At 33.9% G+C, this 65,463-nt stretch overlaps 8 protein-coding genes across 25 annotated transcripts; 5 read left to right on the forward strand and 3 right to left on the reverse strand.

Annotated features, from left to right (window-relative positions):
- The first annotated feature begins 348 nt into the window (after positions 1-348).
- LOC108219803 (putative pentatricopeptide repeat-containing protein At1g74580) lies at positions 349-4,732 on the forward strand. Of its 6 annotated transcripts, none has more exons than XM_017393332.1 (4): positions 349-3,027; positions 3,163-3,236; positions 4,015-4,104; positions 4,244-4,732. In XM_017393332.1, exon 1 carries the CDS (start codon positions 638-640, stop codon positions 2,954-2,956), a length of 2,319 nt encoding a protein of 772 aa, XP_017248821.1. In that variant the 5' UTR covers positions 349-637; the 3' UTR covers positions 2,957-3,027; positions 3,163-3,236; positions 4,015-4,104; positions 4,244-4,732. The 6 variants fall into 6 exon arrangements, with proteins under 6 accessions (XP_017248821.1, XP_017248820.1, XP_017248822.1 ...); XM_017393331.1 differs by having other exon boundaries at positions 4,015-4,078; positions 4,172-4,732; XM_017393333.1 differs by having other exon boundaries at positions 4,015-4,078.
- Positions 4,733-4,913: 181 nt separating this feature from the next.
- On the reverse strand, positions 4,914-7,919 carry LOC108220949 (pentatricopeptide repeat-containing protein At1g74600, chloroplastic). Its single transcript, XM_017394845.2, has one exon. It carries the CDS (start codon positions 7,756-7,758, stop codon positions 5,128-5,130), a length of 2,631 nt encoding a protein of 876 aa, XP_017250334.1. The 5' UTR covers positions 7,759-7,919; the 3' UTR covers positions 4,914-5,127.
- A 2,704-nt stretch (positions 7,920-10,623) lies between these two features.
- On the reverse strand, positions 10,624-12,361 carry LOC108220348 (large ribosomal subunit protein eL34). The gene is made up of 4 exons (XM_017394087.2): positions 12,173-12,361; positions 12,014-12,093; positions 11,001-11,110; positions 10,624-10,880 (listed from the first exon to the last, which is right to left on the reverse strand). The coding sequence occupies exons 1-4, from the start codon at positions 12,249-12,251 to the stop codon at positions 10,787-10,789; spliced, it is 363 nt and encodes a 120-aa protein (XP_017249576.1). The 5' UTR covers positions 12,252-12,361; the 3' UTR covers positions 10,624-10,786.
- A 2,722-nt stretch (positions 12,362-15,083) lies between these two features.
- Positions 15,084-22,963, forward strand: LOC108223521 (hypothetical protein). Of its 11 annotated transcripts, XM_064094321.1 has the most exons (16): positions 15,084-15,390; positions 15,802-16,117; positions 17,098-17,257; positions 17,367-18,131; positions 18,601-18,651; positions 18,732-18,850; positions 19,200-19,592; positions 19,720-19,736; positions 19,867-19,944; positions 20,074-20,151; positions 20,351-20,399; positions 20,572-20,664; positions 21,001-21,180; positions 21,812-22,168; positions 22,568-22,606; positions 22,693-22,963. In XM_064094321.1, the coding sequence occupies exons 1-4, from the start codon at positions 15,250-15,252 to the stop codon at positions 17,791-17,793; spliced, it is 1,044 nt and encodes a 347-aa protein (XP_063950391.1). In that variant the 5' UTR covers positions 15,084-15,249; the 3' UTR covers positions 17,794-18,131; positions 18,601-18,651; positions 18,732-18,850; positions 19,200-19,592; positions 19,720-19,736; positions 19,867-19,944; positions 20,074-20,151; positions 20,351-20,399; positions 20,572-20,664; positions 21,001-21,180; positions 21,812-22,168; positions 22,568-22,606; positions 22,693-22,963. The 11 variants fall into 11 exon arrangements, with proteins under 11 accessions (XP_063950391.1, XP_063950389.1, XP_017253323.1 ...); XM_064094319.1 differs by lacking the exon at positions 20,074-20,151 and adding an exon at positions 18,952-19,001 and having other exon boundaries at positions 19,720-19,944; XM_017397834.2 differs by having other exon boundaries at positions 19,720-19,944.
- Positions 22,964-36,665: 13,702 nt separating this feature from the next.
- On the forward strand, positions 36,666-38,403 carry LOC108220814 (myb-related protein 306). Its single transcript, XM_017394674.2, has 3 exons — positions 36,666-36,903; positions 37,044-37,173; positions 37,268-38,403. Exons 1-3 carry the CDS (start codon positions 36,771-36,773, stop codon positions 38,178-38,180), a joined length of 1,176 nt encoding a protein of 391 aa, XP_017250163.1. The 5' UTR covers positions 36,666-36,770; the 3' UTR covers positions 38,181-38,403.
- Positions 38,404-40,699: 2,296 nt separating this feature from the next.
- LOC108220556 (uncharacterized) lies at positions 40,700-44,784 on the forward strand. 3 transcript variants are annotated; one of them, XM_017394358.2, is made up of 6 exons: positions 40,714-40,830; positions 41,225-41,269; positions 42,049-42,257; positions 43,720-43,846; positions 43,916-44,028; positions 44,547-44,784. In XM_017394358.2, exons 3-5 carry the CDS (start codon positions 42,061-42,063, stop codon positions 43,991-43,993), a joined length of 402 nt encoding a protein of 133 aa, XP_017249847.1. In that variant the 5' UTR covers positions 40,714-40,830; positions 41,225-41,269; positions 42,049-42,060; the 3' UTR covers positions 43,994-44,028; positions 44,547-44,784. The 3 variants fall into 3 exon arrangements, with proteins under 3 accessions (XP_017249846.1, XP_017249847.1, XP_063949282.1); XM_064093212.1 differs by having other exon boundaries at positions 40,754-40,829; positions 41,207-41,269; XM_017394357.2 differs by lacking the exon at positions 41,225-41,269 and having other exon boundaries at positions 40,700-40,830.
- A 1,726-nt stretch (positions 44,785-46,510) lies between these two features.
- Positions 46,511-50,883, reverse strand: LOC108223945 (E3 ubiquitin-protein ligase WAV3). The gene is made up of 2 exons (XM_017398423.2): positions 50,541-50,883; positions 46,511-48,838 (listed from the first exon to the last, which is right to left on the reverse strand). Exons 1-2 carry the CDS (start codon positions 50,712-50,714, stop codon positions 46,934-46,936), a joined length of 2,079 nt encoding a protein of 692 aa, XP_017253912.1. The 5' UTR covers positions 50,715-50,883; the 3' UTR covers positions 46,511-46,933.
- A 5,099-nt stretch (positions 50,884-55,982) lies between these two features.
- On the forward strand, positions 55,983-57,735 carry LOC108220992 (myb-related protein 306). The gene is made up of 3 exons (XM_017394896.2): positions 55,983-56,256; positions 56,442-56,571; positions 56,685-57,735. Exons 1-3 carry the CDS (start codon positions 56,118-56,120, stop codon positions 57,481-57,483), a joined length of 1,068 nt encoding a protein of 355 aa, XP_017250385.1. The 5' UTR covers positions 55,983-56,117; the 3' UTR covers positions 57,484-57,735.
- The last annotated feature ends 7,728 nt before the right edge of the window (positions 57,736-65,463 follow it).

Below are 65,463 nucleotides of genomic sequence, written 5' to 3' on the forward strand. Positions count from 1 at the left end.
ATTAATAACGAAATATCAAAGGTTGATTGGTTAGTTTATACTATCTGAGTTTATAGGCCACCTTAAATTATAACATGTAAAAAAAAATATTTTAACATTCTCATTAAAATATATATGTTCGACCTAATTTTCAATTAGCCATTTGACGGACTTAACTATGAAGAATTTATCCAACTGTTAAGTAAAAAATTTATTAAACCATGTTATTCTATCATAATTTTATTTTTACAATAAAATTAGGTAACTTTAAAATATATATAATAAAATAACAAATATGTTAACCGTCCGTGCATTGCACGGGTTATAAGCTAGTTTTAAATTAACCCTGAATCACTGGGTTCTAAATTTACCATCTATCCGACTTTAGCTCACTTCTCCCTTGCAGTGTCCACTTTTACGGTAGTTTCAGAACCCTAAATTCCCTCCCAACACTTAAATTCTTGAAATTAATCAAATTGTGCTTTCTCAGCAACTCCAAACATCCCATTATATACAGGTACTTTAATATTATCTTTCTGCAATTTGCATCTTTTTATGGGACTTCTTGAAATATTGATAAATCAAGCTCTAACATTTTTAAACCATCAAGATTTTGAAATGGGTTGTCAAGATTTCATCTTTTAAGATTAATTTTGGAATGAGTCGAGCTGTACTTCCCAAACATGTAGCTGCTGTTGTAAAATACCAAAAGGATCCCAAAAGGGCACTTGAAATGTTCAATATTGTGAAAAATGAAGATGGTTTTAAGCATAATTTGTTGACTTATAAGAGCATGATTGATAAGCTTGGATATCATGGTGAATTTGAGGCTATGGAAGCATTGTTAGAGGAGATGAGGATGAATATCGATAATGGTTTGTTTGAAGGAGTGTATATTAGTGCTATGAAGCATTATGGGAAGAAAGGGAAGCTTCAAGAAGCGGTTGATGTGTTTGAAAGAATGGATTTTTACAGTTGTGAGCCGTCTGTTCAGTCGTATAATACGATTATGAATATTCTTGTTGAACATGGGTGTTATAATCAGGCTCATAAAGTGTATATGAGGATGAAAGATAAAAGGGTTGTTCCGGATGTGTATAGTTTTACTATTAGGATAAAGTCGTTTTGTAGGACAAGCAGGCCTCATGCTGCTTTGAGGTTGCTTAACAATATACCTACTCAAGGGTGTGAGGTGAATGCAGTTGCGTATTGTACAGTAGTCGGAGGATTGTTTCAGGAGCATTTTGAGTTAGAGGCATTTGATTTGTTTGATGAAATGCTTAGGCTAGGTATTGTTCCTGATATTTTTACATTTAATAAGCTTCTGCACACACTTTGTAAGAAAGGGAATGTCCGGGGAAGTGAAAGACTTCTTGATAAGGTTTTTAAGAGAGGGGTGTCCCCAAATTTGTTTACATTTAATATATTTGTTCAAGGCTTTAGCAGAAGAGGGCTCATTCACGAGGCTTCTAGGATCATGGATGGTGTGACCAAGGCAGGTTTATGTCCTGACCTTGTAACATACAATACACTAATATGTGGTTTGTGCAAGAATGGTAAAGTTGTTGAAGCAGAGTGCTATTTGCATCAAATGGTGAATATGGGGTATGAGCCTGATGCTTTCACATACAATACAATTATCAGTGCTTATTGCAAACTGAGCAGAGCAACAGATGCAGATAAAATTCTGAATGATGCAATGTACAAGGGCTTTAAGCCTGATGAATTCACGTACTGCTCTCTCATTAATGGATATTGCCAGGAGGGTGACATAGAAAGGTCTGTAAACGTGTTTAAACAAGCTTTAGTGAAAGGCCTTCAGCCTACTATTATTATTTACAACACACTAATCAAAGGGTTGTCTCAACAAGGACTAATCTTGCAAGCCTTGGAGCTGATGACTGAGATGCCAGAGAAGGGGTGTGACCCTAATGTATGGACTTATAACCTAGTTATAAATGGGTTGTGCAAGATGGGCTGTGTATCTGATGCTAGTAACCTCGTGAATGATGCTATGGCCAAAGGGGTTCTTCCTGATATTTTCACCTTCAATACTTTGATAGATGGTTACTGCAAACAGTTAAAGATGAGCAATGCAATTGAGCTTGTTAACAGCATGTGGGAGCATGGTATTGTGCCTGATGTGATTACATATAACACAGTGCTGAATGGTCTCTGCAAGACTGGTAAATCTGCTGATGTGATAGAAATGTTTAACGCAATGATGGAGAAGGGATTTGTTCCCAATATTATCACATACAACACGCTTATTGAAAGCCTGTGTAAAGCTAGAAATTTGGGAGGAGCTCTGGACTTGCTAAAGGACATGGAAAGCAATGGCCTGACGCCAGATATAATAAGTTTTGGAACATTGATTAGTGGATATTCTGAGAATGGGGATTTAGAAGGGGCCTATAAGCTTTTTCAAAGAATAGAAAAACAATATAAGTTTTGTCATACAGCAGCAACATTTAATATCATGATAAATGCATTTTCTGAGAAGCTCAAATTAGATATGGTGGAGAAGCTATATCATGAGATGATTTCTAAGGGATATTCCCCTGACAAGTACACATATCGTTGTCTGATTGATGGATTTTGCAAAGTAGGGAATATTGATGTTGCGTACAGATATCTTCTCAAGAATATTGACGCCGGGTTCATACCATCGCTCACAACATTTGGACGGGTAATAAATTGTCTGTGTGTAAAGAATAGGGTACATGAGGCAGTTGGTCTCATCCGCACTATGGTGAGCATGGGCATTGTCCCTGACGCTGTAAATACAATTTTTGAGGCAGATAAAAGGGTAGTGGCAGCGCCTAAGATTGTTGTGGAAGACCTATTGAGGAAGAGTCATATAACTTATTATGCATATGAACTCCTACATGATGGCCTCAGAGATAAAAAACAAAAAATGGAAAATGATCCCAATAAGGGTTCCAAAAAAAGGCGTACTACTTCAAAGAAAGCTTGATTGCCAAAATAGAGCAGTTAGACATTCTACCGTTTGTCATGGGGGAATCCTAATAGATCTTGATGCAGTCGGTATGTTTTGCTACCTGTTCTCCATATTTTTCTTTCTGATTCTCCATCCCTTATCCCTCATTACTTAAATTTCTAGCATATAGAAAGCCTAGGAAGTATATGTTAATAGAGTCTATTGTCTGTTGAATGTTTCAGGGCCAGGTATAAGTCAAACTGCAGATTCATTTATCCGAAGGACTGTTCATGGCATCATAACGATAGCCTACTAGGTACCTTTTTTATGAAAAACACTTAGGTGACATAATTAGAAAGCTTTCTTGTTTAGACTTTTGTGTGACTTGAATTCTTTAAGGTGGTCTTAGTGTCCTACTATTACCATATATCCCATCTCTCGTTATCTCAATTCTCATTGTTCCGTGATGGTTTCCTGTAGTTCAGCTTTTGAATGCGGAAGATCTTACAGTATTGTTATTCTCTATATGATTTGTGTGAGAAATTATTTGTTGTTTCTTAAGCATCCTAAAATGTGGGCGTTTATGTTCTGTATTGAACAATTAAACATCTCAGGTATTTTACCACCACCTATATGTGTGTGTGTCCTCGATCTTTTTAATTTTCATAATTAGATTGATACGTAGAGATACATATTCGGTTTCCAGATGCAAACTATAATTTGAAGATATAGCTCTCTACTCGCTTTATGCCACCTGTCTAACTTCCTTTATCATCAAACATCAACATTTGAAACATAGAGGGAAAACCATTGTTGACAATTTTGTAATTACGTTATGTGTATGAGTTGAGTTTTATCCTGCAACCTTTCTTTACATGAATCTCTTGTCAAGAATCCCCAAAAAGTTAGAAATTTTCTTTTTCCCAACCATTTTGGTTCCTATGTAAAACCGGATGCTACATGACAGGGTTTAAACGGGAGGGGTCTCATTATTAAGGTTTAATATGAGATAACTTTTTGATATTAAATATATTTTTCTCACAGACTGGTCTAAGTAATGGATTGTACTGACTGGTGTCACTCTGTTGTTTCAGGGGTTTTTTTGCCTTGCAGCGCCTGAAATTGATCATAACAAATTGCACTGTTATCATTTATTGGGTATCTTGTATTGTTATCTACTTGCAGTAAGATGCCTTATTACTTTCAAACCTAAATACTGACTGTTGATAGCTTCTTATTGCGAATTTGCAGTATCTGATATTCCATAAGTAGTTCGGTTGGGAGTTTACACGGATGTCATAACGTTTATTACTTCTGATGCAGTGGAAAGTGAATTGATACTCCACTTTACTGCTGCATTTTTTATGCAAGGCACCAATTTTTCACCTGCTAGATTGCTGTTATACTTTTCCAAAATATTGGGTGCCAAGTGCAATCTGCAAGGAAGCCGAAGCTGCTACCAAACTAAAGCAATTTCAATGATATCACTATCACCGTCATAAGTTTAGAAGTTGGCATTTAATTTCAGTGTGGGGGGTTAGTGGTGCTTAAGCTGTACTAGAGATGGCCGCTGGAACATGGATGATCTGTATATGCTTGTAACGATTGCAACTACTGAAATGCTGCCGATCTTTGGGCTATATATCATTGCAGCACCATCATGTTTTTGTAGATGTTGAATGTTACATGGGTGAAATTTTCTTTATGGTAAATTCTTATATAAGAAATAGGCTTCAGATTCAGAGAAGCCTGTGTGTATGTCCTTTGCTAAACTCTCTTTAATAAATTATCCTACCAGTTTATTTATCAACAGATGAACTGTTTCATTATTTACTTCCTTTCTCTTATTTTGCCAAGTCAATATTCACTTTCATGTTAATCCCACTATATAACCTGGACGTATTTAAAACTTAAATGCCCTGTTTGAAACTGAGCTTTAAAAAGTGAAGATATAATGACACATTATTTAAATCTCTGTTGAAGGCTTGTTACCTCCACAAAAAATCTGATTTATACTAATCTTCTATGGTACAGCTTTTTGAATAACCTAGACCTGAAAAAATCTCCCTCCAATAGTGAAGGTATCAGTTGTATAAATACTGCCTCATTTGCACAAATGAAAACCTCTTCACATCGTCTAACAGAAACATTCCTAAAAGCTTTTTTCCTACAAAATAATACTAACAAGATGGCGTGTGCTTTGTGCCTTACGAATAGCTCCATCCAAGCTCTTTCTTTAGGCCAGTTTGTTTCATCTCACTTCTGATCTTTACAACTTCATCCCACTGACCTATATCAGCACAAATATTTGAAATTGAGATGAAAGCTCCAGCATCAGAAGGCTGCAACTCAATAGCCTTCTCTGCTGCTAGTTTCCCGAGCTCAACATCTCCATGTAGTTTGCAAGAAGAAAGTAGAGTTGCCCAGACTAAAGCATTGGGTTTTATAGGCATCTCATCGATGAATCTTTTTGCCTCCTCCAGTTTTCCAGAACGACCAAGAAGATCTACCATACATGCATAATGCCGATTACCTGGCTCAATGCCGTAGTCTTTGGTCATTGATTTTAGATGAAAATAGCCTTCGTCAACTAAACCGCTGTGGCTACAAGCAGATAAAACACCAACATAAGTTACTGAATCAGGTTTAATTCCTGATTCTTTCATAAGGTCATAAAGTCTCAAAGCCTCGCCACCTCTTCCATGCAAGGCATAACTTGTAATAATGACTGTCCAACTGATCACATCAGGTTTCTGTATATGATCAAATGCCTCACGGCAGTCATTAATATTTCCAAATTTTGAATACATCATAACTAGCGAACTACCAACCGAAACTTCCGATTCTAAACCCAGTTTAATAATATGAGTATGCAATTGTAAGCCAACATACAGTATATCTAAACGTACAGCAGCCCCAACAAGAGATGACATTGTAAAGGAGTCGATTCCCAGATCAGTCATCAGCATGTAATGGAACAGCTCAAGTGAATCTTCGATTGATCCGTTTTGAGCTAAACCAGAAACCAGGGAAGAACATGCAACCTGATCTTTTACAGGAATCATGTTAAAAGTATTCCATGCCAAATGTAGAGCACCACATTTGGAGTACATATTTACTAGTGCACCACCTGCAACTGCATGTTTACTATTATCTCGACGGAGGGCATAAGCATGAACTTCTTTACCGTTCTTTAGTGAATGAAGAGCAGATAATGCAGTAAGAACAGCTATTAGAGTCTTGCCGTCAGGTTTAGCCTTGACAGATAGCATGTCTCTAAACAACTGAATCGCTTTATATGCGCAGCCATGTTCAGCATAGCCAGCAATCATTGAAGCCCAAGAGACATTATCTTTCTGCGCAATTTGTTCAAATACCTTATAAGATTCATCTAAAAGGTCACATTTTGAGTACATTGTGGAAAGGGAACTGCCCACAGAAACATCATTCAGTAACCCATTTTTAAGACTAAGACAGTGAATCTGTCTACCCAGATTCGCGCATTCTACAATACTCAAGACACTACAAGTACTAAACATATCAGGTCTTAAACACTCCTGCAACATTCTCTGGAATAAAGCAATTGCACTTTCTGAACTCCCATGCTTAGCACAAGCAGATATCATACCTGCCCATGCAACGACATGCTTCTTTTCTGCCTCTTTGAACACCAATTCAGCTAAGCCTACTGCTCCTATATTTGAGTACATATTAATCAACGAAGCGCTTATCACTGAATCTTTATACAACCCAATACGAAATATTAGACAATGAATCTGTTGAGCCCCTGTGATCATAGCAAGGTTAGCACAAGCAGCAATCACACTAGTGATGGTATACTTATTTGTTTCCACTCTCAGTTTTCGCATTTCATTAAATAATTGAAGAGCAGAAATAGAGTTTCCGTTCTGTACAAACCCGGAGATCATGGCAGTCCAAGATACTACATTACGGATTGGCATATACCAAAACTCCTTCGTGGCTTCGTCCATATGCCCACCTTTTGAATACATGTCAATGATAGCAGTAGAGACAAAGATATCTTCTCCAGCACCACATTTAATCACCCATCCTTGAACCCCTCTTCCCAGATCAAGTTCTTCCAGTGCAGTGCAAGCGGTTAATATGCTAGAAAACGTAAAACTATTTGGCAATGAAAATCCGCACATCTCATTAAAAATATCCAATGCCACCAAATTCTCCTTATTTTTAACAGCCCCAGAAATGATAGCATTCCAGCAAACTACATTCTCACAAGATACATCATAAAAAACCCTTAATGCATCCTCAAAGCAACCACTTTTAGCAAATAGATCAATACTTCCAGCCCGCACATAACCATTCGTAAATAACCCATTCTTCATCACAAGCCCATAAATCTGCTTCCCATTAACATTATTTTGCAATGAGCAACACGCGGAAATCACCCCTCCATAAGTAAACTGATTAGGAACAAAACCCAATGAATGCATTCTACAAAACACTCTCCAAGAATCATCATACAACAAATTCTCATTGTAACCAGAAACCATTATATTCCAAGAAACAACATTTAACTCAGGAATTTCCTCAAACACCTTAACTGCATAGTCCAAAGAACCAGATTTAAAGTAAAAATCGACCAAAGAATTAGCAAAGAAAGGATTTTTATGCATTTCATAGGCTCTGAGCAAATGGGCATGTAAGCATTTGGTGTCAGTGAATGTAAATTTTCTTGATTTGCTCCACTCATTAAAGACCTGTAACGGGTCAAAAAAAGACTCATTCTTTCTAAATCTACTAGCAAGAATAGCTGATGATTTCTCAACAAGGGCAAGAGATTTAAAAAATTTGTTCATTTGAATTCATCAGACAAGAGAACACAGGATAAAAAACAGACAGAACATAACTTCAGCGGGAAAGGATCCTGGTATAAAAATGAGATTAAATATTTATTTTATTTTTTCATTTTAAAGCATGTCAAGATTGCCGAGTTGGTCGAAAGAAAAAAAAAATGGCCGAGTTGGGCTCACGCTCAAATATAGGTGCAGTTCGAGCAAGTTTAAAAAAAATGAATTTTTGTTTAAAGTTAAGAAGTGAAGTAGAAGTCAAAAGTAAAAATACTAATAAAGCGTTTGGAAAAGAAACAAAAGTTGTGAGCAGTGGCGGATCTAATCAAAATAATTCACCCAGCGGAATTGTTTAACACGGACAGAATTTTTTCATAACATATAAATTACAAGTAAAACATAGTACCTTCATTCTTTTTTTCTATCGTTGATCAGACATCCTACAACCAGAATTTTGAACAAGAGTCAAGAGATAGTGAAGTTAGGCAAAAAAAATTAACCACACTCAAGTGTTTAGCAACCAAGAAATACTGATACTTTTTATGCCTTTAATCTCATAACACAACTATAAAAACTTTATGTAAATTCAGAACTTCAATTTTCTTTGATGCATTCTATCAAACAGTTTTAGGCTACAATTTGTATACTTAATATAAAACAAGTCAAAACTTGTAATAAAGCTACCTGAATTACTTTCTTCTGAATGTTGATTGAAATATCAATTCAATTATCCAAATTCCAAACTCCAGTTGATAGTGCTCGGCTGCTAGCGCTTGCTCTCTCTCTCAGTTTCTCTGTTAGACAACTATTACTTTTTTAATTTTCACCCAGCGGTAAAAATATTAACAGTAAAACCTAGAAATTTTCACCCAGCATGAGCTGGGCCCGCTTACCTGTAAGTCCGCCTCTGGTTGTGAGACAGAAGTTAGCATTCTCAGTTTCTTAGAAATGCTTCTACTTCTTTACACAAACGAGTCAAGAAAAATAGAAGCCGGAAGCAGAAGCTGTTTCGGGCAAACAAACAGACACAGCTTCTTAAAAGTGCTTCTACTTCTTTACACAAATGGACCAAGAAAAGTAGAAGCCGGAAGCAGAAGCTGATTCGGGCAAACAAACAGGCACACAGTGAAATATACGAACGGTTACCAGGAATTAGGGGATGGGAGCAGTGTCCTACTTGGAGCCCTAAATATAATATAAAAAATTATGTCCTAGTAGTTTAATACATATTCTACTAAGTTCAACTCCAACAATGTGCCTTGTTTTCACTATATGTTTAATATTTTATTATTAGAAGTTCACTTTCATCATTAAAACATAATATAAAATAGAGAGAGAAAAAGAGGTGTTGATAAAAATTTATTATAAAATATGAGATATGGCAAGTAGAGAGAGTGCCTCAAAAATAGGGCTTGAATGGGTTGTCCTAGTGATATAGGGCATCACTAGGACATTGTTGGATCAAGTTTTTTCATCAAATGTCCTATATTATGACTTAAGACACTAAGAGCAAGTCCAACAGCTGCCCTATTTAGTGTCCTAAGTCATAATATAAGGCACTTGATTAAAGATATTGATCCAACAGTGTCCTAGTGATGCCTTATATCACTAGGACAACACCTTCAAGCCCTATATTTGAGGCACTCTCTCTCCTTGCCCTATCCCATATTTTATAATAAATTCCTACCAACACTCTATTTCTCTCCCTATTTTATATTATGTTTTAATGATGAAAGTGAACTTTTAATAATAAAATATTAAACATATAGTGAAAATAAGGCACATTGTTGGAGTTGAACTTGATAGAATATGTCCTAAACTACTAGGACATAATTTTTTATATTATATTTAGAGCTCCAACTAGGACACTGTTGGACTTGCTCTAAATAGGGCAGCTGTTGGACTTGCTCTAAAGCACTTGTTACATGTCGTAGTGTTTTAAGACATCACTAGGACATTATTGGAGTTTTGATTTGCTTCACGTGCCTTAAATTTTGATTTAGGACATCAATATAGGCACTCTTGGACTTGCTCTTATACACTATAAACAGCCTTAAACCCTAATATTGTTTGTACAGTTAACAAAAATATTTTGAAAATAGAAAAAGAACCCTGCAAATTAAGTTGTGTCACTTCATGATTTAAAAATAATTTATGTTTAAAAATATAAATATTTCTTTCAGAAAACAAATTTGGTGTTTAATTTTACTTTTTAAAAAGGTCTCAGAAAATAGTTTTTAAAAATTAAAAAAAATGAAATATTGTTTTAAAAATATAGAAATAGATATCAAATAAAACCTAATTTTCTATTGACGTGATTAATTGATCTGTTCTCATCCAGGAAGGTAAGATAAGGAGGAGATTGATTTGATGTTTTCTCATCCTGAGAAATTGAGAATAGTGGAATGCAGGATTGAGCAACCAACTAAAACTACATGCATACACGGGAGTGGCAATTTCGTAGTGATTTTGAGTCCAAATTAAAATCACCTAAAATTTTAGAAATGAAATTCTAATTTCGGGTCATTTCGAGTCAATCATCGCTATCGCTTTTGGGTTATTTGAGTAAATCTGGTTGTTTCGTGTCAATCAGGTGATTTTCGGATCACTTTCGAGTTGTCTCAGTAAATCGAGTTGTGGACTGGGTCAATTTCAGATCATGTCTGATATTGCCATTTGTCGACATTCTGGGCCAGTATCAATTCACAATTACCAGTGTGAACTATAAAAATTTACAGAAACACACAGTATCACATCTTCTTGATTTAAGGCATTGTTTTTCCAAGTTTGGTAAAGCATGCTTGTATCATACAAACATCACAAGTCTATAACAATGGAGAAAATCAAGCTTAAAAGGAAACGGAGGAAATGAAATTCAGCAACCAGATTAATGCATAATCTTCAACATTGGGGTAAAAACAATTGCTCATTGAATTCCACATATTTGTCGGATGACACAAAATAACTTGTACACAACTGCTCAAGTCAAAATTCCTTTCAAACACATTAAAACTCTAATATCTGGTGAAACACCCACTTAACTTTTTGCAGAGACCTTTTCTTTTAGCTTCTGAATCTTCAAAACCTTCTTCACAATCTTTTGCTCTTCCACCAAGAAAGCTCGAATGATCCTGGCACATAAAACAGAGATAAACCCATCAGAAAAGGACATGGCCAATTTACCTATAAAACGAATTTAAACCAGAGGAATGTCGCTTCCAAACACACGAAACAGGTATTTAGTAGCATACCTCTCTCTTACAGCTCCTCCAGATAATACACCACCATAGGCCCGGTTAACAGTCCTTCGGTTCCTAGACAATCTAGATCTCTTGTACTCAGCAGGCCTCAGATGAGGAATCTGAAGATAAAATCAATGTGCAATTAGCACAAGCATTTACAATGCAGAGGAGCAAACAAAAACATAGCTTACGATCAAATCATTTTACAGTTTAAATGTCAAATGACACATAGAAAGATCACTTCTAACAAAAGACTAAAAGCACAAAGAGGACAAATAAACTTGTACAGATGTAGATAGAGGAGACTTCAACATAAAAGTACGGACAACTGTGAAGATTAACTCGAAACTAATGTCAGGCTATTGACATCTTCATTCTGCCAAGAGGCAATTAGTATAACTAATAGTAAATCAGAAACAAATCAATTCGTATTCTAATCAAATTACAAGTTCGTTGATTCTGGCAATTGCCATCGGGCAAGTAGAAGAAAACATATAAATAGCTTAGTGTTCCTAAAAACCCAAAACCTTATAGAATCATAAACTCCAGTCCAAACACACATTCATGACAATGACAAAATATATAAACATTTTCTTAAGTCTTAACACACTCAAGATCTAGATCACATTGTTCAACGATCAATTTCCTTACTAAACAGATGAAATTCAATAACAAGCAAGTACAACACAAGATAACATCAGCAAAACTATAATATTAAGATTCCTTATTTCTCATCACTTTCACATAAAAATTTACGTAATTAAAAACACCAAGCTCACTTGTGTCGAACGAATTCACAATGAAAAGTTAACGAAAGGATACACCAAAAACTGATATAATAGCGAAACTTAAACACAAAAACATATCCAGAGACACACAATTATAACAGATAGAAATTCATAGAAAACGGCAAGTAAAAGCGAATACTAAAATAACACATACTAGCCCATTCCAACAAATTTAGAAATAAAAATGAGCATAATAAAAATAATAGAGAAAAAGAGATGATTAAGATGAAATACCCCTTGGATTCTCTTGCCAGTAACAGGGCATTTGGGGCCACTAGCTCTCTTCTTGGTGGTCTGATACACCAATCTCCCACCTATACATACGATCAAATTAGTCACTATATCTAAACTAAATTATAGATACAGGAAATTGTATGTATATGAAAGTGTTACCAGGAGTTTTCACCACTCTGTGCTGGTTGGATTTGGTGGCATAGCTATGGCGCTTCCTGTATGTAAGACGCTGCACCATTTTGACTCTCTCCTCTCTCCCTCTCTCTCTCTCTCTCTCTGTCTCTCTCTCGCTGGGTGGAGGCTGGAAAGGACGAGTGTGTGCGTGGCGGATGAGTATCTATTAAAAACCCTACCCGCTGCTGGCTTGCCCTAGATCTGACGGCTCTCAGTGCTCAATTGGACGGCTCGGATTTGTTTTTACATGTTTTGTATTTTTGTTTGAGTTGGGCTGTCCAAGGGTATAGAGGAGGGGTTTGGGCTATCATTTGGAAACGGCAGGGGATATTGTAAATTTATGCATGTTGTTTTTTAAGGAGTTTATTGGGCCTTTATTAACCTTTTATTTTTATGTTTGTTAAAATTAAACGTGCTCACTTATATTTTCCGGGGATAAATTATTTGAGTTTTTAATCTTTTCTCCGTTCTTCAATCGGTTGGAGTATTATATAAATCCAAATCGAGTTTACGAATTTCCATAAAAAAATTGTATGTTAATATTTTAGGAAAAATTTAGAAAAAGAAAATCTAAAGTTGCTAGTCTATCACGTTTAGTTCGTGTTTGATTGTGCTTTTTATGTTGTCTCACTGTTTGTGGGGGTTTTGTTATTTTCTCACCGTTTGTGTGATTATGACGGTTGATTTAGTAATAAAAATTGTTAGGGGATTGCATTCTCAGTTGATAGCTCAAACTGGTTATGGCGGAAGCGAAAGTGACAAAGTATGTGTAAATATCATGTTCAACAAATCACGTGATTTTATCTCAAGAAGAATGGATTGATCAGTGATTGACTGATTGTTTCTGTGTTTTGTTTGTTCGACGCGACTGTTTTTTTTTTTTTTTTTTTGAAAATGAGAATAAATCTCAACGAGAATCGGCAAATCACCGTGATAATTCTTTCATTCAAGAAAGCTTATTATCTAACCGTCGGACATGCAAGATGACCGGGGAAATTTAGACAGTAAAACTTTAATGTCCGAAAAGAAAACCGGCCTTCTTCCAAGAATCCTGAAAATAAAACAATAGAAACAAAAAGAATATAAGTCGATATATTTAACATATTACATCAAAATATTCCCACAATCATGATAACTCATGATTGAGACAATTAAGCTCTTAATTAAGGCATAATAATAAAATATTAATATCCTTAATTAATGACGCGACTGTTTATATAGATGCCATATGACTTTTTATTATTAAATCTTTGATAATAATAAAAACATTACACTTGGTGACGTTACATATATTTCCGCTCCAAAACTTTGTGAATTGTCTGTGACACTATTGATACAGTAATTTTTTAAGTCAGTAATCCGTACACTTTGAGAAAAACATTATGTTGATCTGTGTGATAGTTAGAGTTTTCTCTCTCTTGAGTTCTCTCTCTTGGTATGAGCAGTATTTTCTCTAGTCTTGCTGCTGAAATTAGGTGAGTTAACGCTTTTAATTTATTGTTAGTAGTATCTATTTGTTTGGTTATGGAACAAAATCAGCCTCAAATTCCTCAAATACCGGAGTTATATCTTACTCCCTCCGTCCCCCTGAGTTGTATACATTGGGGGACGGGTACGCGGCACGGACTTTAATGCTCCTGTAAAGTGTAGTTGTGTAATTTATTTTTAAATTTTTTTTTTTCTGAATTAAAGTTTGTATGTTATATTTTTATTCAGAAAAAGAAAATCTCAAAAATAAGTTACGGAACTATATTTTATAAGAGCATTGAAATACGTGTCGAGCAGTTGAAAAGAAACGTATACAATTAAATGGGACAGAGGGAGTATTGATAAGATCTGTTCTGGAAATCGTATAGTAAATAAACAAAGAGTTATAAATAATGCATGAAAGATGTTGAAGACTAAAGGTGATACGACCTTACGTAAATTGAGAAATTAAAACTAAGTGTTCAACACTAATATTTTTTTTTTGTTTCACCTCTATGCAAGCATGTGAGAAGGTAGATCAAAGAAATTATTGTAAACGTAGTTGCACTAATTGACCATCCAAACTCAAACTATGTACATCGAACTTGATTAGAGTTAACACTACAAACTACCACCTACTTCGGATAGCTAACTCCGTACAAAAATTTGAAAAATTAACTCATATAACTAGGAACAACACCCGTGCCTTGCACGGGTTTTAAGGCTAGTTATAGTTCAAAGTGTACCAAGTGACACATAATTAAATATAAATAAAATATATAATACCTTCGTCCTTAGAGTTGTAAGAAGTCGAGAATTAAAGAAATGCGTGAAATATTTTGAACAATTCTACACTATTTGAATTGATCAGATCAATTACTTGATTTAATACCAACAATTCTCTATCAATAATATGAGACTGATAATATTCTCTTCAGCACTCTCCATGAATACTATGATTTTACTTTTGATAATGGAACATGAAGACAATAAAAGAAAGGAGATCTAAAAGAATAAACTTTATAATTACGAATGTTAAGAAAGATAATAAAATAAATAAATAAATAAATGAAGCAGTATTAAAAAAACGGTTTTTCTAGTGTGTGCCCATGGGCACATGCTAAGCACCAATTTTCATGAAAATAGCTTGATTTGATTGGTGGAATTGGTGTGAATGCAGGGGGTCATCATCATTTAATATTCATCCACCAATCAAAAGTTAGTATTTCTATGGGAGTGAGTGATTATTGTGTGCCCATGGGCACACCATAGAAAATTCGTTAAAAAAAATAAGGACAATTTCATCTAAAAAGAGCAGGGAGTGTGCATGAATCAACACCTTAGAACGAGACGAATTTAACAGTGAGCGGTAAACATTGAGATGATGGTGAATTACTGCTTGATACTTGATAGCTTGTTTCCCCGGGAAAGAATTAGAGGAAAGGAGTATCATACATTTCCCATTGGTCAACATTCATACACAAGTACACAACACCCGCTCCCCGATCTCCCAAAACCCTAACACACCACAATAATTCCCAGCTCCATCACATAATAATAAGAATATTCATACCCATTTACAACAATCTCTCCCCATGGCCTCCTCTGCAATTTTACATTTCTCACCTTCTCTATATTACCCCTCTTCTTACAAAACCAGAACATCCTCTTTCTCTAAACATCTGGTTGTCAGAGCTTCAGCTTCAGTTAGTTACTCTCCTGCCACCTCCCTCAAGGTCTCTCTCTCTCTCCCCCTCAATTCCACTTGGCATGTACCTATATTTACAATTATCTGGATTTCGAGTTTTTATTTCTTTATATGTTATGATTAAATTGCTGATTTTGATTTGTTTTTCTCTTATAGTTTGTGCCTCTGTATGTTTTTATGTATGTGACATAGTCCTAAAATCATAATTGATGTGCTCCGATTATTTGCTACTGTCCTAGTTTTTCAGAATTGAAACAAACAATTTATAGTCGCATAAGTCCGTCTAGTGGTAGTTAAAATGACATTGTCCAATCTAAGGGCTGGGATGATGAGAGCTAGGAATGTGAATGTAATTTGGTTACGATGCAGAAGTTTTGAGGTTTTCTAAGAAAATTTGAGCCAACTGTCTAAGTGTTCGTCTTGTGATTGTTATTTTCAGACTAACAATTGGCAGTGGAAGTTTAAGGAGAACTCTATTAATATATATTATGAGGAGCATGAGAAGGAAAGCACAGAACCTACTAAAAATATCCTAATGATACCAACGATATCGGATGTTAGTACTGTGGAAGAGTGGAGATTGGTTGCTAAAGACATTGTTCAACAAGTTGGTAAAGTTAATTGGAGGGCGACAATCATCGACTGGCCTGGTTTAGGTTACTCTGATAGGCCAAAGCTGGATTTTAACGCGGATGTCATGGAGAAATTCCTGGTCGACTTCATCAATTCACCCAACAGTCCAATAAGCAGCTTAGGTGAGTATTTTGGGCATCAGAATTTACATTTATTTTCATCCATCATTATGCAATGATTAATTTTTACAATGTCTCATGTCGTGATGTTTAAAAGTGTATTTATAATATTTGTTAGGGACCTAATCTTACCATTACAAATTCATCGGATTATTTCACTGTTGCAGTTGTGCTTCTATTTTTTTTTCCTTAAATTGCTACATATAACTATACTGTGAATTTGCAGTTACATTATACATCATGTCTCTGCATTTTCTGCATAACAGATATGTTTGCAGATGCAAGTTCTAATAAACTTTACTATTTTTTTACAAATAATTCATTTTGAATTATGCTTCTTAGGAAAATGTTTGCAGTCTCTCTCTCTCTCTCTCTCTCTCTCTCTCTCTCTCTCTCTCTACTCTGAGTGTGTGTGTGCGTGTCTCTCTGTCTCTCTCGCCCTCTCTCTCTCTCTCTCTCTCACACACACACACACACACACACACACACTATATGCATATAGCAATTTCTGCAACTAACTTTAGCCTATTATAGAAGCATTCTTATTATACCATAAAGTGTTGTCCAAATCATGCCTGTGCAGAGAAACACACATCAAATGAACGAATAGTTCTCTTTCTACACAGTAGAACCATAAGTAGCTTCTGTTGAACTTTTGTGGTGATGTCTGTGTCAATGAGTTATGGTCCAACCGGTAGATATTAACTTGTACATGCTCTCTTTCATTTAGATATTTGGCATTTATCACGGAAATATTACTTGTCACTTAAAGAGTTAAAGGATTATTAATTGTGTGATGCTCTGAGGTGCCCTGGCAGCCAAGTCATTATATTGCAATACAAGCTAACTATTACCATAAAATGGTCATGATGCTGTATATGTTTTATCTTCTATTCCTTCACCAACGAAATCTCTTAGAATCCACAGAACTATATCAGTTATCCAATATACCTTAGCTGATGTATTGAACCCATGAAACATAGGGGATGACCTAGTAATCTTTGGAGGAGGACATGCAGCCACTATAGCAGTTCGTGCTGTGAAGAAGAATTTGGTGAAGGCAACTGGCATTGCTGCTGTTGCACCTACATGGGCCGGTCCCCTGCCCATTGTCTTTGGTAGAGATTCTGACATGGAAACAAGGTACTTTTAAAACCTATACTTCATTGATGTTGGAGCTTATATAAGTACCAATACTGTCACTGAAGTAGTTTTATACCTGACTTTCTTGGAGTCTTTGATTTGTTAACAGGTATGGATTACTTAGGGGGACACTAAGGGCCCCTGCAGTTGGTTGGATGATGTACAATGTTCTTGTCAGCAATGAGAAGTCTATCGAGTCGCAGTACAAATCACATGTTTATGCAGATGCTAAAAATGTGACCCCACAAATTATTGAAAGCAGATACGAATTGACAAAAAGGAAAGGTTCTCGCTATGTGCCTGCTGCTTTCTTAACTGGTCTACTTGACCCTGTTAAGTCCCGGGAGGAATTTGTTGAACTCTTTGCAGAGTTACAGGGGAAATTACCTGTTCTAGTAATGTCATCAACAGGCGCTCCTAAGAGGTCTAAAGCAGAAATGGAGGCTCTTCGGGAAGCCAAAGGGGTGAGCAGATATGTTGAGGTTCCAGGTGCCCTTCTTCCACAAGAGGAATATCCTACTATCAATATAATCTAAATTCCTGCTAATACCCGTTAAGTATATGGATCCTTTTTTCCCGACCCGGCGGTTACATCCTACAACTATGCACGGTTTCTTTTTTCCTGTCTCTTTTCCACATTTCAAATCTCCCACGTTTCAAAAGCCTCTCAACGGATTAAACTGCTTTCAAGCTTATACGCACACTGTTTTCTTTCTTTCAAACACTGCAATACGTTTATGTCTACGCCTCTGTTGATTTCATCCAAAGCTTGCAGCTATTTGGAGGGGAGATGGTGAGTTTTTGCAGGATCATGATAATGGGAAAAAGAGAAAATACAGAATTGTGCAGGAGTCATTAGAAAACAAAATCACGGGTGTGTATGATTCATCTCCTGTCTTTTAATATATTATTGTACACTTTCTTCTTGCACTTCATTTTTTGGGGATGGTGGTTAATTCAGTCCTAAATTATAGCCTTAGTGTCACACGGTTATGTACACTTTCTTCTTGCACTTTAATAAAGCTTGGTTTGTATTGATTTTTTCTAAAATTTATCTAGACAATTCTGATGTTCGTCCCAACAATTCAAGTTGATTTAAATCTGAATGTTTTTTAAATACCGTGTGCCGTGTGGCTATCTTCTGAGAACGAGGCTATCTTCTCATTCCGATCCACATTCAGAACTGATTCAAACTGCTGTCTGTCTTCCACCCCCTGCTGATTTTGAGTCTATCATTGTTTTGTGTTTGTTGTCTTCAATGGAGCAGAAACGTTTGTATTGTGCCGGTTTGTGCGTTCTCACCACTTATGTGCTGTTGTAACTTCTGGTTTTATCACAAACAGGTCGTGAGCGTGTTTCTTTGGGTACTCTGTCTCCTTCTTCAGTACGTAATGGTGAGTTCACCTTCTTCTTCTATGATGTTTGTGTCATCATAATATTACTCTTGCAATCGATTTATAACTCATTGATTTAGGACGAAGGACACACGTCACATGCAGGATATGTCTTGCTCTTCTAACAGTCCTGAGTATGGGATTGACGTTACTCAATTGACTGAGAACAATGATCCATATACTGCACATTTTACCAGCGGTATGTTATCTACAAAACTGTTTCTCTGACTGTTGTACATACAATTCTGCTTAAATAAACATGAAATCATGTTCATCGGATGATATCCATTTATATAATAGAGCAAGCTCTGTAACTGGTAGTGGTGTTGCACTTGATTCGAAGACACCAGGTACTAGCCGTAATATGTAGTGTTGTAATGGTGTTTTGCTATATTATAAGTTTTCACTTGATTGCTATTGGGACCAGATGCTTTCCATGCCATCTAATTATGATTTATGCCTAACATTAAGTTAAAATATGTTCAAACTATTTAACCACAGTGTATCATCTGACAAATCTATCTGTAATAACTGATTTTGCGGTTCAGGTACTTTGATTATTCAGTGGCTGGTCACTATTCAGGAGAGTGTGGTGAAAAGAAGTCTCTGGCGTGTGGCAAAAACATTACTAAATTTTGTTGTCAGGCTGTTCGGATTTTCCTGGAGTTTGCACTTTGAATCTGGAAGAAGGGCCAATGTACATCCATAACGAGTTATTGTAGAAAAGCCTGACGAGTGACGAGCAATCACCTATCGACGGAGAAGCTGTCACTGGAGAAGATTACATCCATCCCTGCGTGGAGCGTCTCCAGAATGTAGAGCAGATACTTGACAAACTGAAGAACAGACCTGCTGAAATTCCTAGAGAGAAGGATCAAATGCTTCTGCATTCATTGGAGAGAATCAAGTCTGTGGAGTTTGACCTCGATAAAACCAAGAGAGTAAGTCATGCGGATATGTTGAGATGTTAATAAATAAGCTTTGGTGTGTTGACCTGGTATTATTTTTCATATTGGTGTGTTGAACTGGATTCAGTGCATTTTGACATTCCTTTTTTTTTTTTTACAGTTCTCTTTGAAAATGAAGTACGCATCCTATATTATCACGTCCTCTTTGAACGTGAGGTGTAGACGGACACCAATATGCACCACATACACAGCATTTTGACTAAACTTTCCTCGCTATGACATTCTTCGTATTTGATTGAAATTTTAGGTTCTGGAATTGCACATGGCACATGTTCCAAATCCGTTAATCATAGTGATGCATTCAAGCGAGCAGCACAAACCCAGGGTATTGGTCTCCTTCCGGATTCAGTGCATTTTTACATTCCTTTATTATTATTATTATTCTCCTAATAGTCTTAGTATTAAGGTGAATATGACCTGTTGTCCATAAATTCATTATGTGTTTATATACCAGAGATTTGCAGAAAGTTGAGATAGTGACTGGTGTAAACTTCACACACACAAGTAAAAACTACCTTTGTATCTCTTACCGGTAAATTTTTAATGTTGTTGTTTTGTCTAATTATTGATAATTGGTATCAATAGAATATTCCTAATCCCCGCTAGCAAAACCTTTTTCTATTTACAATAGATTAGGTGTACCTAATGGCTATTGTTGCAAATAAAAATGATGATTTTACGACTCATTGTGTTTAAATTCCTTCATACAGCTTATGTGATTTTCTCTGCAGGACGAGATTTTAAACAAGAGAGAGCCAAGATTACATGCATGTCTAGCATGTAAGTTTTGACAAAAAATCTGGTTCCAATAATTTAGTATTTTTATCTCACCTTTTAAAATTGACACCACCACTTTTGGATCATCCGCAAACATTATAGTGTTGGCTAATATAACTATAATTTGTTATTTGTTAATAATTTGTGTGATCTTTTTATAATATGTATATTGAAGGAAACGACTATGATGGAAAAGACTAGATTTATTAACTCGTGGAAGGTCTACCGTCTCAAGCAGAGTATAAAGCTAAAGATAAAATGTTTGCAGGTACCTCTCTTAGTCAAAGAGTATAGCGTATCTGAGTCTAAAGTATTGTTATTCATGCATAAAGTTTATATCAGATGAGGAGATATATAACCTTATAACTTATATTTGAATTTTGTAACGATATATTGACCGGAAGTATATATATTAGTTTTTTCCCCAATATTTGGAATCCCTCAGCTTGAACAATGTCAATAGATTGATATTGGACCTATCAGTTTTGTATATTCATTAGCATTGCTGCATTTTATTTATGCATTACCGTGCCACTAGATCGATGGACTGTTGAGGTTTATTGTTAAAATCGTTGTATATGTATAACATTATTATTATTTTCAGGAGTGCTACATTATATAATGAGCAAGACCTGCTAATAAGAGTTAATGCAACCGAGGCTTCAGAAAGTAAATTGATGGATATCGGAGAAGTCTTAATGCGAAGTGTATTGTTTGAGGAAAACCAGAAATAACAAGCAATAGAAGCTGTATAGAATTTCAGATAATGGCATCGGAGTATAAGGTAGAGATTTACCATATTCTTGAAAACTCTTCCCTTTATCTTTCCTGAACTCATTAATTATCAATTTTTTTTAAAGAAATAATTATAAATTGTGATTCATCGAGACAGGTCCTGATGTTCGTGTTCAAAACCTCATTTAGGAAGCTCCTTATTTTAAAAAAGCAGATGGAAGTTGTAAATAAATGAAATTGAATCTTTGAGAATGTAAGGTTCTGATGAAATTTTTGAGCCAGAGGTTCAGGAGCATCTATCTTTTGTTTCTGTTGTGCTATGTTTTGTCATATTGAAGAATGGTAAGTTTATTGATACTTAATCTATCTGGTTTTAGGCTAATAAAGTTGCCAAAATTGGTGGTTTTGTCGATTCTTAGAATCTTGCAGCTGGCATGGGATATTGCAAATGTGTACTGAAAGGTTTAGGTATAAGATATAGAGATTGTGCTAATGGAAAACCATGCCCACATTTTAGAATTATTAGTTTAGTTGACAGATTTTTGATTTAGTTTTCTGTAGAGAATTTGTTCTCCAGGTGTAGTGAATTTTTTTTTAATGTGAATCAATTTATGTACTTTTAACAATTTACTACTTACTGGACAGATCTATCTGACAACACCAATATTGTTTTTTAACAGGATATAGAATAAAGCCTGCTACTACTGTTAGTCTGTTAAACCGTCACACATATCATGGAAGTCATGCTTCTCCCAATAATATGAGTATTTCTCAGGATGTTTCTGCAAAAGGGAATCGTCCGGATTCAGACATTACTATTCTGGTGTCCAGTGGCGGTGCCACATTAGGGCACCTGGGGGCTCGTGCCCCTCCAACTTTCAAAAAAACAACTATATTTTTGTGGATCCCACATGTATTATTAACAGGTGCCCCCAGCTGAACTATGTGATCAGGGTTATGGTGTCCCTTTATACATTTCATCCTGGCTCCGCCAATGCTGGTGTCTGGTTTGGAACAAATGGATGTTCGACGTCCAGGTAACTTTTATTCCTTTTAAAATTATTTTTTATGGAGAAAATAGCCGTTTAAACATGATTTGATAGAATCTCCTGCCAAACAGCCTGGTATACAGAGAAGTCAGTTCCTGCCGTGAAAAACTTGATGATGTCATTCAATTATGAAACTGTGTGTACCTGCCTAGATCATTGTATGTGTAGGTTTGTACATAGGATTGTCAACGGAGTACCAGTTCTTCGGCATCATGTGTTACTAAAACATGTAAACAGAAGGATAAACCAACAAATGTTCCTAACATTTTTGATACTCGCTGTTCTGAAACATTTGACACACTTGAGTTTCACTTTCACCTTCCATAGTAGCATATAGTACTCTAACTTTCTCGCTTAATGGTGAATCTGACAATACATTTTCATCAGATTGTGTAGTAGATGATGTTGCTGATACAGTCCAGGAAGGTGTGTAGCTTTTTTCAAGGTTTATTGTATATCACAGTAACATTGATGACAACACATCAATGTAACACCTTTTATTTTTATTGCAGCAGGTCGCGGTCAGTATAGAGAACATTGAGCAGGAGATTCTGCCTCTAGAGCAGATGAAAATTGAACCTACTACAAATACAAATAGTTAAATGGAATCCGAGTTGCAAGCTATATCAGGTCACATGCAATCTGGAGCATTTATCTGATACTATAGGAGCATCTTTAAAATGAATAATATGTTTAACATTTTTTATCACAAGGGTTTTGCTGATTAGATACCGAGCAAGAATTATCAATTAGAGAAAATGCAAACAAAATAAATTTGATTGATGTCCCAGCAGTCTCTATGCAATTTATACTGTGTGATAGAAAAGATATTTTATAAATAGTTACATCAATTATTCATCTATCCATTCTTTTATTTCATAATGTAGGAAAAATATTAATTTAAAATTTGATATATAGATATGTTTATATTTAAACAATAAATTTTTTAATATTAAATCTACTATAAATTTTTGATTTGTTTTTTAAGTTACAAGCGGCGACGCGGAGGAATTTTAATTATTTTATAATTAATAATTAATAATTTTAATGAAGATAACAAAAATTTATATGTTTTATATTGTTAGAATAGAAAAATCTAACAAAATTTATACGTTTTACATGTCTAATGCAAATTTCTTAAAGTAGAGCACTTATAAAATTAATTCATAATTTATTTTGTTAATTATTGCTAACAAATCCGATATACAATATTCGTAAATGTATCAGTTATTTTTTCAAGATTCATTTATTATTCATGTTGATTTTATTTCACCTATTTCATTATAAATATATTTTTTTTGGAAATGGTTAATATTAATACTTGATCTTTTTATAATTTAAATTTAACTAATATTAAATTTGAAATTTAATAAAAAATATATTTTATTTAAATAATTTAACTCCGCAAATTCTTAAGTATAATTTATTATAAGTTTTTATTATATAATTCAAGATACGGGTGTCGCCCGTGGAGAAAGAATCCAAAAATAGAAAGACACCGAGAAACTCTATTTATATAATGATATTATTTTTAATCTTTCTTTTTCATCATTTTAAAATTTTGTAAAGTAATGACATTATAAATATTTAAAAATAAATTAAGTTAATATTTATTATTATCTTAAATGTACAAAATAATGATTTAATAAATAGATTCATAAAATTATAAATTTTTATTCCACACATGAGATGTCATTATTATATTAAATTATTTTATATTTGCCAATTTAATTTTGAGCGGAAAATCAATTATTATAATACATGCACATATCAATTTATAAAAAAATTAAATAAAATAATAAACAGTTGTTCTTATTTGAAACTTTAAAAAATTACAATAAAAATATTATAGCTCCAAAATTTCCGTCGAAATGTAACTATTGATTTAGTAAAGATATGTGAAAAAAACGGGTTTGCGATTTTATCTTTTTTTTTAATTATTTATGGAAAAGTGTGATTGTTTGTTAATCACCCTTCATGTTCGGCTAATTCAAGCTAAAGAAATCAATATGTATTGATCTACAGTTAATTCTGTCCATTTTAATCAATTTCTCATATAAATCAAAAATAAATTTATAGGAGAATTTTTTTTTTAATAAAGGAAGGATTATGACACGATTCGTAGTGTAACTTTCTTTCACCTACTTGATTTGACTATTTATTTTTGTTTGCAATTCTAAGTTTTTGAAGTGAGTTATATTCCGAGAAATTTATTGATTAAGAGTGGCAATCAAAAAATTATTATAAAAATAGTAAAAAAGAATAACTATTATTTTAAACATAAATCTTCATTAGATTTATTTTTATGAAAAATAATATAATATTTCAATACGTAACTATAATAATTTATATGAAAAAAAACAAGTTTTAATGTAAAAAAAAAAATAACAAAAAAATTAAAATTTTAACAAATAAATAAAATTTAATTATATAAAATAACATCACCCGTGTGCGAAGCACGGGCATAAAGCTAGTAGTTGCAAAAGAGCTCTATAGGTTTTTGCAGGAGGATTGTGAAGTGCAGGCTTAGAACTATATAGGCAAGCTGAGGACATATCCCTGTCAAGTGTCAACGACATATTGGTAATCAGTTCTTACTTGGTACCCTCTCATGGAGAAGGTGTTCTGCACATAAGTACTTTTTCAGTATATACTGGGTTAGTCAAACACCCTCATAATAAAGTATCTCTAAATACTTTTTTTGATGAACATGTGATGAATTTAAATTGGTATGAGACCAAATGTAGATTATTTTAATTAACAATGTTACTGTACTTCTATTTTCATAGTTGTATACTTGATTCTGCCTTTTTTTTAGTGCTACTTTAAAGGTAATAGTATGAATAATTTTGTCGATTATGAGTAATCACATATATGAGTTCAGAGTCTCAAACACAAATCTACTTGGTAACGGATAGAGTTGGCTATAACCATTATATACCAGACTGGATATACAATGTGAAGTTATTGAAATGCAGGATATTATTAGATACTTTAGTTGATTAGAATTACTGTCCATAAGTTTCGCAGTGTCAACTAGTATGTAATAATCATTCCCCCTTTCTACAAGATAGTTTGTGAAAAGTATGAAAGAAGCTGGGAAGAGTATATAAAGTTATACAAGCTTTGATAGCGTATAGAAACCACAAGTTGGAGACGAGTACTGTAATTTGAGGGTTATGCTGGAGTGCTTCAGTTTGAATCGAGGGGGCATTTGGTTTGATTAGGATGGCAGGAGATAATCATGGCCAACCAAACAAGTGATAAGGTTTACTGTGTATCATAAAATCCTCCTGAACCTGTGGCTGAGCATGGAATCTTGCCGATCAACTATGCTCAAACTCCGAAAACAAGAGCTTTTAAGTAAATAAGGAACGAAGAATGACAGGATCTTCTCTAACAACCTTCTTGTATAATTTTTTCCCCATTGTTGCACCCGTCCGAAAAAATTTATATACTGATCAAGTTTCTGTCAACAAACTGCAAACGTTTTGCATTCTAGTACTTGAAGAAACCAATATCAAATTATTTACTATGCATGAATTTCCCTTTACTCTGTTTCTGTACTGGGTAGGTAGGTGTGTTTTTTATCCACTAGGACAAATTAGATGCTGTATTCAGTTGGAGTTGATCGTCACATGACTATCTTTAAGACTAGTTAAACAAGATAGATTTACCATCCAATTTGAACTGGCTAAGAACTAGTTGCTGAGTTCAGGGAGACTCCTGACATGAAAATTCTTTGTAAAATCATAAAGTCGTTACCATGCCTTAGTTCTATAACACATGCATAGGGTATAATCAAGAAACTTTAACCAAGATTAATAGATGCCACTCAACTAGGCTATAAAGATGAAGAAACACAAGGTATTTGCAGACCTGTGGTGTCAACTAATGGCAAACAGAGTAAGCGAGGGTGGCCTTTTCCTTGAAAGTTTTTCTGTGATGAAGATTATAGATAGTTTTATTAACTTTCTTTTGAATTTAAGTTTTTTTGGTGGGAAGAATTTTTACTTAAATTTATGGAGATGCTTTTGACTATACTGCATTTTAGTAGTTCAGGAAATTTGATTAGTCAGGTTATCATACCATCTACAAACAATCTGTCCATGTGAATCAGCTTGAGGTGATGCAGCAACTCGGCGAGTCACAAGTATATACAGACATATGGTTGAAGTTTAGAAATGTCGGTATAAAATTGACCCTCATGATACTATGGAAGTAGCTCTTGCAGATTAATCCTTGTCCAGCTCTCTACGCTTCCATTTTAGTGCGACCTGTTAATGTATTTGGCATAGCTTTTCATGTAAAAAGAATGAGCTGTATTGAGAGACGGGATCATTTTACTATTAGGGCGTAAAGTATATTTAGAGCAAGTCCAACAGCTGCCTCAAATGATGTCCTAAGTCATTATTTAAGGTATTTGATCAAAAATATTGCTCCAACAGTGTCCTAGTGATGCCTTATATCACTAGGACAAGCTCTTCAAGCCCTATTAATAGGGCACCTCTCTCTTTGCCCTATCCAATATTTTAATATAAAATCTTCTACCCACTCTCTTTCTCTCTCTACTTTATATTGTTTTTGGTGATGAAAGAGAATCTTTAATAATAAAATATTAAACATATATTAAAAATAAGGCACATTGTTGGAGTTGAACTTAGATAAACATGTCCTAAATCACTAGGACATCATATTTTATATTACATTTGAGGCTCCAACAAGGACACTGTTGGACTTGCTCTTACCGAGCAAATTCAGCTTTTGCTTTACCAGAAAACCAATGTGATAAATTTGAAGCAAGCCACCATTTTTTCATAGGAATTGTCCGCTTTAAGGTCTATTTTGCTACTTGTTTGTTGTTTCACTCAATGACTGTGTTAATGCTATACATATAAGTATACAATTCTACGCAATGGGGCAAGGGTGAATTACGTTGTTTTTGATGAATTTTCTAGACTCTGAAGATACTTTATATTTAATATGCATGAACCTTTTCTGTGAATATCTTAAAAATGTTAATAGGTACAAGAAACAAGTAATCTGCTTAACTGAAGATGACTAGGCCACCATAATAGCTGTGGTGGTGACTGTGCTAAATCTAATGTAGACTCGTTCATGTTATTGGCTCTGGAGTCTAAAGATGATTACAAGTTAGAATTATGTTTTGTTTACTCAGTCTTGTGCCTTAATGCCTTTGTCTTCCAGAGAAGCAAGTACGGCGCCGCCCTGATGGCTTTAAGGATCAATTATGCCACTGTCTAGATTGCTAGTACTGTTGTTTAAGAATACCGATATAAGACTCTAGAGACAATCAGTCCGAGTCTTGAGCTAGTGTGTCGGCATAAGCAGGGGATGTGATTAATTGCTTATGTAGAAAATATTACACAAATTGACTCAAGTCATTGTTAATTTCTTGCTAGCAACTCCTAAATTTGAATGAATGTCTTGTTAGTTATAATTTAATTAAGATAATCCCATCTCATAATGTGCCTCGTATTTACTTTTACATGTATTTCTTTATCTAACATAACATATGAGAGAGTTAGCCATATTATTGCCGGCTACGTAAAAATGATTGATACCATGTTTGTAGAACTCACTGCTTGATTCTGATTTAAAATTCATCGGATAATTTTTTGATAGATTATACTAATCAATAATTTGATAAAACAATTTTAAGAATTAATCAGAATTTTTCTAATAAATAAGAGATGTTTAAAAACACTAATTGATAGATTTAAAAGTGGACGTAAATATTATTTAAAATCTAAAAAACAATGAGGATTCCATATTATTAAATTAACTTATTTTCCCCAAACACTCTAAGCACGAGAGTTAGAGTTGTTAATTAGTTGACGGTTTGTATAATGTGCGCTCATGGGCACATGCTAAGCAAAGAAATTTATAGTTTTAGAGGGTTTTCGTTGATGTGGTTGTTGTAAATGTAGGGGACCATAATTATTAAAGAGTGTAAGCCAATCAAAACCCTCCAAATCCATAAATTTTGGTGCTTAGCATGCGCCCATGGGTATACCATAGAAAAACCGATTAGCTTAATTCTACCGAATTCGGATCGGATTATAATTAGATTTTTTAGGACATTTATAGGATTATGAATTTTCGGCTCGGAACTGGAGTTCATTTCTATTATATATATTAAAAAAAAGCCTTCACCCATAGAAAATATGTTGAAATCACCCATAATAAAAATTTATAAAATCAAACAATGTTTTGAAATACAAAAACATATAGGTTCAAATATTACAAGCCTTTTAATAAGTTCTGGAAACATAAAATTTAGGAACACGACATTATTTGAAAATATTACATATACTCCAACAAAATCCGGAAACACCGCTCTAATGTTGATGCACAAAATAATGAAAACTGTAATTAAAAATAATGTTTAAAAATCGCATTTTCAGTTTGCAGGCTAATTTGGTTTTTATTGAAGTAAGACCCTCTCCCAATATATACATATACGTACATACATATATTAATTTATATATAATTAACAACTCTACTTCAATTTAAAATTATGTAATATATATATAATAAAACAATCAATTTCTTCCATCAACATCATTATAATTATATAATAAAATGATGCAAAATTAGTATTAATATTTTACACAAATAATACAATGAATTAGGGTTAAGATATGAAGTCGCCTGGCACGGGTGCAAACACAGGATAAGGGTTCAGATTTATCTCTGACGGTTGATCGAATCTATGGAACATTAGTTTATACAATTCTCTTAGTCTCGAATTTAGGTACAATTTTTTTCGCTAATCTTTTTCAAAGAACCGCTTAAAATTCTACGTAAAAGGTAAAGTTTCAACTAAATTATCTCAATTGAAATAATGAGCCCACTAAATCACTAAATGCTGGCCTAGTCAAGTTAAGTCTATTTATTTAGGATGATTAGTTTTGAAAAATGAAAAATGAAAAATGAATTGGTCAGTTTTGATTTTTTTTTCTTACTGGTCATAGTTATGTACAAGGTTGTAAAAATCGGAAATCGGTCCAACTCGGTTTGGTTCCGGAAAAATGAGTACTCGGAACTCGGGAGAGTACTCGGAATGAGTTGTCGGATAACTAATCGGGTATTTTTTTTTAATTAATTATTTCTCTCATATATAGTTATATATTGATTAATAATAAAACTATCTAATAATATCAATATTTTAGTAACACACTTGAAATAATGAAGTTCAAATAAAGGTTACTTGTTTCATAGTTTTTGACATAGTAATCATTCACAAGTTTTAATGATAAAACACATATACTTTCTAATTAATGTCAACACTTTGCAAAAAAAGACCAAAACATATATAAATTTACGTTTAATCTCTTTTGAAATAATTTTCAAATAAAACAATAAAAAATTGATAAGTCAAACTCGGATTTGACCTCGAGTACTCGGAGACAAACCGAGTTTTGACCGATTTTTTAATAAATCGGTTTTGAACCCGATTACTCGGAACTCGGATCGGACGAGGGGTTAAAAACGAGTACTCGGAATGAGTACTCGGCCGACTCGGCGATTTTTAGAACACTGGTTATGTAATAAAGCCAAGGAACGAACTCTAACTTGTAATTTCCATAAGTTCTTTCAAAGTGAAAAGAAAATACTGAATAATTTTTGGCTTTGCAAACCCTACCTGGGGGTGGCAGTTTCGGGTAACGGATCGTGTTCGTGTCAGCAATCGGGTCAATTTCGAGTCGATTTCGGGTTAAGGTAAAATCACTTAAAATTGAATAAAACTGAAAATTGAAGTTATTAGAAACAAAATTAGAATTTCGGGTCATGTCGGGTCCATTTCGTGTCAAAACGGATGATTTTCGGGTCACTTTCGGGTTTTGTCTCAGTAAATCGGGTTACAAGTTTGGGTCGAGTTCGGATCGGGTTCGGGTTCGGATCCTGGTCCTCTGGCTGTGCCTGTGACAGATACCACGCGTCCAACTTACAACAGAAGTTCCAATCCTCTTTATGGCTTCCACCACCGCTACTAATACTACTCCCTCCATTTCTTTAAATTTCTCCCCTTTTTTTAAATTGTTCCGTGATATGAGATAAATTATTTATTTTTATTTAATATATAAAATTAAATATATTCATTAGTGATCTTGTTATATTCGTATTTACAAGTTCCTTAATACGATAAAGTATTTATATTTAATATTACTACAAAACTAAAAATATTAATGATAAAAAATGTGTGTTGGTAAACGTGATAAAGATAAACGGAAAAATATTTAGAGACGGTGCGAATATTATACAGTGGTACCCATAAGTCTGCAACTTCAGAAACGGCGTCTTCAATTCTCCCGCGTTTCACACTGCTTTGATATGCTGTTATCTTATGGAATTATTTTACGTGTCCGCGTCCAAATGTCTGCCCTCCCCAACCCCATCCTTCGCACTCAATGCAGCAAGTATAAACATCAAATATAATAGAGTATACTATTTATTCCGTGAGGGGGCTTATTTGTAGTTATTGATGGATCTTGCATAGAGTTTCTATTAATTAGTTTTGAATATTATTCTAAAAATTGGTGATTAAATAATTTATGTTTTGTAAAATTTGTTTAACTAATTAAGAATTTGATTATTTAAGTAATTGTATGATTAATTTCCTGATCAATTCTTATACTGCATTTTTACTAATAAGTTTGATTTTCACTTATTATAATATTTAAATCTGATTTTAACTTTTTAAAACACTGAATTTTCATTTTATGGCTGGGATTAAATTACATATTCAAATTTTTCAGAAAGATTCCAGCAAAAATTTTGTATAGAATTCTTATTTATTTACTAGTTTTTCATCCATGCAATTGAATGACTAGGTTTAAAATTACCGGAGCAACACTTTTACAGAACTATCTCTTGTCAACAAAAAATTTGTGTTAGGAATGAAACAGAATATTAGTCTCACCGTTATAATGATCATACAAGAATTTTAAGCCACACACTATGGATCATTTTCAACAAAATTGTAGTTTTGTGAATGAAAATAGCAGGGATATTGAAACAAAATAAAGTGTGTACTTCGGAATCGGAACATGTTTACTTGTATGTGGGCGGCGTATGGACCAACGTGTGAGTGGGTCCAGAAACATACCTACCAGGCCCAATCACACTTATAGGTTGTCTTGTCTCTTCTCTAGTTTCTCTGTATGCCAATCTTACTCATCACTTCTGTACTAGAGTAACAAGTAACAAGTGGCTTCCCTCTTCGCCATACACGTCCTTCAATTATTTCAGTAATTTAAAATAAGTAATAGTTTCCTCTATTAAAAAATAAAATAAGAAAAGCAATAATATCCTGTTTTTAGATCTGTACTCTCTGCATTCCTTTCATTTCTTACGGTATGATTTTCTAGTTTACAAAAAAAATTTTATATTGAATTTTTACTTTTAGAAAAATTAATATAATCTATAAAATTATAACATATATGATATATAAGTATTAAATGTGTGACAAATTCTATTTATAAATAGTAACGACATGAAGGGACATATTTATTTTTTTCTTTTTGTTTAACGGAGATTATGGTATTAAACGCTTCAAATTATTTGTCAACTTTGAGAAATAATATTAAATTAAACATTAATAAGTGTCATGGAGGCCGGTAAAGGTTCACTTCAGGCTGTAGATGTTAACACGTGTGAGGATGTAGGCAGCTGTGGACCAACTGATTGAGCTGGGACCTTACTATTAAGAATTAAGATAAAATAGAAGCTTCTGTCCATATCAGTAATTTTATATATCAATTTTGTTTATTCATATATATATGACTATATCTAATACCAGTTTGATTGTATTTCTCCATTCTTTTTCCTCATAAATAATATAATACTATAAATAACAACTTCTTATGAATAATAACAATTTTAGGGTGACTAAACTGTGGATGTTTGTGAAATTTTGAAATACTTAGAAAATGAGTCTAATAGGATAATTTATTGTATTTGTACAATTTTATTTATTCAAGTTACTTTCATGTTTGAAATTAATATTTATTTTAAATTTTTACACATGTTTTAAGATGTAAAAGAATATAGCTCAATTACTTATTTAGAATTTCTTTTGATAGATATATAAATAATAATTATCATTGAAGAAAATAATTTATTCTCTATTATATATAACTTTTAAAACATGATGCCTATATTTAGGCTCTTCTCTATGTTTCTCAAGTTTTAATCTTACATCACACCTTTGAATTTTTCAATTTGCATAATATATAATAAAAAAAAACGTTTTACATTTTCAAACTTATCGAGATATAATCAGAAAATTCGAAACAAATAAAACATTAAATAGGTTAAATCCCCAACCGATTTCTCCCAACAGCGCCCATGTCATACAGTATACTACTAGCATCGTAGATTGTAGTTATCCTATCCATTTTCACAATATTCAGCAACCATGTTTCCCACAAAAATTAAATTTAACAAATATAAATTACATAAAAAAAACAATGCTAAATAAAAAAATATCGAGCTCATAATCTTGTGCTTGCTAAATGCCCAGCTTGATGTACATTAAGCACATGCATGCAACCGGTCAAGTTATTTGTGTTTAATCAACCTCTTGTTCATAGTTTCATACGAATGAGAAACATATATATCTTGTACATGAAAAAAGAGGATATATACGAAATCTTATTTACAGATTCATATCCAGAAACTTTACCAGAAGCATGACATATACAGTTTCACTGGTGGTTGAACAAGTGACTAGTCCACCCACCCCATTAAAAGCTAGAGCTTCACATTTGTTTACCATTCAACTACGCTTATAGATGAATACGTACCTCCAATGTTTTTTTCCATTTGTCTTTCTATAGGTTTCTGCATTTTGGAATATTGATTATGAATAAATCTGCTATTGTTATCAATTTGCCGTAAAATTAAATATCAGATGTGAAAATAGAGACAGCCATTGGTACATTAACCTAACTTCTTGACTAGTTGGTGAAAAGATTAGAAACTCTAGCTGTATTAAGAAAGTGAAATTGTTTTAGTCAGGTGGTGTTTGACCCGGCTTAAGCAAGCAGTTATTCAGACCCATTTGGATAAAAAGTTAAGAAGTATTTATAAAAAGGTGAGAATAATAGTTTTTTTTATAACTTCTGCTTCTTTACCGAACACTTTAATCAGTTATAAGTCTTAACTTGATTTTAACTTTCCTTCTTTATTTTTAAGCGAGAAGCATTTTTTTCAAGTTTACTTATACGGAGCCTCAGGTCATGCATGATGAGTCCTTGAGCCGGGAGACCTGGAGAATTCTGGACCGTTTTGTTTAGGATTCTTAGGTAGGATTAGTATGACCACGTAATTGACTTATTTAGGTTTATAATATGTACAGAATATCTGTAAACTGAATTCAGCAGCATCACCCGCATTTAATCTCCACATATTTTATGTGTGTACATGCAGTACGTGTTTGCATGGGTAGATGCATGTCCTGTCTCTGTGTAGGGAGTCCACGTAAGCATAAAATTATGCTGGGCGCAAAAAATATAAAGAGACGGTTTTGAGTTCAGTGACCAACTTGATATATCGAGCCCACTCTGGTGACTCACTTGATTATTAACCCAATATAAAATTCATGCATGCAAAGTCATCAGTTGGATGAGTAAGAAGGAGTCAAGAAGAGCTGAATTGTGCACCGAGTCTTGACGGTTCTTGATGTTTATCGCAGGGAAAAACAGCTGGTTTACACTTCGGAGGTTGAAGCATTATTAATTGACAGGAAGGGTAGATAGAATTAGTCAACAGGATGGGCCGGGATGCATATCGAATTCTTTCTACTGTTTGCATTTTTCAACACCTTGTGCATCATGGATCTTTGGACTGTGCTGTGTATGTTGTTGTGGTTGAATGTATACATACATACATTCTGGGTAAAAATATTAAATTTTTATGATTTATTTTTCGAAATGTACTATCCATTTAATGATTATATTCCGATTTATTATTAAAATCTCTGATAAATTATTATGAATAGTCCATAGATCAACTGATTAGTTATGATTTTCGATTTTTACTATCATATTTCTAACATATAAATTTTGTGATAAGAATATATGATATCATCACCTTCTTCTTCTTCTAAGACTTTAATTTTTTTCATACTTATCCTATTAAGCTATTTGTATAGCGAGAAGTTGAAAACCTGAGATTAAATTGGAGTAAGTTACATTTTGTAACTGAGTGAAAATATTAGATCTTCTCGTTAGTATTTAAAGAAATCCTAATTTACTTAAAATAATTTTTCAAAATATATTATCCACTTAATGATTATACTCCAATTTCTTTATATAAATCTCTGGTAAAATTATAAATTAATAAATCAATCGATTAGTTATAATTTTCGATTTTTACAACCATAATTTTAAGGTATAAATTCTGCCATATGAATATATGATATCATCACTTTTTTCTACGACTTCTATTTCTTTCATACTTATCCTATTTCAGTAAATTATTTGTATAACTATTTGACTATTTACAATTAAACCACCTGTATTATTCATCGAACAATTATGGTGAATATAGAGTTGAAAATCACAGGATCGTCTAACTGCACACAGACGAGACACGTACAAGAAAATAGGAGAAGTGCCGACTTTTAATTAGTTTTGTTTTGGTGTCTTGTTCATTCCACTAATCCAGACGCATCCTCTGGGCGCGGCAGCCTTATGCCTTATTAGAGAAAGTAAGACAACAAAAGAATTCATACTACTGCCCAAATTGTCAACTCACAAATGTTTTAAGTTGTTACTGTATCATTTCTTTTTCGATTGTGATGGCTCATAAAAAGTTAATATTACACCTTAACTTTTCATATTAGCCTACCCCATCATGACAAGCTTTTGCGAGCTCACATCTTGATTTAAGAAAATGTTACAGTGATACTCATGGTCATACCCCACCTGAGTAAAAAGGAAAAAAATAGAAACTTGTCTTATTTGGAATTGGATATGTAAATCATCTGCTCTCTCTATATTTATGCAAATGTGAATAGAGATTTGTAATTGATAGTTTGTTTGTTATTTGCTAAAGACAAACCACCGATGTTGCCATTTTAGTTTATTATTACTCCCTCTGTTTTTTTATATATGACACTTTTGACTTGGGCACGTAACTTTAAGTGGGTTGACCGGATAGTAAAAATCATTATTTTTGATTGATTTTTTTTGTGAATTAAAATTTTGATTGTATATTTTTATTCAGAAAAAGAAAAATTCAAAAATAATATTTTTAACTATCCGGTCAAAACACTTAAAAGTGTGTGTCAAAAAGTCAAACGTCATATATTAAAAAACAGAGGGAGTATTACTATAAGTCAATGACTCCATATGCAGTCTTACTAATTAATCAATTCGATCTTATATGGGATTCTGTTTTTTTAGGAGGTGCCCAAATATTTTCGGTCTATTTTTTTAAGCGGTGGATTAGGTTTTTCTTCTTAAAATTGGTCAAAATCGAGTTTAGAATGTTAAAAATGTTTGTTCTATATTTCTTAAGCAATAATAGTGCTCAATATTCTATACGAAAATAAAAATACAATTTTTAACAGTCAAATGCTCTAGTAACACTGAAAGAATAGACAAAATTACATATTAACTTGTACGATGTATATTATTCCCTCCGTTTTATGTCAACCTTTAAAAAATCAAACAGTTTAATAAAAGTAAATGTTAACGAGACGCATTCATTGTCTATTTATTTGCATAGCCCTCGGAAGCAGTCCTCCTATTTCACAATAAGGGACTTGGCCCAGGAGTTTAATGGTTCCTTGATAATTAGTCATTGAATGATTAATGTCCTTAATTACTTAACGGTCCCCTTGGCCCCTTCCCACGATAAACACACAACACTACATTACAAAACCACTCACCTAAAGATTTCTCCCATTTGAGCACGGTTAGATAGCCCAGTGGTTAAGGGCTTATCCTCTGTCGTCCCAGGTCTTGGGTTCGACCCTGGTTCATCTCGAGAATATCTTAGAACAGATACTCACTTGTAAGGCTATAAGCCATATTTGTCAAAAAAAAAAAAAAAAAATTCTCCCATTTTATGGGTCAATAAAAACGCTAATTAAACCCAAATTAAGTACCCATTTACTAATCTTATTTTAATGGACCACTTCGATAAATTAAAATAACACAATTTCTAGAATGTGTATAGATATCGAAAATGAAATAAAATAAAATAAAACAGCATCATGCAAGCCAGGCTATGTTATACTTATCCTGAAGCGTTTTTTTTTGTGTGAAGACAAGCGAGTCGAAAGCTGACTTTGCCAACACACCAGTAAATGCCCATGTCTCCACTTTGACTCTTCTCAAGAATTTCTCCCAATTTTTTAACCATTCCCCCGGTTTAGTCAACTGCCTTGCGTAGCTTTTTTCTCATTGCTGATGACCAGAGGTCTATATATATGGACCTGTAGCCCTTGTTACAAACTCATTGTTCAGCATCTCTTCTTATCCAAACCAGAAGAAGCTGATAGAACAAAGATTATTCAACTCATCTTTTCTCCAAACTTGTGTCAAGAATCATCATGGGAAGGCCACCATGCAGTGAGAAAAAAGGGATCAAGAAAGGACCCTGGACTCCTGAGGAGGACATAATCTTGGTGTCATACATTCAAGAGCATGGCCCTGGAAACTGGAGGGCTGTTCCTACTAATACTGGTATGTTTAGCGGGCCGGTTCCAAACGAACGGTTTGAAACCGCTCATTTGGCCACCTCTGGTCATGATCAATATCATTACTAGGGTATTTAATACCCCATCTACCCTTTATTATTAAGTAACCATGTTCTGTTTTTGCAGGACTGCTTCGGTGCAGTAAGAGCTGTAGACTGAGGTGGACTAATTATCTCCGGCCTGGCATCAAGCGCGGAAACTTTACGGAGCAGGAGGAGAAGATGATCATCCACCTCCAAGCCCTTCTTGGCAATAGGTAAATTTTTCATGCATAGGAAGATATATTGTTGTGCAGTGAAAATTTTTGGTGATTTATTGGAAGCTAATGATTGGTTTTGTGAATTGAATAGATGGGCTGCTATAGCTTCTTACCTGCCGCAGAGGACAGACAATGATATCAAGAATTACTGGAACACTCATCTCAAAAAGAAGCTTCTTAAGAGCCAGGGATGTGTCGGTGATGATCATAATGAGACCAGTGGAGCCAATTCAGAGGCTTCGTCGTCAGGATCGAAAGGCCAGTGGGAAAGGAGGCTTCAAACGGATATTCACATGGCTAAACAAGCTCTCTGTGAAGCCCTGTCACTCGACAAATCTCCAGCCACTAGTACTACTACTACTAGTACTACTGCTACTGCTTCCCCTGCAGCCTCGGTCCAGGCACCAGCTCCGCCTAATTCTAGCGTAGCGCCACCTGTCCAGACCTCATCAGCTTCCTATGCTTCCAACACAGACAACATAGCTCGATTGCTCCAGGGTTGGATGAAAAGGTCTCCTAATTCTTCGACATCGTCTCAGGATCATCAAACAAACTCATCCGATATGACTACTGGTCATGAGTACTCCAACTCTATCAACAACAATAACAATTATCATCAAATTGGGAGTACTAGTGCAGCAGGTTATAGTTCTGCTAGTGAAGGACAAACACCGGAACACAGGATTGCTCGCGGTCGCGGTGGTATGGAGTCATTGTACAACATCTACAACAACTCTTCCGCCAAATATTCATCTCCAGCAGAGGTATCTATGGATGATGCAGCCAATTTTCGGATGGAAAACAACGTAAACAACGGGCTTTTCATGTTACAAGACCACGACGAGGACAAACAGAACGTCAACAACAGCGCCTCTCTGTATCATCATCAGCAACAGCTACGACAAGTGCCTTCTCTAACTCTGATCGAGAAGTGGCTCCTAGATGATGTTACTGCGGCAACTCCTCGACCTGGACCGGACAACTTAATGATGAACATCTTTTGAGAAGCTAATTGGGAATCTTCCTTTCCTCCTAATCAACTCGAGGAGGTCTGATTAAATAGGATGAAGAACATCGAAGATTGATCATAAAGTGTACATATTAGTCCTAGTTATTATACAGTATATCTTATTATGCCTATGTACTCAACATAATATTGTAATCATCTGCATGTAATCAGTTGTACTAGAACACAAGTATATAGATAAGTTTCTATTTGTACTTGAATCCGTGCACAATTGATTCGATCTGGTGATCATATTTTACTAGACCAACATGATAGAATTATGTATGTTTGCTTGAAAATTCTAGTGTCCAGAACTAATTTACATCATCTATCACAAGAGACTTGTAACAGGCAAAAGATATATTGGCCGTGTTTGTAAGTTAGACTGTTAGAGGTTTAGGATAAAATTAGAGGTTTGGGGTGATTAGAGACCATTTCAATCCGCTAACGCAAGTGTTTAATAGTTAGCGGATTGAAATGGAGGTTTGTGCTCAAAAAACTAATTTTAAAAAAGCTACTTTGAGGAGTTTTTTGGGTTAGAGGTTTTGGTATACCAAATAGTTATACAAGAAACGGCTAATTCAATCCGATAGTCAAAACATCTATTTCAATCAGCTTGTCAAAACATCTAATTCAATCCGCTAACAGCTAGCCGCTAGCCGCTAACCGCTAATTCTCAAACAGCTAATCGCTAATTCTCAAACAGGGCCATTAACTCAACAAAATAGTTATGAAAATTTTCTTGTGTAATTATACTAGCAACAATTTTATTTCTGTCCCTAACACTTACTAACACATTACAGTAGGCTTCCATTTTAAGTTTGCCAATCATATGTATTTGAATCATATGCAATGTTGGGCTGCTTCTTGCAAGGAACCTGGTTTCTGAATCAATAATGGTTTCATCCTAGTCACCGATTCACGGTATGGCAAGCCATGGTGGTATTATTGTCACCCTTTGAGGATAGATGTGTGACTGGTTGAACGCGTTCATATAACAAAAGAAGAAGAATAACAAAGAGAGATCTTACCTTACCTACCAAAAAGATAATGTTTCATTCTTATCACTTATCAGTTCACATCATATATGATTTATAAACTATATTTCAATTAACCTGTATGAGCCTTTCTGTTACCTTGAATAAAAACACAGTAGTTTCTTGTTTAATTTCTTATCAGATTGTTACCCTGAAACCTGTTTAGTTTACGTCGAATACTCTCCACCATATCTATGATCACTGTAACAGACTAGAGCCAGTTTTAAGTAATTAGGTCCTGTCCATGCTTGATGCTCCAACTATTCACGTCGCGCTTGTACTCAGGCCATACTAGTTGAATAAGTGCTTCCAACTTATAAACTCAGAAGTCGGGCTTTTATGCCCCGCCAAACACACACATTGTTCTAACTTGTATAGCCTTGAGTTGCACAGACTTGTAAATGCCTGTCATACATGACATGATGACAACACCAACACATTTTGTGCAAATTTTGTTTTTTCATTTGTTTCTACTTTTATTAGAAAAACCGCTCTATATTTTTTGTAAAGGAAGGATGTCGGTAAAACATGCAATAATAAAAAACACAACCTTTAACCGCCATCATTTTTAAATCACTTACCATTATATTTGCTCGATTCAGAACATTTTTTAAAAAAATGTGGTCGTTTTGATAGTTATTCACGAGATTATGATAATGGATAAAAAAAAAAAAAGAAATGGGATTATAAGGATAATAATAATAAAAGAATGATTTAATTAAAATGAGGTTATAGGGCGTTCTGCAGCAAAACTGCACATGATTTAAATGTATATTATATTTTGAAATTAGTTTTGAACACATGATGCAAAGAAACATATATTTAGATTTAGATTCTATTTTAAACATCGCTTCTCTCTTGAGCGCTCCTAATCAAATATCACCGAATCATATAGGATAATTTAAAACTCTAATAAAATATATTAAGACTATGATAATTAAAAATCCGAATCGATATAAGCGAATGGAAAAAATTCTTTAAAACCCTCCAAATGAATGCCAATATGCCATCTTGAAAACCACTATATTAATAATCAAATACAAACCCGTTATATGTTTTCTTAACCGGCACAACGCAGCCAGAAATGTGTTGCCGGAATTTTTGACCTTAGAAAAATAATTTATATTTTATATTCCACACAAAGATTCCGGAAAAATAAAAAGCATGCAAAACCTAATTTAATTTAAAAACTACTCCCTCTGTCCCATTTAATTGTATACGTTTTTTTTCAACTACTCGACACGCATTTTAATGCTCTTATAAAATATAGTTCCGTAACTTATTTTTGAGATTTTCTTTTTCTGAATAAAAATATAACATCCAAACTTTAATTCAGGGAAAAAAAATTAAAAATAAATTACACAACTACACTTTACACTTTACAGTAGCATTAAAGTCCGTGCCGCGTCCCGTCCCCCAATGTATATTACTCAGGGGGTACGGAGGGAGTATATATTTAAGGCCCTATCCGGCGTTCCCTAAAAAAAATTGTTTATGTAAAACAAGTTGGGCTGCAGTGCAAGCCCATGAAATAAAATCGGGTCCGAAGCGCCAGATTCCAATTTGCTCCGCCCAAATCGCTCTCCCTCGCAGCATCCAATTCATCATCAGGTTCATATACTTTGATCTTCATCTGTGTATTTTTCATTTCAGACTTTGCTTTTCATATACTTTTGGGAAACTTCAAAACTTATATGTATTGTATATCTCTCTTTTGATTCAGCAACACTCTTCTGCCTTACAAAATTTTGCTACTTCTAAATTATGAATTATCTGTGGTTTTATTTATGTAACAAAAGTGTTTCACAATTTAATTTAACATAGAATTAGTTAGGTAGAAACATCCTGTGTCTGAGCTTTTGATTCGTTTCGATATTGTCGAAAAAAAATCATGGTATACCAGAACTGTAATTGTGCAGGCCTTGAAATAAATGTTCATACCTCTGAAATTAATAGCATTTTTTCCTGTTATATATTTGTTTCTCCGGTAATTTTGGCGTAGCAGTAGTAGTAGCAGGAGCAGCTCGAAGATTAAGTGTCGGGTGCAGAGGTGTGTTACTCGTTATGTGTCGTGTTATTTCCTTTCATTGCTGGATTGTTTTTGACTACTGGAAACTTTGGTGTAGTTAATTTTGTTTATAGATATTTTTAGTTTTTTCCCTTGGATCTTTTATTGTTTTTTATGTTTGTATGCTCAGTGCTTAACTTCCTTCTGGGCTTATTTTTACTTGTGGATTAGACAATAATATTACTGCAAGTATATCCGTCAATATGTGTTCAACACTTGAGCATGTGTGTTGAAGCTACAAACCTTGTAATTATATATCTCTTGTTTAATTCAATATAAGTTCTGCCTGTCGTGTCATACTTACTAGTACTTGTATTATTTATTGTGATTTTTGTTTTCTTCTTATACCAGTCAAATTCGGAGATAACAAATCATTGCCAGTTAAATAAGAAAACATCAGTATCAGAATGTATTCACATTATATGTGACAAATCGATTTATCACAACTTTGTAAAATGATGGAGATTTTCAGGGGTAGCTATGACTTATGGTGTAATGTATTGCTGCAGGTTTCATGATATCTAGCTCATATTGGTTGATTAGGTTGGATTAAGAAAGGCTAGTTCTTATTTTAGGAATAGTATGTTACTTCAGTGTGTAGTGCATATTGATTTCATATTTATATAGCCTTGTTTCATTTTTTTTTTTTGCCTTCAATTTTCCCATCATGGTTTATGTATAGTTTCGTTTCTAATACACACCCCCTACCCCAGTACCACGCGTTGTTTCGTTTGCACAATAACAAGTGATTTTGAATGCAGGTATAAGTGGCTATGACAACAATTGCAACAAAAATGGGTGGGTCTAAGGATGTTAATGAAGTTCGCGCAAAAGGTGCTGATAAGCTACAGAACTCAACTTCCGGATTTAAAAGATGGGGAAGAAAAACTCCATTTGTCAGATACGGGCTTCCTATGCTATCATTCATGGTCTTTGGGACAGTTGGCCTTGGTCATCTTTTGCAAGGCAGGTAGTCATATTACTTTTATTAATTTGAGTTAAATCTACTGTAATAATATCTATATACTATCAAACAGTAATGATGACCCATGTCTTCAAACAAGAAATTTAGTCCTCTCCCTCGAGGGATATTGTTTCACTTCTCCTTATGAGAATATACAGATAGTCCACTGTCTCTGCTTTTAACTTTTTGTCATTTATCATATTGTCAATTACAGAAATTCAAATACTTACACACACACACACACATTGCATTGCTGCACTAAGGCTTGAACCCTCAACCTCCTCTTAACAAGAAGAGGGTATCATATAGGTTAAAAATGCACGTTCTAATAGGTTCTTTTTCCTGTATCATGGATGGTACTTGACAGAAATTTTTTGTATCGATTCTACAATTTCCTTGATAATCCTTGTTCTGTCACAAATGATACCACTTACATTTAGCAAAAGAGTTAGTTAACGGACTTCTTTGGTTGTACTTATTACAGTTGGCATAGTTACTACTTACCACCTAGTCTACGGTATAAGTTGGCTAGGTTGTGTGTGTAAAAACCCTTAGTTCTATCACATGAGATTGCATTGTTGGTTTTGAGGTTGCCTCTTTGGTGAATATGAGGCTTGCAAACCCCAGTGAGCTAAACCCATTGGCAATCATGTTAGAATGCCATCATGCCAAGCCCAATTTCATAAAATTCAAATGTTTTTATGTTTCACTGATAAACCTGCTTTTTACTGTTTTTTGGGCCTTTTGCTTTTGGCTTTTGCTTGCTCCTCAGCATCACTTAATGGAATGCAGTTAATTTTTTTGAAGTAGAGCAGAAAAACATGGGTTCACTAGGCTTTCAGTTTAAGTGATTGCTTAAAAACATGGCTTTGCTAGCGGCTTCGCTAGGCTTTGAGCTTAAGTGATTGCTTAAACGCCCAAAACTTGACAACTTACTGCTATATAGGACCCCATAAATTGGGAAGAGGACGGAAAAAAACTAGAATTAAAGAAATGATCAAGCAGTTTATACATTCTAAAACTATTATCAAATGTCTGCCTATTAAATAATTTCAAACCCTGCTTGAGGCATGCTTATTTTGAGAGTAATAGTGCTTTTGTATTTGAAACTATTACTCCCTCCGTCCCGCCAGGAAGTTTACGTACACTGTTTACACATATTTTGAGGCTCTCGTAAAGTATACTTCTATAACGTATTTTTAATTTTTTTCTTTTTTTGAATAAAAGTTTAAACGTCAAACTTTTTTTTAGGATTTTTTTAAAAAAAGATATATAACGTAAGTATACTTTATAGGAACCTTAAAATGCGTGTCAAAAAGTAACGTAAAGAACCTGGTGGGACGGAGGGAGTAGTAAATTGTGTTGTCTGTCCTAGCGGATCATCGCATCAATGTTTTGTTTCACTTTGTTCTGTCCTTTGTATATGGTTACTTTAAGATCTAAATCTTTTTTACTTGTTGCACTACAGCAAGGATATTGCTAAGGTGAAAGATGATCAGGAGTGGGAGATAATCGAAACCAAAAAGGCATTATCAAGAACAGGACCTATCGCAGCATATCAACCAAAAAAGATTTCCTTGGAAGAGGAGCTAAAGGTACATTAGATTTCCCAATATATAATTAATGTGTTATACTGTTTAATTACATATGGCTGTTCTTTGCAGGCTACCCAAAAGAAAGTTGATATAAACGATTACGAGTTTAAGAAAATTCCCAGGCCCAATGAAAGCAAATCTCATTAGACTAATCTTCACATGTCTATTCAAGTTGAGATAAGGTTCGAACTTTAAATGTTTATTATATACTGGTTGTTTATGCTTGTTATCAGAATTATCAGAATATATTTTCTGTGTTTGGTGGTCCATCTACTGGCAAAATATGTCAATAATTAGATGTTGATAGCAATAATGTTCAGCATCAGCCTATACTCTCCTAGATTTTATAGAACTCCCATTTTTTATGTTCGATCTTATTGAATTATTAAAATGCTTATTTATATTTAAGTATATTGGGCTGGACCATTGTTACAGAGGAAATAGGGGGTGACAGGATGTAAAGAGAAATTTTGTAGGTACTTGGAAATTATTATGTGTGTTATCAATAGAATTGGACAAGTGATAGAGGTTTTCAAGTTTATGTTTAAGATTTTATGTGATTTGATTCAGACTTCAAATTTGTGTGGATCATATATATTTTAATTTGACTATACAAATTGTAGATGCTTTTATAATATATCTGCAGATTTGTTCCTTATGTGTGTTGTAAATTTTTATTGTTTATTTTTTATACAAGCAGGGGATACGCAGATCCGAGATGTGGTCAGGTGTTTTGAGTGCAAAGTAGAGATACCTGCTCGGCTGCTTTAACATTTTCTTGGAGTTTGGTATTGTCAGATGTTGAATTCAGTCCCATCAGCTCTAATGCCACATGTGGCGCATAATTTAGTCAGTGACTTTGCATTGTAGGAAGTACGTAAGATAAACTTTGAACTTGTATGAATTCGAATCAATTGCAGACTTTCTGAATTTGTTTAGCTGATGTTCATAATAATGCTTCTGTAGCAAAATAAGGTCCTGCTTTTTTCTCCCTCCACAATTTGTGATGGAAATTATTGCACTGTTCCTCGACTCTGCTTTCTGATTTCTTTGACCGGAGTTTTCTTACGAACCAAGTTCATGTTGTTTGTGTAAATCAATATATTGAAGCTAATCTTGTAAGCTGTATAAGGGCATTGAACATAAGCTCCTCATATTAAACTCAAAGTGGAAAAAATGCACCGAGTGAGAAATTATAGAATATAAGACATTTTAAAAATGTGCGTAATTTACAATTTCTGAGTTCTTTTATTTTTATGTATGTTGTGAAAATATAATATACTCCTGTTAGTTATAAAGTGTGTAGCAAACATTTAACTATACTGAAATTTAATCAAATTACTCGTATAAATTTAAAAAGTAGGGAGATATACATAAATGCTAGAGACCCACTAAAATCTACGGTAACTTATAACAATAACCCGAACAAATACCCAACATAGAGAGCTGCATCTGCGCTTGAAGAACTGGAAGTCTCAGTTTGTTCGTATTGGAAGCTCATGAAGAAACCTAGGAAACCAAATGCCTCGGACCCAAGGCCAAGCCTAAGAATTAAAGTTAGTTCATCCAAATTGTATAAAATCACCATATCAAGACACTGCCTTTCATATAGTCAAATGTGTGAATAGACTTTGGAATACAAGAAGCATTAGGAGCCTAGTCATCTCAAATTTTAAGACAGATAAGAAATATGTCTTCCATTTACATAATCAAACAGGTGTTTTCTGGTAAAACATAAAAGAATGGAAGTGCAGAATTTAAAGGTTTGCGGAAGTAAACCTATTGAAATCTTACAATATCATCGCTGTTTTTCTTAGTACGAGCCTCCTCGACCAAATGCTTTGCAGCTATCTTTGGGTCTCGTATGTTTTATTTATCGAATCAACTACTTCATGGTTCGACATCATTTACACAAGAAAAATACCCTTATATCCACATCTTGCTTCACTATTTTCACATTTATTTCCCTTTTACAGATTAAAAAGGTCAGTGCACTTCACTATAATGTAAGACAAATTGCACCAAGACCATTTGGACTTTGAATGTGTTCTTAGCAATGAAATATAGGGAGTTGACAGCAAATGTAGCAGAGCCATATGTGCCAAGTGCCAAAACGGGTTAAACCATACGGCAAGCTGGCTTCAAAAACAAGTACAGAAGAAACTGACTCAGCAGACGAAAAATGCTACATGCTACATTATAGATTAACATATTCATGACTGCTAAAAAAATTTAATTCATCATGTAAGTTTTGAATCAAACATGTTTGCAAATCTGGTTGAGTACATACGATGATTAACTAAAAGAAAGAGAAAATAAAGAGTAGCCAAAAAGCTTCCACCATGTATGTGACTAAAAGTAGCAGCACAAAAGAAAGTTCCTTTTCACCATGAATGACCCAAGTCAAGTTCAATAATGCACCTTCTTAGTTCTCTTCTGTTGGTTCAATGTTCATGACTATTGAGTGTAAACTAAACATCTTGAAGGACTGTTAAGATGACCCACACAAACATATAAACAAACTTATCCATGCTTAACCAGTAGTATTTGCAAAGGCACTGATGTTTTATCCTTACTCTCAGGTACTGATTGTAGTTCATGCACTAGGACTTATAATACATAACAGTTAAGATTTTAACAGTTTGATACCAGCAAGAACATAAATTACTTTATTTACTTGACAACGAGGATTTTAATCAAAACGTTCCGAAAGGATCATAACAAGCTTCAACTTACCATCACAAGCTTATACACAATTACATATATTCTTAGCAATGAAAACTTGAAAACCATCACTTATGCACAATTGCACAAATACCTTAACAACCTGAGGAGAGACGACAAAAGAACAAAAGAACCATAGTACCTATCTATTATTCCCCTTATTCTTTACCCTTCCATATATGTATACCATCGTGCTTAATAGAGAGGTTCTATCCCTTGGCACATTATATAAAAACAGGAACACTATTGACACCCATAACCGCTCCTTGTATACCCTCCAATCTATCTCTGACCTCTGACCCAACACCAAAAAAGGCTCAATGAACTGATTATTGGTCAATTCTCCGTGAACAGGTTAGAGTACTACCTTGGCTTAGGTTGAAGAAACATGTGTTTTGATATGCTAACTGACGATGAAGCCTGAGAACGACTTAACATCTCAGCCATTGACTGGGTTTGATATGCATGAACAAGACTTGAACTATCAGTAGAATCGCCTCTTGCAGTTGCTCTCTGCCAAGAGTGTGAGCTGAGTCCAGATAATATATATGCCCTTCCAGATGCCTCATAAACATGCCTGCTTGCCATCCTCTCTTGCATCTCCTTGAGCTCAGCATCCAGTCCAACACAGAGATGGTCATTAGACTTTGCTGATGCAGTTTGCGACAACATCTTACGAAAATTTTCAAGGATGGAAACTGCACCAGCTAGATCACCCTGTTCAGCTGCAATGCGAGCTTCTGCCATTGCATTGGCTGCTTGCAGCCTGTTCCTCTGTCTATCCACTTCTACTGACACCAACTCTTCTCCAGCCGTTTCGGGCCTCTTGATCTTTAGTTCTTCACTATCCATTGTAACTGTGTGCCCCGTTAGCGGATTAATATAAACAGATTTGACTTTTAAAAGTGCTGTTTCTTTGTTCAAAAACTCTTCTGGCACGTTCAATGAAACGAGAAAATCCCTTTCTTCATCAGCGTATAAATCACCAACTTCAACATAAGCAGCCCTTTGATCAGGCATCACACGATGTGGATAACTACCAGATTTTATAGAATTAAACTTAATACCGGAGTCAACGCTCTCAATAGTCACACGCAGCTCCTTGACCACTACACTTAGAAGTCCCCCAATACATTGGGCAAATGCATCCTGGATTACACTTTCAGCTTCGATGAAAGAAAAGGTCCCCCCTGAAGTCTCAGAGATGGAGTGCATTGATGAGGCATCATGATCTGTGCCAAACCCAAAAGCATGCACCGGAACTCTGAAGCTAGAACTGGCCCTCCCCTGAATAGATGTAGGAAGCAGCAAGTCATAATTCGGTACATTCTGGTTGTTACTAGAGCCAAATACTGTATAAGTATCCTGTCCATCTGATAGAAGTATTATGCTAGCAACAGGGTTCTTCTCGCGACGGTCTTCCATCACCTTAGCACCCTTTTTTAAGCCTTCAGCTATATTTGTTCCTCCAGTTGCAACTAAGGAGTTAACTGCTTGCAGTGCCTGTTGTCGTCCTGTCTCAGACATACGACGAAGGGGGAAAAGGCGGCGTGCTGTTGATGAGAAGGCTATGACTGCCAGGCGATCATTATACCCAAGGTTTTGTATCACAAATCCCATTGCCCGCTTTAGCAATGCAATTTTAGTACCACTCATGCTGCCACTGATATCAAGCACTGTGACGAGGTCTATGGGAGTACGAGGAGATTGGGAATGTTGGGGCAACCTAGATTGAGCAGTCTCACAATTGGACTCCGAGAATGAAGCAGGAGCCTTCAGATGGACCAGAACAGTGAAATTGTCATAAGCACTAAACTCTGGGACAGCTGGTACTTCCGCGAATGTCTGGACCATCACTGTTCCTGTTTTGCAGGATTCAATATCCTCAAGTAGAGGACTTGTATATGTTGCAATCTTTTCAGCATTCTTGGTTTTATCATCTAATGCTTCATCATCATCAAAGACAGCGGGTTCAGGGAATACATGTCGAGTAGAATTAGGGCGAGGAGACGGCAGACGAACTGCCATTGATGTATAGTCATGCGACCACTCAACACGATCAATTCTAGCCTTTCCAGCAGGAGGCTCCAAAGCAGAACTCTGCCAGGGAATTTCTTTCCAATTTGCTCTGCAAACTGGGCAAATTTGGTTACCATGCTTCACGTTTGACGATATACAATGAAAATGGAAGGAATGAGAACACTCTGCAGTAAAAATAGCACAACCATCTCCATGCTTCATTGTAGCCAAACATATGGAGCATGTTTTCTGAAAGTACAATTTAAGGAATTTAAGACAGTAAAAGATAGCATTATATATAACTACATAAGAGATTAGTTCAACAGTCTGTATAACAGGTTGGCGATCAAATATGGTGCAGGGAGAAAACTAAAGGCTAGAAACAAAACCAACTGCTACCACATTACATAATTTTAATTATTCATTTTAGTCTCATTTTATGAATTTAGCCATCACCACGTCACTCGTTACATAGTCCAATTACATCGCAGTGCAATTTCTTAGCATTTGTTGCAAACAATTGGAAAATTAGATATGGAGGAACCAAAGGTGTATAGATCTTCACTTGGCGCATAAAGTCCATTTAGTGGCTTTCTGGCCATCACAAACAGCTCAAGGGTGTGCTGTATAGATTGACAATAATTATTAGATATAAAATGCCATATTATCTCAGTTCTTAGCCCAATTGTAGTACAGAGTACGTGGGTCCATGCTTGATTTAAGTTCTCATCTTGGGCTTCTTATTTGCTATTATCATCCAAGAACTTATATCAAAGAGTTAATATTATTAAGAGAGTAAAATAAGTTGAGCACATAGGGTGACCAGTGGTTATGACTGACTTTTAGGTAAATTGTTACTTCCTCATCATGTCTAAGCTCTTAAATCAATATTCAGTTTTACATGCGTGATACACTGATACATGTAGGTTCATTTATGATATTGAACTGCAAGTTCATGACCGCAAACTCATAAGTCGTAATGGTAAACATGTAATAACAAACCAGACTGCTATAACACTTTCTATGACCACAAATAATATTTTGGCACAGTCATACACTCATACATCAACCCAAAGGGACAACACAAACTAGCAGTCAACATATGAGGTCACCCTGAAGTAGTTTTTATCAACTGGGAAGTAGAATAAGGGCAAAATTACGGCTTACAACACGTAGTAATCCTTTCACTATCAAGGCATAATGACATCGAGAAGGGCCCTGGATTGTTGATATAATTATAAAAGCCATCTCCTTTTTATTTTAAGAGATTTGTTCTACAGTCACACATATCTTAAGCGCCCAAAAAGATGGAAACAGCAAGAAATCCAATAGCCAAACATCACCTTCAATTCACATCTATTTATTTGAATTTAACATTGTTAAACAAACAGAAGCTAGCCTACAGTTGATCCTTACAGTCTCGAAAATAGCAGCACTAACCACAAAGAACAATATAAGAATGCAACCATAGCCAAGCAGCAAAAGATATCTATCCCCATCCCCCCACCTCCATGACTTTCAAACATTTAAAAATGTCTGGTTATAATCGATTTTATTTTAAAAAAAGTTATATAATGCACCAAAAATCGAGAATAAATGGCATTATTGAAGTAACAAGAATGGAGAAACAGCAAAAAAGCTTTTAACTTTAAAACATTTCATAGCTATGGAAAAACGTATAGACTCATCAGACCACTAATGTCATTAAAATTAAAAAAAAATCTTGAATTTCCCCCATTAAGAAAAAGGGTCACAGAAAAAGTCCAAAACTTGGTGTTTATATTAGTTTTAAGTTGTTTCTAAGTTGGAAAACACAAACATTTTTCAATTTATAAGCTACTTATAAGCAAAGTCAAACGGGTCTTAAGCTAATCAAGAATCACAAAATTACAATAATAAAATGTATACAATCACACAGATTATAATAAAATTGGGTAGTGAAAGGAGTTACCTTTGGTGATCTAGTGAAGAAGCTAGCAGAGAAGCGTGCAGATGGAGAACTAGAGTTGGCCGGAGAAGCCACCGGAGAAAGCAAAGCATCATCGGAGCTGGTGGGGTGTGGAGGAACATAAGCACGAAGATTTAAGCCAAGTGCAAGCTTTGCTTTTCTCCATTTGCTACTCATTTTCAGTAGAAATATTAGTAGCAGTAGAAAATATTATTAGTAGCAAAACAAAAGTAAAGGGGTCTAAAGAAAGCTGATTCACTGCACGAAAATCGAGGGAGTTTTGGAGGGTATTTGTATATGGAGAGTGAAAGAGAGTGTTGTTGACTGGGTGTGAGTTTTTGACCTTGGAGGGGGATTAAATTAAGGAAAGTGGTTAAAAAGGAGAGAAAGACAGCAGAGACCAGAGACCATCGGCCATTGCTGATTGTTGCTGCTTATTTTTTTACTCACAATTGTTTAGATAAGTTTTGGTTGATTTCCGTTGGGCATCTATATTAAAATAGAGAATAGTAAGATTACGATGGGTGGCTCAATTGGACCTGCAAGATGTTACATAAATTGCCGGTAAAATATTGTATTTAAATGACATTCGTTGTATTGATTGGTTATAATTTAAAAATAGTATGTCATTCATAATTTAGATTGCTAAAATAAAATATATGAGTACAATATAATCTCTTAAGATAAGGTTCGACAAATATAATCATTCATTAGAGATTGGTTAAAACTATAAACAATGACAGGAGTGTCATTTTTTCAAGTGACTGTATTTTTTTATTTTTATATGTCTAACTCCTTTTTTAGCTAAAAACACCATGTGATTGGAGATGTTTTTAGCATGTGTAAATGAGTCGAACCGAGCCGAACTCTAGAGTGCTCGTGTATCGTTTGTTAAAAAATTAGCGAACTCGAGCACGAGCTTGGATCGAGCCAAAAATGTTGTTTGAGGATCGACTCATTAAGGAATAACTCTGTTCACGAACGGCTCGCGAACCGCTCACGAACATGTCTCACGAGCTTTTGCTCACGAACCGGTCATTAACTTACACGCACGAACGTGTCTCACGAATTTTTGCTCACCAACCGCTCATTAATTTTGTTCACGAATTTGTTTAATAAACTTTGGTAACGAGTTAGCTTATGCTCATGAATTTATTTACGGCTTGTTTGTTATTTAATTTAATTAAAAAAATAAATTAAAATTTTAACAATATTTTAATTTATACTCTAAGGAATCATAAATTTATTGTAACTACGCTCACGAGCCATATTCACGAGCCAAGTTCACGAACCATGTTCACGGACTGAGTTCACGAACCATGTTCACGAGCTAGTTCACGAACTACGCTCACGAGCCAAGTTCACGAACCATGTTCATGAACTCATAATTCGAAATTGTTCGTGAACTATCGAGTCGGACTCTACTGTGCTCAAGTTCAGCTCGTTTATAAAACAAACCTTAAAATTGTGCTCAAGATCGACTCGTTTATGAATCGAACCGAGCTTTTTTCGAACCGAACACCGAGGGTTATCAAGCGTATCAACTCATTTACAGCCCTAGCTACTTTTAGGGATATTGTATCAATTATTTGTAGGATTGGAATATCTCATTTATAGTAATGTGAAATCCTTTTATATGTACGTGAAAATTGTTTCAAGTAATCCGTAAGGATTGGTTCAGCTGGTTAAAGACAAAGACGGGACTTGTATCTTCTTCGTCACGAGTTCGACTCTCAAAGGGGGAAGAATTTATGATTATGCCTCCTGGGCCGGAGCCTGTCGCTTAAATGCGGTGTATCTGGTTCACGTAGTTTGCAGGCTATTGCGTGAGCTCACGGGTTCCTACGTTAAAAAAAATATAAAATTGTTTCAAGTAAAAAGTTAAGTTATGATGAAATTGAGAGGAAATTAAAAAATATAGATTATATTAGAGATTTAATCATGTGAATTATTTTTTTTTGTTGTGAGCTTTTTGAATCTTCATAAATTTAATTGATGTACAAAAAATAATTAAATAATCATCCATAAAATAATTTCATACCAGACAACTAATTCAATACAATTACTTTTATTAATTAATCAAAAAAGCTAATACAATGGGTTATTTATCTAATTGAACACTCACTTCACACCAATATATCATCAGGACCACTCTCAAATTTTCGGTCTTATTTGAAACACCGTTTTCAGAAATTGTATCAGTTTTAAAAATAAAATGATTAAATTCAAAAACAAATCGACAGTTTGAGAAGTGTTATAGTAGGCTATAGAAATATGTAGGTAGGATTAATTGAATGTTCGCGTCCAAAAAATGGTAAAATTGATGGGGAAGAGATGGGTTATGAAGAACCCTAATAATCCATATATAGCAATTTCTGGACGCAGAAATTCAATTAAAGGTACCTACATAATCTCTATAGTAGATCTTCATGACTAACACTTCTCAACGTGTCGATTTGTTTTCGAATTTCATCTTTTATTTTTAAGACTGATCCTAATAAGTCACGTCCTAATTTAAAGCGCGAAGTTCGTTTTAGATATTTTTTCAGTCACCTAATTTAAAAATAATTCATAAAATTTATCCATAAGTCATAATTTATCTATAAATTACTTTCATTTTTATTATTTTATTTTTAGTGATCTATAAATTATTAATAGCTTAAATTTATCTAAACACATATTTTAAATTCTCATTTTATGATATTAAATTATATGTAATCATAAATTACAAATTTAAATATAAACATGATATTCGTCGATAGCAACACATGTTTAAGAACCGGATAGTAAAAAATTCATGTACGTGTGAGTGCAGTGGTGCATGTTACACGCAGAATAAGATGAGCGGTAAGCGGTTGGACACATTTTGCAGATGAAGTTGAAGAAAAATGAAGTTTGGTTCGAATATTTGAGAGGGTCTTCCGTTTGATTTTGACCGAAACGGATTAAAAAAAATTAAAAATCAATATAGATAATGGAAAGAATAAACATGCACCTAATCCTCGGTTATATAATTTATAGTTTTATACTATCATATAGTTAGATGTGGTATTGTACAGTATATGATGTTGTCTGAGCTGATCTCCTTTTCATGAAAGACGAAATCTTCCAAGGGCCACATTGACTAGGCCATTTTGATTATTTTTTTCCTTGGAACTTTAATAATGTTTACTTCTTTACTACTCCCTCCGTTATGGGATATTAATTTTTTTTTATCTATGTTGAGAAAACTGTCATTCTAAAAATTATAAGAGATATGAAACTTGAAAAATGCTGAAAATGATATGCTTGGTAGATGATGACATGTAAATGAGACCCAATGGGCCATCTTTACCAAGGCTCACCACTAGACACTCATCTTCCTCTCAGCCCAAGCAACGTGGGCGAATTGGCCCATCCTTTTTACTGCTAATTTGGTAAGACACTTTTCCAGGTGAATGGTAGATAATCTGAATCTGATCGATCAAAATAATATTCAATTTATTTAATTTTACTTTTTATGAATTAGATTATATTTCTTATTAAATATTTTAGATACATGAATTCACACCCAGATCATTGATTAATATATGGGTTGAATTTAAATATTTGTATTTTGTTGAATTATTAATATTTGTAGAAGCTTAAGGATTAGAGAAGGAAACAAATAATTTAACTAATAAGTTTTAAAATGCGTAATTTGCGAGAAAAATGGCGGAAATAGTTTATAAAAACTGCGGATCAATCAATTTTAAGATGTTTGCATAAAAAATAAAAAGAAAGCATAGTAGTCCTGTCTTTTTGAAATATAAGATTAATTGATTTTTTGACATGTATTTTAAGTTTTTTAATGTATAATTAAAATTATTATTTTTAAATAAAAATTATAATTGATATTATAATTCATTTTTTAAAAATATTTTTTCCCATACTATGATGTGTGTCAAAAAAGTTTAAGAGCTTGTTTGTTTACCTTAAACTCCGGTTTTATCATTTTTGACTTTAAACTAAAAAAAGTTAATTTGTGTAATAAGTTAGAAATCAGCTTACCGGTTTAAATTAAAAACGGACATTGGAGGTGGCAAAATCTATGATTGGTTTGGTTTTGATTCTCATAAAATGGATTTATTTTGGATAATGAACCAAAACCATTTTCAACCATATATTAATAAATATGGTTATGATTGTAGTTTGAATTATGGGTAAACTAGTTTAATAAGTAAAATGTAGTATTATATGATGAACAAAAATTAATATACTCAAGTGACAATGTAATGAATAGTAAATACAAAATAGTGTGTGTGGGTGAGTGAGTTGATGTGGTGGTTTAAGCTCTTGACTTCTCCAAGAAAGGTTACGAGTTCGAATGAGTGTGCATGTATTGTAACTAGCAAAAAGATAAAGAAAAGAACACTTGTGAAAGGTCCATATTTATGAGAAATGTGAGACTAACCAGATCAAATCCATTTTCCTAAGATTTACAATTTTAGTTTGGTTTGGATTGATTAATGGTTTTGCAACCATATTGCCATCTCTGACTGGCATAAAATAAGAAGTTAGTTTGAGTTAGTTTTCTGAGTGACTTAATTTTTTTAAATAAAAATTATCCATAAGACATAAGTTTCTCACAAATCATTTATATTTTTATTTTATATTTTTAATAAGTCATAAGCTATTAATATGTCAAAATTATCTAAACATACATTTTAAACTCATATCTTGTGCATAAGTCATCAAAAAGATACTCCCTCCGCCTCTTTCAATTGTTTACGCTGGGAGACGCAGGCTCGACACATATTTTAATATTCTTATAAAATATAGTTTGAAAATTATTTAGAATTCTTTTAATAAAAATTTAATGTTTAAATTTTTATACAATAAAAAAAATTTGAAAATAAGTTACGAAATTATATTATATATGCATATTAAAAAATACTCCCTCCGTCTCAATTTATAGGTCCAGTTTGGAAAAAAAATTTGTCCCAAAATACTTGTCCCTCCCTTCTTTCAATACAAATTTATCTACATCTTAAATGTGATTTTTTTGAAACTCAACGTTATTCTCATTTCTCAATGCACAAAATCCCTATATTTATTGTGATTTTTTTGAAACTCAACAATATTCTCACTTATCAATACACTAATTAATGATACATGAGATAAGATTTCATCTAACCAACTTTTTTCTTAATATGTGTTTTTATTCCAAAATGGATCTATAAATTGAGACGGAGGGAGTATATATCTAAAAGAATTGTAAAGAAATAACCGGGATATACTTAGTCAAAAGGCTGACTTTTACAAAGACAGCAAGCAAGTAAATGCTCCTGGCTGTCGTCTTGACTCTTTTCGGGAATTTCATGTCATCTTTTTAACTTTTTCTCCACTAGTAAAGGCAAAAACTCCTACTCCTCCTGTTTTCGTATGTGTGTGCCAGCCTCGGCCTTTTATATATATACGGCCTGTGGGTACCCCCTTCATAACAACTACAGTAGAAGTGGATAGAATTATATAGAGACCACCTTCTTCTTCACAAACTGATCAAAGATCCATAAACTCCCTAGCTCTCTCTATCTCTCACACACAGTGCAGGTTGGTTTGATGAAAATGGGAAGGCCACCATGCAGCGAGAAAAAAGGGGTCAAGAAAGGACCCTGGACTCCAGAGGAGGACATAATCTTGGTGTCTTACATCCAAGAACACGGCCCTGGAAACTGGAGGGCTGTTCCTACCAACACTGGTATCTGAATTATCGCAAGATTAACTCTGTTTTGGTTGTTTTTGTTTTTGTATGGTTTATTATTTGGTCATTGAGTAGTGTATTTATTATCCTTAGCTACCCTCACCCCAACTAGCAACTCTCTTCTTGACTAATCAACATTTGATCCATTAGACTTATCCTCTCTATGGTGTTTGATTTTGCAGGTCTGCTTAGATGCAGCAAGAGTTGTAGGCTCAGGTGGACTAATTATCTCAGGCCGGGGATTAAACGGGGTAGCTTTAGTGATCAGGAGGAGAAGATGATCATCCACCTCCAAGCTCTTCTTGGCAATAGGTACAATTTTTTCCTCACTTCTGGTATTTATGTGACTAGATCTTTACATTTTTTATTTTATTGATGATTTATTAATATGCTAATTGAGCTTATTTTTTCGTAAATTAAAATAGGTGGGCTGCCATAGCTTCCTACCTCCCACAGAGAACAGACAATGATATAAAGAACTACTGGAACACTCATCTCAAAAAGAAGCTTTCCAAGAGCGAAGGGCACGGTGTTGGTCATGACGACAATGAGCATGATCTTAACGGAGTCAGTTCTGATTCTTCTTCGTCAGGAGCACCAAAAGGCCAGTGGGAGAGAGCTCTCCAAACCGATATTCATATGGCTAAAGCAGCTCTTTGTGAAGCTTTGTGCTTAGACAAGTCTCCAATCACTACCACCACTTTGGCCTCCCAGGCACCAAACTTTACCCGAGCATCACCGGTCCAATCATCACCCACATATGCTTCCAGCGCTGATAACATAGCTCGTTTGCTCCAGAACTGGACACGGAAATCTCCTAATTCTTGGTCACCAGAAATCACCACTTGTCATGACCAATACAACTCGAACTCATTCAACAATTATCATCAAGTTGGAAGCACTAGTACCGGTTCACCTAGCAGTGGTTTCGGATCATTGTACAACAACTTTAATTATTCGATGAATAATTCCTCTTCAACAGATGTATCCATGGACGATGCAGCCAATTTCACGACGCAAAGTAAGCATGACAAGGGGAAGTTAATGTTGCAGGATTACGATGTCACGAAGCCAATTGTCAAAAATAACAGCTCTCACTATGATCATCAGCAAGTGCATGAGCATGAGGAATTGCCTCCTTTGACTTTGCTGGAGAAATGGCTCTTTGATGATGTTACCATGGCTGCTCCACCGCAAGATGACTTAATGATGAACATGTTTTAGGGAGATCAAAAATCGCCATGTTTTAATTATTTGTAGCCGGAGATTAACAGGATGAAGAACTATGGGAGGATCAGACAAAATTAAGTGTACATTAAACTGTTATAATTATGTTACTTCTAGCTAGCTTATCAAATATCTTAAGCATATATATGTACTGGAGTATACAGATATATTAGTTCTGTTTTGAGTGTATCAACTCTCTAGAATTTGATTTAACATGAGAAATAAAGAATATAATCTGTAATTTCTTGACGGGTTGATGATTATATGCTTGTTTTCCGTTATTTTGTTATCCGGCTGATTAAAACATGCACAGCGAGTGTCTTGATGCCATTTTTCGAGTTCATAGTTGGCGACAAATGTTTTTCAAGGCCGCAACTTCTTGCAATAAATGAGCTTCGTACTAATTGACTCGGTAGCAAAATGGTAAGGACCTTGTTCATCGCTGCAAAGGCAGCTTCAAATCTCCCGCACTCGGGCCATAATTATATCCTGAGGCTGGTAACGGGTCGGATTAGTTCATATATTTAAGATATTCAAGTTCAAATTCAATCGAATTTCACCTATTAAATCCAATCCAAATCCACGGATTTTGGATCGGGTTCGGGTTCGGATCTATCCAAAACCCGAATTTCAAAATATAGGTAGTAGTACTATAATAATTTTACCTTCGATTTTCTCGCACATGAATTTCAATTAATTATATTTAAACTACATTAATAATAAGGTAGAGCTTATTGCACTTTGTAACCCCACACTTTGGCTGATTAGCAAATCAGACCCCACACTTTGAAACGTGACAGTTTGTAACCCTAAGTTTCATTTAGCTTTCGGTTTGTAACCCTGGCCCACACATCCGTTAAAAATAACCGTTAACTTTAACTATTTGAGAGGTAACAGTGTGTATATTAGTTTCTAACATAGATACAATATATATTAAATTACAAATAAATTTTAAAAAATGTATTTATTTTAAATATACAGATATTGAAAAAATAGATACAATATACACGGGTTTCGGGTCGGATTCGGGTTCGGGTTCGGTTTGAAATGGGTTTCGGGTTTTCGGGTCGGGTTCGAAACGGTATGCCATAAACCCGAACCCGAACCGAAAATATTTCGGGTTTAAAAATTAAACCCGAACCCAAACCCGAAATATTCGGGTTCGGTAAAAACCCACTTGGATCGGTACGGATCGGGTATCCATCGGTTCGGTACAAATTGCCATCCATACCGGAGATATGAGATGAGAATATGAATATGAGATTTTAGAATTAGGGTTGTGAGAGAATGAGACTTGAGACCTGTGAATGTGCACGTGACTCATGACCTAGTATAATCATCAATCAATATACTTATATAAAGGAGAAGCGAGGGGCGTGTGAGTGGCGCCTTTCAACTAGCTCCGTTCTATTTTTATAATTTTTTGCAATTTTTGAATGAAAAATATCAAAAATAAAAAGTACCTTTTTGTTGCAGATTAATTGATATGGTATATATCATGACATAAATTAATCTGATTCTGTTTCTGATTATTTATGGAATATAGTAGTTTGCTAGTTTTTTAATCTGATTATATTTCATATTATTTAAGTATTGAAAATATTAGCACACAAGTCTCTCTGCACCTATAAATACCCCTATAGGTTGTAGGGTTTTGGATCATCTAAACACAACCTTCTCTCTCTCAATACCATAACCTACTCGCTGGTTTTTTTTATCCTGGGAAGCTTTTGTTCGACACATACGGTGAGAGGGCAAATACGCTTTATAAACAATTTTTCATTGCCTATTTATCTTCTCAATCTAATTGAATAATGAGTTACACTATGATAGATGTTTTGAATAACGATATAGATGATTCATTGTCAAGAGTAAGAGTTTATCGGATGTAGGAGTAGACTGCTATCTCATGAACTCAAATTGATGTTTTTGCGGACAATCAATCCAAGAAATTGGAGGAAGGAGTCACTAATTAGTATATTATAATATACACCTGCATGAATTGGAATTCATATGTCCCAACATGATTAATGTTCGTATAACTAGAACATAATGTTTATCCCCATTAAAACTAGGGATGGTTTCAGATTTGCATCTCAATATCTTTTTGACTTTTACGCACTTATATTCTTGCAAGCTTACTGTCTGTTTTATTAGTCAATCAATATATATATAGCTAGATGTCATCAATCAGTATTGTTAAAGAGCCGTATGCTTTTTATATGTAGGGCATGGTGTATATGTCTAAGAAGTGGTGTTTGGAAATTAATGACAATGTTAGTGAAAAACATGCTTACTTAAAAAAAAACACAACTAAAATTAAGATTCGTCATGGCTTAAATCGTTAATTATATGTAAAAATTTATTTTCATTTTCTTCACTCGTGAATTATAGTCCAATTTTGTAATTTTATATATTAATATTGGTATTGCATCGAGATATTTATAATATAAAATTTTATTTTATTCCACAAATATTAATTTTGAATCATTATTATAATTTTTATAGACTGCTACATAATTATTTTATCTTACAAATACTAATTTTAAATCATTAATATGATTTTATAGGCCGCCACAACGCGCTTATATAAAGGAGAAGCATGAGTCGTTTAGGTGGCGCCTCTCAGAGAGCTCTGTTCTATATTTCTAAGTTTCTGAAATTTTTGGATGAAAAAATATCAATAATAAAAACTCTCATTTTTAGTTTTAGATATATTAGAAGAATTTCAGAACTACCTTTTTCAAAATATCAAAATCAAATCAGAATTCAAAACTATTATAACATTTTTGGAAAAGGTGTATATCAAAAATCAAATTTTTAGTTTTGGATATATTTGAAAAAAGTTTTAGAACTACCTTTTTCAAAATATCAAAATGAAATCAGAATTTGAAACTATCATCATATTTTTGGAAAAGGTGTATATCAAAAATAGAAAGTATTTTTGATAAGCCGGTCTTTTCTCAAACCAACCCCTATAAATTGAGGCCAGACATCATAAAATTTAACACACACAATTTATTTTTTTTGAGTTTATTTGTGTTCTCCATCTAATACAATAATGAGCTACATTATGCTAGATGTTTTTGAATGGCGATAGAGATGATTGGCTGATAAAAATAAGAGTTTGTCGGATTTGGGAGTCGACGAATCCAAACACAAAAGAACAATATAATCTTGACATGATATGATGATGGATGAAAAGGTCAATAAATTGACTGTCATTAATATATCTTTGTCCCTTATTCTTTTATAATATATGTTTTGTTCATCGGACATGTTGGTAATTTTTATACGGTTTACTTTGTATATAGGAAAATATTATTAATGCAACACTTCCATAATATTTATTTGTTCGGTTCAAGCACATTTTAAGTTAAGGCTTTTTATATAATATTAAAAGAATAAAGGTTATTGCAAACAAGAGTAGTTAATTGGTTATAGGCCGCTTGCATCTCAATATCCTTTAAACTTTTACACACCCATTCTTGCAAGATTTACTGTCTGTTTTATTGACCAATCGATGTATATGGTTAGATTTCATCAATCAATTCTGTTAAAGAGTCGTATGCTTTTTATATGCAGGGGTGATATATATGTCTAAAAAGTAGTGTTTCGGAAAGTTAATGACGATGTCAGTGAAAAATATGATTACTTTTCAAAAAAGACCACAACTAAAATTAAGATTTGTTGTGCTTTATATCGTAAATTACATGTAGAAATTTATTTTCATTTTTCATTCATGAATTATAGTCCAATTTTGCAATTTTAAATATTAACACTGGTATTGCATCGAGATGCTTATAATATAAAATTTATTTAGTCTACAAATATTAATTTTAAATTCATAATTTTTATAAGCCGCCGTAACACGCGTCTTCTCAACTAGTATTAAATAATAACTGAAAATTGAAAACATATGTATATATATATATATATATATATATATATATCATGGCCCAAAAAATTATAAATAATATATAATATATATTATTTGAATTTTTTCCAGCCTCTCGCTTCTTTTTTATATAAATATATTGATTGATTGATTGATGATTTCGTTATAATATTAGAAAGAAAGTAGTTAATATGATAACGTGGGTTAATTACGCAAACAAAAATTACACGGCAAACACCCAATTATTCTCTCCCCGCTCTATGGTTCATAATCAAGTTCTTTAGGTTGTGTTCACTTAGATGGAATGGAATGAGGGGAGAATGGAATGAAAATATATGGACAAGTTTTATGGACAAAGAAGAAAGTATGAGGCAATAAAGATTAAATATGAGTGAGTTAAAACTTTTGATGATGAAGATGATAGGGAAAGATGATGAACAAATGGAATGACCGTTCCTTTCAAAACATGTGGGTTAGATTTTTAGTTAAAATAGTTAGAATAGAATGATTGAATGAATGAAAATTATAAACAATTTGACTAATCATTCACAATTTATAATACAATTTCCATTTCATTCTCCTCTCATTTCATTCCATCCAAATGAACACAACTTTAGTGTTGAAGGATTTATTAATTTATTATGCATAGTGTAAATTAGTATCTTGTTTACTCCCTCCGTCCCTTTTTATCTGTCCATTTTGAAAAAAAAAACACATACCAATGAATAATTGATGCTATGAACTTTTTCATTGAATACCTCTAATTAATATCTTGAAAATGGTGGAATACCCCTACTTTATGTCTTGAAAACATGAATTCAACCAAGTTTTAAATAAGTCAAGCCTTGAAAATTGAAATTATGGAGATATATTTGAAAAACTATCATTAAATTAGTTTTGAAAGTATAAATGGACAGATAAATAGGGACAAATTTTTACTTGCAAAGTGGACAGATAAATAGGGACGGAGGGAGTAATTTATTAGCTCGAGTCATTAAAAATTTTCTGGATTATTGGTGTTTGCGTGCACATGCGGTTGCCGCAACTGGATTAAGGACACTGCACACATCCAGCACAATGTTGCTCTATAAGGTAAGAATAAGGCAATCTCGCATACAATTCCTCCCTCAAATGATCAAATCGAATCGTATCACGTACAATAAGTCCCTCTAACAACCATAATAAATTTTACCTAAATCTCCATCTTATCATCAACAAATAATGATCCAGTAGTCTATGAGGCTTGATAAGAAAATCTTATGATGTGTCATTATTGTGATTAGCTTTGAGGCATACATATAATACAAAAAGAGTACTACAAGTCTACAACAGAGGCCACACATATGAGCAATCATAAATCCACTGTATTCTGGTGGAGAAAAATATAGGGTGTTCTGTCAGATGATCACAAGATGCTTACCTTTCAAACTCCTACAGTATAGAATTATATAGGATTTAATTTGTTGTTGAAATTTATGAGAAAATCATAAACCCCGAATCAGAATGAAGCATGTACAGTACTTGTGAAACTAGCTACTAGCTAGCACAAATTGATCATAAATGCACATGTGGATGGCTATGATTTGTTCACGCCCACTCATAATACGAGCCGTTTGTGTAAGTTTAAAAAGTGCTTTTTATTAAAATAAAGAAATGGATTATAAATGAGAAGCAGATTAAGACTTATAAGTAATTAAATATATAAGTGATTAAACTGTTCGAGAAAATAGAAATCCTCAAACAAAAGTTAGTAAGTGCTTCTACTTTTTATACAAACAGATTAAAAAAAATAAAAACAATTAAGAAGTGTTTTCCATAGGTCTCAAACGCCACCTACATATTGCAGTAGGATTGATATAATATAGGAAACAACATATAATATAGAAAATGGTGTATATTTTATGAGAGAATTATAATGCGTGCTGAGGAGACGTAAAGGATTAAGGGGGACGGCAGCAATACTACTTATTGCAGTAGGACTTATATAATATAGAAAACGGTGTATACAAGTTGGACTTGTGTTTTATCGATACTGACCACCCACACATTCCTTGTTTGTTTGTAAAAGCCAAAGCCATCTGAGGAACCATAAGCTCCCCATGAATGCCATCACTGTTATTCATTACCTACTCATCGGAGTATTAATTTATATTCTTCGCTCTAATATTATACTAACATATATACAAATTCATCCTCCTAGCTATTTAGAATATATATTCCAAAGTCCACTCTTTCTTCTTTTCTCCAAAATAAATAATATTGACGATAAGTGAGGATAACCAACGGTTCTCGATTTCTAATATTTGTTGAATTTCTTAGAAAAATAATGTTTTAAGAATGTTAAGATGGTAATTTGATGGTATACTGTATAGAATCATAAGAAGTAATTTGCAATTCAATGAATATTTGTTGACCAGCTTACTTTAAATATATGTTTTCTAAGACGTATTTTCATGTTTTATCCTTCACTTCTTGCTAAAAAAATACAATGTGCTACTAATTTATTGTGTAGATAATATAGTAAAAATAACACTAATATAATTTAAAAATAAGTAATTAAAATCGTATATAGGTTAGTTTATTATTGAACTGCAACAAATATCCAATGTGAGTTATATAGAACCTGCTTGGATAAATTTAAAATAATGATTTAGGGTTTATAGTGACTTATTATGTTAAGTGCACACCTTGATTTACATTATAGGTGACTTATGACTTATAAAAAATATAATAATAAACATAAATTTGCAAGGTTAAATAGAGTGATTGATATTAATATTTTAATTATGAAGAAAATTGATTTACAATTACAATAAACTTCTGCAACAGGAATAACTGCACAAAATGGATATTTTCAAATAAGAGAAAAGTACTCCCTCCGTCCCATTTAATTCTATACGTTTCTTTTTCACTGCTCGACACACATTTCAATGCTCTTATAAAATATAGTTCTATAACTTATTTTTAAAATTTTCTTTTTCTGAATAAAAATATAACATTCAAACTTTTATTTAAAGAAAAAAAAATTTAAAAATAAGTTATAGAACTATACTTTACTTTACAAGAGCATTAAAGCCCGTGCCGCGATGTGGGGACGGAGGGAGTAACAAACAGCAACAGTAACTTATGCAGTGTGAAGTGACCGACAGGGGACCGAGGTGATGAAATTGTACGTGTAAAATACAGGTAAACTTTCCTTCGGTCTCCCATTCAATTCAATAATAATAAACATCATATACACCAAATGTATTTATTAAGAACATGCATTTGCTCCTTTTTCTTTCTTTTACAGGCTGCTTCAACAATTGGCGATCCCCAAAGTAATAGTAGAAAAAGGAGACCTTTTCAAAATTCCACGGACAAGCTTGGCTGAAAGGAAGCTTCATATATCATATGCTGCATGCGTGGCGGAGTAATGAAGTTTATGCCGTGTTTCAGAGTTACATGAGACCCCATGTTCTTTTCTGCATGCAGCATGCCTGCATATCTATGTACATCTACGAATCGCAAATTTGTAATAGTGAAACCCATGCATCTAGAAAGAATCACGTCACTCTCTTTCTTTCTTTTTTTCCTAATACGTTGACAATTTTGAATTAGGGTTAATCATCAAGTTAGTCACCTAACTAGTCTTAACGTATCAAATTGGTCACATGGTCACTAAACTGATATGTAAAAATTCTATAAATAATATTTTTATTGCTTGAACTCATATTTGAAAGTACTTATTTGATATTTATGGTGATTTTAGTTACCATCTTGATACCATCTTCAGTTCAGTGACCACTTGATATAGAAGCATCGGACATGAAATTAATCGTCTGAATTTAGAATTTAGAACTATGATTTATGACCTAATTATAGATGTTAGAATTCAGAAAATAACCAATTTTGTATATCTTCTGTCGGATACAATTGATTAAATAATAACATTTTGAGAAAAAGTAGAACAAGATATTTGATATTTTTTTGAGGGAAAGAAAAAATAGAATAAGATATTTGATATTTTAGGAGTCGTGCAATATTTTAATCCGCCGGAATATAATTATGCTCCACATATAATTCATGACTGAAGATCC

This window comes from Daucus carota, chromosome 5 (genome assembly GCF_001625215.2).
Source record: "Daucus carota subsp. sativus chromosome 5, DH1 v3.0, whole genome shotgun sequence".
NCBI classification, from domain to species: Eukaryota; Viridiplantae; Streptophyta; class Magnoliopsida; order Apiales; family Apiaceae; genus Daucus; species Daucus carota.

Bases quoted from the DNA above. Each gene is read 5' to 3' on its own strand.
- LOC108219803 (XM_017393330.1), top strand. From the start codon at position 638: ATGAGTCGAGCTGTACTTCCCAAACATGTAGCTGCTGTTGTAAAATAC.
- LOC108220949 (XM_017394845.2), bottom strand. From the start codon at position 7,758: ATGAACAAATTTTTTAAATCTCTTGCCCTTGTTGAGAAATCATCAGCT.
- LOC108220348 (XM_017394087.2), bottom strand. From the start codon at position 12,251: ATGGTGCAGCGTCTTACATACAGGAAGCGCCATAGCTATGCCACCAAA. The intron at 11,111-12,013 runs GTATTTCATCTT...TTTTATCTTCAG, and splicing joins CTGGCAAGAGAATCCAAGGG to ATTCCTCATCTGAGGCCTGC. The intron at 10,881-11,000 runs GTATGCTACTAA...TTTATGTGCCAG, and splicing joins GGAGGAGCTGTAAGAGAGAG to GATCATTCGAGCTTTCTTGG.
- LOC108223521 (XM_064094319.1), top strand. From the start codon at position 15,250: ATGGCCTCCTCTGCAATTTTACATTTCTCACCTTCTCTATATTACCCC. The intron at 15,391-15,801 runs GTCTCTCTCTCT...TGTTATTTTCAG, and splicing joins CTCCTGCCACCTCCCTCAAG to ACTAACAATTGGCAGTGGAA. The intron at 16,118-17,097 runs GTGAGTATTTTG...CATGAAACATAG, and splicing joins CAGTCCAATAAGCAGCTTAG to GGGATGACCTAGTAATCTTT.
- LOC108220814 (XM_017394674.2), top strand. From the start codon at position 36,771: ATGGGAAGGCCACCATGCAGTGAGAAAAAAGGGATCAAGAAAGGACCC. The intron at 36,904-37,043 runs GTATGTTTAGCG...CTGTTTTTGCAG, and splicing joins GGCTGTTCCTACTAATACTG to GACTGCTTCGGTGCAGTAAG. The intron at 37,174-37,267 runs GTAAATTTTTCA...TGAATTGAATAG, and splicing joins CAAGCCCTTCTTGGCAATAG to ATGGGCTGCTATAGCTTCTT.
- LOC108220556 (XM_017394357.2), top strand. From the start codon at position 42,061: ATGACAACAATTGCAACAAAAATGGGTGGGTCTAAGGATGTTAATGAA. The intron at 42,258-43,719 runs GTAGTCATATTA...GTTGCACTACAG, and splicing joins GGTCATCTTTTGCAAGGCAG to CAAGGATATTGCTAAGGTGA. The intron at 43,847-43,915 runs GTACATTAGATT...TGTTCTTTGCAG, and splicing joins CCTTGGAAGAGGAGCTAAAG to GCTACCCAAAAGAAAGTTGA.
- LOC108223945 (XM_017398423.2), bottom strand. From the start codon at position 50,714: ATGAGTAGCAAATGGAGAAAAGCAAAGCTTGCACTTGGCTTAAATCTT. The intron at 48,839-50,540 runs GTAACTCCTTTC...TTGTACTTTCAG, and splicing joins TCTTCACTAGATCACCAAAG to AAAACATGCTCCATATGTTT.
- LOC108220992 (XM_017394896.2), top strand. From the start codon at position 56,118: ATGAAAATGGGAAGGCCACCATGCAGCGAGAAAAAAGGGGTCAAGAAA. The intron at 56,257-56,441 runs GTATCTGAATTA...TTGATTTTGCAG, and splicing joins GGCTGTTCCTACCAACACTG to GTCTGCTTAGATGCAGCAAG. The intron at 56,572-56,684 runs GTACAATTTTTT...AAATTAAAATAG, and splicing joins CAAGCTCTTCTTGGCAATAG to GTGGGCTGCCATAGCTTCCT.